Genomic DNA, 72089 nt, shown 5'->3' with positions numbered 1-72089 from the left:
ATATTTGTTGTGCATTGTGAATGTTTATATTTTCTCCTAAAATATTAGTCACGGGAAAGAGAAACGAAGGGCATATCTCTCCTTGTCTCCACCGGACACCCCCTCTTTCTACACCACTTTCACGTACGCACACAAACTATCTCTTGGCCCTCTAAAACTATGCATGCCCATGACACATTCATGCATGACGGTCACTATATTTCAAATGAAAGCACTATACGGTCACTGGACTTCAGAATATGCTCATTACGGTCACCGTATACATTCTCGTGGTGATCATACAGTATCTAGCTCATGATACGTATCCGTATTTTGTTGATGACACTGACAGACATTGTATTTGATGCATGCTCCATATTTTGTTGACGGAACTTACGGTCATTGTATTTGAAGCGAAAGAATGATATGGTCACTAGACTTTAGAATAAGCTCATCACGGTCACCACATACATTTTGTGGTGCTAACCAACCTGTGGTTGGATGGTTAGGAGGACAGTCATTTCTCGAGCCCACCAGGGTTAAAGTCCCAGTGCTCGCATTTATCCTGGGTTAATTTTAGTATTTTTGGACGATGTGCGTTCAGTGGCATGAGACGTTCCACTCGACTCCGAGGCACCTATGGTGACTTTGTAGAATCTCAAGATCATATGCTGGCTCACTCTCTCAAAGGTGCTCATAGGGGTAGGGTCTGCGTGTGCGCGCTTATAGTGGTGAGTGCTTGCCCGTATATATGAGCGCTTGCATCTGTACCATGTTAAAAAAATACATGTCATGATTATACGGTCACTGGCTCACCCGTACAACTCCGTATTTTGTTCATGACACAATCAATTGACCAGTCAAACGTTCCACATGGCGCAACTAGTGTTGCACCATCGGGGCGCCTAATTGTGGGTCCCACCTGTCAGCGCGTATATGAATGAAAGAAATGGTAGTTTGAGTCTGTACTATGTTAATAAAATACATTTTAGGGTGATCATATGGCCACTGGCTCGCCATATAGCTCCGTAATTTGTTGATGACATGATCAATTGACCAGTCAAATGGTCCACATTCAGCAGCGCACATTACCATAGGGCCCACCCGCCAGCTCATATATGAAGGACAGAAATGGTAATAAATTAGTTGTCAGTGGGGATTCGAAGTCGTGAGACCTCTGGTTGGCAGTCGCCGACGGTGGGGGCACGGTGATTGGGCGGTGGCGTGGGGATCGCTGGAGAAAAATCTCGGCACGGGGGGCTAGAGGGATGGCCGGGGTGGCGGCGGACAAGTGATGGGGAGTGATTTTGGGGTGGGCGGGGCGGCGTGGTGACGCGGGCCGACAGCGGGCGGCGACGGAGGCAGGCGGTTCGGCCGGTGGTGGCTGGCAGCTCAGGGGGGTGGAGGTTGAAGATAAACTACAGGTCCTTGATTTCGTATCCAACGGCTGGAACATCTACTGACCAGAGATGAAAAAGTCAATCGACTGACGTGTAGCCTCACCCCGCACGTACACATGCACACACGCAACGCTCGCACAAACACACGCACGCATGCAGGCATGCAACACTGACATGTACACATGCACTCATGAACACACGCACGTATGCACACATGCATGCAACACTGAAACGTATACATGCACGCACACAACACTCGCACGCCTGCATGTACACAACATAGGACGCAAGACACATGCTCAACCTATACATGCATGCACCCTTTGTTAAGGATATGGATTGTTACAGGTATTAATCAATCTTATCTATGATAAGCAGAACATTGATGTTTCCAGTGGTCTTTATGAATCACAACGTATCGAAAGGGCTATCAACGTATATATGAAAATTTTAAAATTCTCTTACATTATATAGTAGGATTATCTACATGAAATAGATGACGCCACACTCAATGAACGATCATCGGTTTATGAAATGCCCGCTTCTGACCGCCCTAGCCCACCAAAAGTTCCTCTACCGTGCGCTGCCTCCATTGGGTCACTAACCTGCAGGCCATGTACCCAAAGAGCCCACACGTCAGTGGAAGAACGGCCAGGTGTCGTACATCAGAGTCGAGGGCGCCACTCGCTGCACGCCCGGCTGAACACACCTCCTAGCCGCATTCAAACGCCTCCTTGAAACCCGTGTGGAAGCCGAGAAACCCACTGTGGAAACATGTTCGTTCATGACCGGGCCGGCATTAAACGCAACGCCGGCCGAGCTCCTCCCGTCCGCCATCTATTTAATCTCCTATTTAAACGAGGCTAAACGCCGACCAAGAATCGCACACCTCTGCCGCTCCCCTATCTCCTCCTTCACCATTTTGTCCACTCTTACAAATGGCTTACAAAGAGTAGTTATCCCGCATCCAAGCCGGCTGGGTGGTCCGTCGAGCCCGCCGGATACGAGCTATGCAGCTCGCTGATCCACCTCCCTCCCCTTGCCCGACGGAGCCAATTACCACCCCAAGCCGGCGCGCGGTTCAACAACTCACCGCTCCAGGCCAGCTCGACGAGGAGCAGCGCATGGGCATCGTCGCTGTCATCCACACCGCCGCCTCGTAAAGCGCCTCCTGTGTCTGCGACCGTGTCTCCTATTTCTGTGCCCGAGACTCCCGTGCCGGCGTCCGCGCCATGCAAGCAGAGACAGAAGCCGGGTGCACGGAGAGCGACGGGTCGATGGCCAGCGCCTCCGCGTCCGCCGCCATCATCAAGGAGAAGTAGAACATGGGAGGCCGCCGCCACTTGGGTCCCATGAAGGCCACCGCGGAGGCGACATCGGCGTACACAGCAGGTGTCTTGCCGGATCCTTTTGTTGTGAGGACCTTCGTCGACCCCGCATGGGATCCACGGAAGCGGAGAAGCCCCCTTCCACCATCATCTTTGGCTTCGACAGTGGGGAAGCGAGTCATCCTTTGCGTTGAAGCATATACCTCTGGGGCTCCGGCAGTCCGGTGATCATGCTGCCGGACATGAGGAACACAAATGGATCGGTGGGCGACCATTTAGGCCAGATATTATATACCTGTGCTGTCCAGAACTAGCACCGCTTAGTTGATTTGAATGTAATGAAATCTGTCATGTTTGTATGAAAATCTGGTATTTTATATGAATTTCGTCATTGTTTATATGAAATATCAACGTGTTTGCATGAATTTCGCCCGGTTGGTTGAGTTGCTATCAGAATGTGTGCGACTACGGTTGGATGGCGTAATATGCGATCGCCGGTCGGTCTGTGGCCGGCTCGGGCGGCGTGGTGGGACAAAAAAAAGCACAGCTCGTGCGAGCTCGTCTCCAACGTGTGCGCCAGAGGATGCATGAGCACCCGAGCCATTCCTCGTTCATCGCTGGCAAATGCACTGGTGGACAAAAGGGTCGCCAATATTTTGGCTACCCCGGGCAAGATCCAAACAGCCCCTCCCACCAGATTCAAATCCCTCGTTCGCCATGAAATTTTGCCATGTGTTGTTTTCATGGACTAGCAATATGCCCGTACATTGCATAGAACATCATGATGTGATTGACCCATGCAGGAGTAATCCCATGTGTAAAAACTAATGATATCTCGAGAATTTTATCAGAAAAATGGTATCTCGAGAATTTCATCGAAAAAATGATATCTCGAGAAAGATGAGAGATAAGGTGAGGAGGAGTGGGGCGTGGTGGTGACTGGTGGTCGGACTGGGCGGAGGCATGGGGATGGACGGCGCATTATGTCTAGGTTTGTATCTCTCTCTCTCTCTCTCACACACACCCAAGTAGGTGGGGGACATGCACGAAGAGAAGAGGTGCATGCATGGCGCACGTACTCCCGTCTCTTTCCCAATCACACCCACGCGAGTACACGGTGGAGCTCATTTCTGTACGAAAAGGCAGCCGACGTGGTAATTTGACACGTGTACTGGTTGTCCACTTGAGGGAGGATCGTCTACCACGGGTGAACAAACAAATTGCGACTTGATGCGTTATGTTAAAAAAGAGGCAAACCATGTGGGTCTACCTTAGAGGCAAGGTTCTATACACTCGAGATGCTCTGTACGTATTACTTTTGATGTGTCCTGTCAACTCGCAGAATGAGGAGAAGCTTGCCTAGTACACCGTCTCCCCCCCCCACGGGCGCGGTGGCTCGCAGGACGAGGTGAAGCTTGCTTACTAGTATGCCTTACGCCCGCTCCCTCGCCCACGTGTTGTTCTAGGGCAAAGAGTTGATAAGAAATTAAATGTTATTCAATATGCGAGGAAAACTCTAGACAATGCTCAGAGAAATTATGCTACGACTGAAAAAGAATTCTTAGCAGTTGTATTTGCTTGTGATAAGTTCAGACCTTATATTGTTGATTCTAAAGTAACTATTCACACTGATCATGCTGCTATTAAATATCTTATGGAAAAGAAAGATGCTAAACCTAGACTTATTAGATGGGTTCTCTTGCTACAAGAATTTGATTTGCATATTATTGATAGAAAGGGAGCCGAGAACCCCGTTGCAGATAACTTGTCTAGGTTGGAAAATGTTCTTGATGACCCACTACCTATTGATGATAGCTTTCCTGATGAACAATTAAATGTCATAAATGCTTCTCACACTGCTCCATGGTATGATGATTATGCTAATTACATTGTTGCTAAGTTTATATATTAGTTTCACATACCAGCAAAAGAAAACGTTTTTCTATGATTTACGACATTACTTCTGGGATGACCCACACCTTTATAAAGAAGGAGTAGATGGTGTTATTAGATGTTGTGTACCTGAGCATGAACAGGAACAAATCCTAAGCAAGTGTCACTCCGAAGCTTATGGAGGACACCACGCTGGAGATAGAACTGCACATAAGGTATTGCAATCCGGTTTTTATTGGCCCACTCTCTTCAAGGATGCCCGTAAGTTTGTCTTATCTTGTGATGAATGTCAAAGAATTGGTAATATTAGTAGATGTCAAGAAATGCCTATGAATTATTCACTTGTTATTGAACCGTTTGATGTTTGGGGCTTTGATTATATGGGACCTTTTCCTGCCTCTAATGGAAATACACATATTTTATTTGTTGTTGATTATGTTACTAAGTGGGTAGAAGCTATTCTTTTGTTGAGCTTTCATATACTTATAGCTCTAGTGCATCCGTTGCATGGAAATCCCTACTCACTCACAATGATATCTATTGATGGGCATCTCCATAGCCCGTTGATACGCCTAGTTGATGTGAGACTATCTTCTCCTTTTTGTCTTCTCCACAACCACCATTCTATTCCACCTATAGTGCTATGTCCATGGCTCACGCTCATGTATTGCGTGAAGATTGAAAAAGTTTGAGAAGATCAAAAGTATGAAACAATTGCTTGGCTTGTCATCGGGGTTGTGCATGATTTAAATATTTTGTCTGGTGAAGATAGAGCATAGCCATACTATATGATTTTGTAGGGATAACTTTCTTTGGCCATGTTATTTTGAAGAGACATAATTGCTTAGTAGTATGCTTGAAGTATTATTATTTTTATGTCAATATTAAACTTTTGTCTTGAATCTTATGGATCTGAATATTCTTGCCAAAATGAAGAGAATTACTTAGAGAAATATGTTAGGTAGCATTCCACATCAAAAATTCTGTTTTTATCATTTACCTACTCGAGGATGAGCATGAATTAAGCTTGGGGATGCTGATACGTCTCCAACGTATCTATAATTTTTGATTGTTCCATGCTATTATATTATCAACCTTGGATGTTTTATATGCATTTATATGCTATTTTATATGATTTTTGGGACTAACCTATTAACCCAGAGCCCAGTGCCAGTTTCTGTTTTCCTTGTTTTAGAGTATCGCAGAAAAGGAAAATCAAACGGAGTCCAATTGACCTGAAACTTCACGGAACTTATTTTTGGATCAGAAGAAGCCCGGGAGACTTGGAGTCCATGTAAGGGAAGCTTCGAGGAGGCCACGAGGTAGGGGGGCGCGCCCACCCACCTGGGCGCGCCGTCCACCCTCGTGGGCCCCTCGTGGCTCCCCTAACGTACTTCTTCCGCCTATATATCTCCATATACCCTAAAAACATCCAAGAGCACAATAGATTGGGAGTTCCGCCGCCAGAAGCCTCCGTAGCCACCGAAAACCAATCTAGACCCGTTCCGGCACCCTGCCGGAGGGGGAGGATCCCTCTCCGGTGGCCATCTTCATCATCCTGGTGCTCTCCATGACGAGGAGGGAGTAATTCTCCCTCGGGGCTGAGGGTATGTACCAGTAGCTATGTGTTTGATCTCTCTCTCTCTCTCTCTCGTGTTCTTGAGGTGGTACAATCTTGATGTATCGCGAGCTTTGCTATTATATTTGGATCCTATGATGTTTCTTTCCCCCCTCTACTCTCTTGTAATAGATTGAGTTTCCCCTTTGAAGTTATCTTATCGGATTGAGTCTTTAAAGATTTGAGAACACTTGATGTATGTCTTGCCGTGCGTATCTGTGGTGACAGTGGGATACCACGTGATTCACTTGATGTATGTTTTGGTGATCAACTTGCGGGTTCCGCCCATGAACCTATGCATAGGGCTTGGCACACGTTTTCGTCGTGATTCTCCGGTAGGAACTTTGGGGCACTCTTTGAGGTCCTATGTGTTGGTTGAATAGATGAATCTGAGATTGTGTGACGCATATCGTATAATCATACCCACGGATACATGAGGTGACATTGGAGTATCTAGGTGACATTAGGGTTTTGGTTGATTTATGTCTTAAGGTGTTATTCTAGTACGAACTCTAGGGCTGTTTGTGACACTTATAGGAATAGCCCAACGGATTGATTGGAAAGAATAACTTTGAGGTGGTTTCGTACCCTACCATAATCTCTTTGTTCGTTCTCCGCTATTAGTGACTTTGGATTGAATCTTTGTTGCATGTTGAGGGATAGTTATGTGATCCAATTATGTTATTATTGTTGAGAGGACTTGCACTAGTGAAAGTATGAACCCTAGGCCTTGTTTACTATCATTGCAATACCGTTTACGCTCACTTTTATCATTAGTTACCTTGCTGTTTTCATAATTTCAGATTATAAATACCTTTATCTACTATCCATATTGCACTTGTATCACCATCTCTTCGCAGAACTAGTGCACCTATACAATATACCATTGTATTGGGTGTGTTGGGGACACAAGAGACTCTTTGTTATTTGGTTGCAGGGTTGCTTGAGAGAGACCATCTTCATCCTACGCCTCCTACGGATTGATAAAGAAAGAAAGAGAGGTCTTCACATATAAATACACTATCTTGGACATCTTTTATGATTGTGAGCACTCATTAAAATATGACATGCTAAAGAGTTGACATTGGACAAGGAAGACAACGTAATGGGATATGTTTTCTTACATCTAAGATAAATTATATTGTCATGGATCATCCAACATGATTGAGCTTGCCTTTCCCCCTCATGCTAGCCAAATTCTTTGCACCAAGTAGAGATACTACTTGTGCTTCCAAACACCCTTAAACTAGTTTTGCCATGAGAGTCCACCATACCTACCTATGGATTGAGTAAGATCCCTCAAGTAAGTTGTCATCGGTGCAAGCAATAAAAATTACCCTCTAAATATGTATGACTTATTAGTGTGGGAGAAAATAAGCTTTATACGATCATGTGATACGAAAGAAATAAAAGCGAAGGACTGCATAATAAAGGTCCATATCACAAGTGGCAATATAAAGTGACGTTCTTTCGCATTAAGATTTTGTGCATCCAACCATAAAAGCGCATGACAACCTCTGCTTCCCTCTACGAAGGGCCTATCTTTTACTTTTATCTCCTACCTTGCATAAGAGTAATGGTGATCTTCACCCTTCCTTTTTACATTTTATCTTTTGGCAAGCACAACATGTTGGAAAGATCCTGGTATATATGGCTAATTGGATGTGAGTTTTCATGAACTATTATTGTTGACATTACCCTTGAGGTAAAACGTTGGGAGGCAAAACTATAAGCCCCTATCTTTCTCTATGTCCGATTAAAACTCCATACCCATAATTATTACGTGAGTGTTAGCAATTGTGAAAGACTATATGAGAGTTGAGTATGTGGACTTGCTGAAAAGCTCTTATATTGGCTCTTTCCTATGTTATGATAAATTGCAATTGCTCCAATGACTGAGATTATAGTTTGTTAGTTTTCAATGAAGTTTATGATTCATACTTGAAATTGTGATTGAATTGTTTACTCTTGCATAAGAGATCATATGACAAGAATTGTATAAGTTGTTGTTCTAAGAATGATCCTGATGCCCTCATGTCCGTATTTTATTTTTATCGACACCTCTATCTCTAAACATGTGGACATATTTTTTGATTTCGGTTTTCGCTTGAGGACAAGCGAGGTATAAGCTTGGGGGAGTTGATACGTCCATTTTGCATCATGCTTTTATATCGATATTTATTGCATTATGGGCTATTATTACACATTATGTCACAATACTTATGCCTATTCTCTCTTATTTTACAAGGTTTACATAAAGAGGGAGAATGCCTGCAGCTGGGATTCTGGGCTGGAAAAGGAGCAAATATTAGAGACCTATTCTACACAACTCCAAAAGTCCTGAAACTTCACAGAAGTGATTTTCAGAATATATAAAAAATACTGAGCGCAAGAAGTTCCAGAGGGGGCCACACCCTGGCCAGGAGGGTGGGGGGTGCGCCCTACCCCCCTGGGCACACCCCCTGCCTCGTGGGCCCCCTGGTGGCCCTCTGATGCCCATCTTCTGCTATATGGAGTCTTTCGATGAGAAAAAAATCATAAGCAAGCTTTCGGGACGAGACTCCGCCGCCACGAGGCGGAACCAATCTAGGGCTTCGGCGGAGCTGTTCTACCGGGGACACTTCCCTCCGGGAGGGGGAAATCATCACCATCGTCATCACCAACGATCCTCTCATCGGGAGGGGGTCAATCTCCATAAACATCTTCACCAGCACCATCTCCTCTCAAACCCTAGTTCATCTCTTGTATCCAATTCTTGTCTCCAAGTTTGGGATTGGTACCTGTGGGTTGCTAGTAGTGTTGATTACTCCTTGTAGTTGATGCTAGTTGGTTTATTAGGTGGAAGATCATATGTTCAGATCATATATGCATATTAATACCCCTCTGATTATGAACATGAATATGCTATGTGAGTAGTTACGGTTGTTCCTGAGGACATGGGAGAAGTCTTGCTATTAGTAGTCATGTGAATTTGGTATTCGTTCGATATTTTGATGAGATGTATGTTCTCTCTCCTCTAGTGGTGTTATGTGAACGTCGACTACATGGCACCTCACCATTATTTGGGCCTAGAGGAAGGCATTGGGAAGTAATAAGTAGATGATAGTTTGCTAGAGTGACAGAAGCTTAAACCCTAGTTTATGCGTTGCTTCGTAAGGGGCTGATTTGGATCCACATGTTTCATGCTATGGTTAGGTTTACCTTAATACTTTTGTTGTAGTTGCGGATGCTTGCAATAGAGGTAAATCATAAGTGGGATGCTTATCCAAGTAAGGATAACACCCAAGCACCAGTCCACCCACATATCAGATTATCAAAGTACCGAACGCGAATCATATGATCGTGATGAAACCTAGCTTGACGATAATTCCCATGTGTCCTCGAGTGTGCTTTTCTCTATATGAGAATTTGTCCAAGCTTGTCCTTTGCTACAAAAAGGATTAGGCCACCTTGCTACACTTTATTTACTTTTGTTACTTGTTGCTCGTTACAAATTATCTTATCACAAAACTATCTATTACCTATAATTTCGGTGCTTGCAGAGAATACCTTGCTGAAAACCGCTTATCATTTCCTTCTGCTCCTCGTTGGGTTTGACACTCTTACTTATCAAAAGGACTATGATAGATCCCCTATACTTGTGGGTCATCAAGACTCTTTTCTGGCGCCGTTGCCGGGGAGTGAAGCGCCTTTGGTAGGTGGAATTTGGTAATTAAAAATTTATATAGTGTGCTGAAATTTACTGTCACTTGTTACTATGGAAAGTAATCCTCTAAGGGGCTTGTTCGGGGTATCTTCACCTCGACCAGTAGAGAAAAGAGTTGTTCCTCAACCTACTCAACCTACTCAGCCTACTCAACCTACTGAAAATGAAAGTGTCTAGTTTGAAATTCCTTCGGGTATGATAGAAAAACTGCTAGCTAATCCTTTTGCAGGAGATGTAACATTACATCCTGATGAGCACCTAATATATGTGGATGAAGTTTGTGGATTATTTAAGCTTGCAGGTATGCCTGATGATGTTATAAAGAAGAAGGTATTCCCTTTATCTTTGGAGGGAGATGCATTGACATGGTATAGGCTATGTGATGATATGGGATCATGGAACTACAAACGATTGAAATTGGAATTTCATCAGAAGTTTTATCCTATGCATCTTGTTCATTGTGATCGTAATTATATATATAACATTTGGCCTCGCGAAGGAGAAAGCATCGCTCAAGCTTGGGGGAGGCTTAAATCAATGTTATATTCATGCCCCAATCATGAGCTCCCAAGAGAAATGATTATCCAAAAAAATTATCCTCGGCTTTCTGATAACAACCACACCATGCTCGATACTTCTTGTGCTGGCTCTTTTATATATTAGACTAGCTCATTGATCAAAAATGGCTTATTTCCTAACCATAGACATGTGTTGTCATTTGATTAACATGATCACATCATTAGGAGAGTGATGTGATGGACAAGACCCATCCGTTAGCTTAGCATAATGATCATTAAGTTTTATTGCTATTGCATTTCTTCATGACTTGTACATATTCCTTTGACTATTAGATTATGCAACTCCCGGATACCGGAGGAATACCTTGCACTACAAAAAACACTTCCACGGTGATACGTGTTTGTCACAGTAGGTCGTGTTTTTGTCATGCATGTACATCCATGACAATTTTATGACAGAATCAAGATAGTCATACCTGTATGTCGTAGAGGTGTTCCATGACATTACCAGAATTATCATCATGGAAGTTTCCACTTCCATGATGATAAATCACGCGTCATAGAAGTGCTTTCGTCAAGGGTGATCGACACGTGGCATCCACCGTAACGGGTCAATGTTAAGCTATCGGGTCCGGTTTTGGATCCGATAACCTGCTAACAGCCATGACCAATACCGATTTTCCACGTGTAATACTCTCATTGGCTGAAGGAACCACATGTCAGCTTCGCGTTGGCACACATGGCACTCATCCAATGGGCAAGATGCGCCTATGATATGTTGCCACATGCCCCGGCCCAAAAGTGGCCCATGAAGATTAAATGAGCCGGCCCAACTAAAGGCCCACAAGATTTAGCGGATCATAACAGGCCGACCCAGCAAAAGGCCCACAAGATTTTGCAGACCATAATGGGCCGGCCCAGCTAAAGGCCCAACATTCTCAGTTAAGGCATGTACGGCTAGTGTCAAATCGGCTCGTCAACAGCCCGTCATAAACTTGTCATTATCGCGGCCCATGGTCACTTCTGGACCGTTAACAGTCCGCTAAGTATTTGGGCCGAATTACGGCCCGATGTGTTTCCGGCCTGTTAAAGGTCCTGCTTCATTTGGGCCCATTCATAGGTCATTGAAACTTTTGGCCCATAAATGACCGTGAAGGGATATGGGTCATATTCGGCCATGTCTAACATTCGGCCTGTTAGAGGCCCACTATAAATTTGGGCCACTTTCAACCTGTTGTGACTTTCGACCTGTTAACGCTGGACGAAATCCATGGGCCATATGTGGCCCAACGTCACATCGGGCCTACTAACGGCCCATATAAAAATGACACTAATTAAGCCCGGCCGAACTTCCGGCCTGTTAAAGGCCCGTGTCGTAGGTCGGCGCATTTACGACCCGTTTGAATTTCGGCCTATGGACAATCCGCATTGTAAATGGGCCACCATTTCGGCCTGCTAAGACCAGTGGGTTATTTGGCATAATCAGGGCCCGATCTCACTTTTGGCCTATTAGAGGCCCATGTTTTTATGGGTGCGAGATATTTACATCTGTAAACGGCCTATTGTTACCGAGGGCCCAAATTATGTTTAGGCCTGTTAAAGGCCCACTATGGGCACAGGCATAGCAGAAAAATATGAAAGCTTATGCTGATTTAGGCCCAGATATTTTTAGTGGGCTACATGCAAATTTCAGCCCATAATCATTTTTATCCCAATTGGAATGGGCCCGGCGAATGTTGGCATGTTGGGCTCCTACGAAGCTTTCGGCCGAATACATTACTAAGATAAACCTACACTATACAAAAATAGCGTCATAATTACTAGAGCCTTTGGCAGCATCATAAATGCTGTATCACAACAAAATAAATTCCAACCATACAACAAAAGGCATGTTGGCATAAAGTTTACAGTCCTTTCAGATAAAAGCACCATTAGATGTATAGAAGCATAGATCATTTGACCTGAGTGCTAATGTTTCAGGTTGTAGAATCTGATGGAGCAGCACGATCTTCCCCTTTTTTCGGCCATTGCTATTGAACAACGAAGCAAATGTCTCATAGTCTGGTTTCAAAACCATTCATACCTTCACGACATTTGTCAACCACTATTCTTGTTTTCGAAACAACGTCCATTAGGGATTGGACTTGTGTCTGGAGCACAGATATATCACTCTGTCTAGCCGGAAGATTTTATTCAGTAGGCGATTTGGACGAGGTTACCTTGACAACCAACCCAGAATTACGCAGGAAGGTGCTTTTTCACTGTTAGTGGAGAGATACTGACGCACTGCAGCAAGAGGTGACATTGTGTCTGTGGTTGCCTCATCACCTTCAGGTGGTTGTGGCTGTTCAATCATTTGTTCCATAGCTTGCTGAAAGTTTGAACTTGTAGATTAGTGTACCAGATAAGTTACTAATGAGACAAAAAACAAACAAAGTAGGTTTCACGTTTATACATAACTTATGTTGGTGAACTACTGTAATACATTAGAATGCATTGTAGTGCCAACTACATAATAAAATCACTCTCGGAACATATATCCATGTAGCATGCCTACTGTATTGTCTATTTCCTCACATTCGTTGACATCTAAGGATAAAGAGACATGGTTTAAAGTAGGACGAACATAGTATGACATCACTCATATCATGGGCAAACAGATATAAAACAAACAGGCTATTGTAGCATTGTGTGCACACGTGAACATCACAACTAGACTACAGATCAAGACCAAAAGAATATCCTTCATCTCTTTTAAACCATGTAAGGTGAAATGATACGTTAAAACAACTGTGTATAAAAGTGAACAGAGTAACTGACATTGGCTGCAAACCAAGCAGTTAAATGAACACATCACAGTACCAATCAGTTCAAAGGCAGGAGGAGTAAGGACTTACAACAGCGGCTTGAACTGGTGTGCTCATGCCCTTCATCTTGCCGGCGTGGCAATCCTTGAAGATTTGCACTGCATTCGGTTCAGGTTCTTTTTGGTCCGCACGGGTTTTCCTCTGTATTTGGAGCAAGTCAATATAGATATGATAATATGGCACAGAAAAAAGAAGGAACTAGCAACTATTTACAAGAGCCTCGCAGTGTGCAATATAGCTACGAGATCCTGTTGTCTGTTGGAATTTCACTTTAGAACAGTTGGTCTTGTTCTTCAAGTAGTTAGCCTAGAAGAAGATACACTTGTTAGGCACATACATAAATACAAGTTCAATATGTGGTATGATCAAATACATATACCCTACCTGATACTTTGGATCAGACCAGTGTTTAACAAGGGATGTCTAGTGTTCATCTGTAATATATTCCATGATGTTTGGGCGATTTCATTGTTAGCCTTGCCTTCAAAGTGAGATTTTCTAAGGTGGTACCGATATTGTCGCAAAGCAGACTGAAAAACATGAGTGCATGCTTGTTTAGTTGCACCATCTTTCTGTTCCAACTTGAACCTCATCTGTTGAAAAAAGAATGTGAGTCTTATTAGGAGGAAGCTAGAAAGTATGGCACAGAGCAAGACAATATTACAAATTGTGATGAATAACATTACTTATGGATAAATGGTCAAGGGAGATGTTAAACTGGTATTGTCTTTCTCATTCCTGTACTGGATCCACGTTGGGAGGATACGTGCATGACACCTAACGGCAATGGCTGCCTCTGATACTAACTTGGCTGACTCTGGAGCATCATATGGCCTTTTTAAACCTGCCTCAAAATGGATCTCCATTCTTCCTACTTTAGATTTTGTTAATCTGTCAAGCATTATCCCTGATATCTGTTTCCGCTTGTGCAATGGTGCTAGTTCAACAAAGAATATGGAAAGTGTTAGTGCACATCAAACTGTGAGAGTACATATAAAGGAGCATGCAACTGCAAATTGACTTGGTCACGTACCGTCTTGGTGTTGATGCTCATGAGGTTCATCTGATCTTGCCAAGTCTTGTTGTGTCAGCAGTGCTTCGGAAGTAGTGTTAGGTGTGAAGGTAGCTTGGGAACTGGCCAGTTCTGGAGCAAACGAATGAGTAACTCGTTGAGATGCTGGTACAGTTGAAGCGGATGCTGCAGCTGGTGGAGCAGGTGATACTGTGTTTGTAGATTTGGCCGATAGACTTGGACCTTCTACTGCACTATAAGTATCAGCAGAATCTCGAGGGCAGATCCTTTTCCGTTTCACCCGACAAGTAACACCATTCCCTACTATATTATTTTCCTTGCTCTTTTTGACTTTGCCATGTCCGGCCGTACCCATAACATAAAAGAATAAAATTTCTCTTCAGAACTCATTGATGCATGATACGGATAAGCAATACTTTGATGTAAGACAACCATATGAGGATGGAATATGTAAGAAAAACAGTTCGGTGTGACATATTCACATCTACGATGTGTAAACTAAGCAGAAGGATTTTCAAGAAAATATAAGTAATGCAAGCTAGACACCATATGAAAGATGCAACCAATATCACTCTGCCAAGTTAAACGTGTCTTGTCATAAGTGGCATTTTGAAAAATTAGAAGCAGGACAACGTAGAAATCAATGCAATATGCAACCACTATCAAACTCCCTTGTTAAAAGCGTCCAATCATGAGTGACTGATGTGGGATACACAACAGCAGTACTTTGATGTATGAACATTGTATGATTGATAGATGCAGTGTATTCTAGACACAGAAAGGCATGTCATATGCACATGTATAACATATAAACTCAAAAGGTGTAATTTAATCAAAATAGAAGAAATACAGGCTAGACAACATATGCAACATGAAGCCAATTATCACACTATCAACTTAGAGCAAGCACGTGCGATGGTGGAGTACGAGAGATGAACTCATCATGTAGACTTGGGACTTCAACTTCATTAGCAGTAGCAGCGGCAAATCTAGAGAGTCTCTGTTTACGTCGGTTCGGAGGACCACCAACATCCCCTAACTTACTCTTTTCCTTTCTATTTTCTAATTTTGCCTTATGAAGTCAAAACCAAAAGAAGATGAATAAAATTAGCTCTACATAACTGGTTGATGCATGATACAGACGAACACTACTTTGATGTAAGGCAAGCGCAGGATAGGAGGAGAGAATATATACAAAAAAAGATAGCATTGCATATTCAGACGTACGATAGGAGGATGGAATATGTATGAAAAAAGTAAGCATAAGGCATTTCAAAAAATTTAGAAGAAATGAAAGCTAGGCACCATATGAACATGCAACCAATATCACTCTATCAGGTAAAAGGTGTGTTGTCGTAAGTGCCATTTCAAGAAATTAGAAGCAGTACAAGCTAGAAGACAATGCAAGAAGCAACCTACATCACACTGCCAAGTTAAATGTGTCTTATGGGTAAGTGATCGTTGCAGATATAAGTTGTAAGCTACGCAGATGCAATTCAACAAAATCAGAAGCAATACAAACTAGACATCACACGGAACACACAAACACATATAGTCGTTCCAAGTTAGAGCAAGCATCTGTGATGGTGGAGTAGGGGAGATGTGCTCATCATCTACACGTATGTTCTAGAAACAGGAACATGTGTCATATTCACAGGCATTATGTGTAAAGTAAGCAGATGCAATTCAACAAAGTTAGAAGCAATACAAGCTAGACATCATACACAACATGCAACCACATATAATAGTGCCAAGTTAGAGCAAGCACCTGTGATGGTGGAGTAGGGGAGATGTGCTCATCATCTACACAGCTACGTTGACTGTCCAGCCTTGTGTTATCTTGCGAATCTTGTTGGGAGGATGGCGGAGTAGAATCTATAGAGAACCTCTGTTTGCGTTGCTCTGAAGGACGACCATCATCCACTGTCGGACTAATTTCCTTCAGCTGTATTGATTTTGCATTGTAAAGTCAAACCGATAAGAAAAAGGAATAAAATCCACTCTTCAAAACTCATTCATGCATGATACTGACAAACACTACTCGGATGAAAGGCAAACACATGATACGAGGATGGAATATGTACGAAAAACAGGACGGCGTGACATATTCACACCTATGATGTGGTAACTAAGCAGAAGGCATTTCAATAAATTATAATCACTGCAAGCTAGACACCATATGAAAGGTGCAACCAATATCACCCTGCCAAGTTCAAACCATGTGGCGTTTCAACAAATTAGAAGCAGTACATGCTAGAAATCATATGCAAGACAAAACCAATATCACAGTGGCGACTTAAAGGTGCCTTATCATAAGTGATTGATGCAGGATATGCAAGAACAGTAGTCTGATTTAAGAACATGGTGTGATCAGATATAGTATGTTCTAAAAACAGGAACACGTGTCATATTCACAAGCATCATGTGTAAAGTATGCAGATGCAATTCAACAAAGTTAGAAGAAATACAAGCTAGACATCATATGCGACATGCAACAACATATAATAGTGCCAAGTTAGAGCAAGCACCTGTGATGGTGGAGTAGGGGAGATGTGCTCATCATCTACACAACTACGTTGATTGTCTAGCCTTGCGTTGTCTAGCAAACCTTGTTGGGAGTATGGCGGAGTAGAATCTATAGAGACCCTCCGTTTCAGTTGCTCGGAAGGACCACCATCATTCAATGGCTTACCAATTTCCTTCCACTTTATTGATTTTGCATTGTGAGGTCAAACCGACAAGAAAAAGGAATACAATTCGCTCTTCAGAACTCATTCATGCATGATACTGACGAACACTACTCCGATGAAAGGCAAAGTCATGATACGAGGATAGAATATGTACGAAAAACTGGACGGCTTGACATATTCACACCTATGATGTGGTAACTAAGCAGAAGGTACTTCCAAATTAGAAGCACTGCAAGCTAGACACCATATGTAAGGTGCAATCAATATCACTCTGCCAAGTTAGGACTGTCTCGTCAAAGGTGGCGTTCATTAAACTGGAAGCACTACATGCTAGAAATCATATTCAAGACACAAACCAATATCACACTGCCAACTTAAAGGTGTCCTATCATATGTGACTGATGCAGGATACACAAGAAGAGTAGTTTCATGTAAGAACATGGTGTGATAGATAGATATAGTATGTACCAAAAATAGGAAAGCATGTCATATTCACACATATCATGTGTACGCTAAGCAGGTGCAATTTACACTATAGGAGAAATACAAGCTAGTCACCATATGCAACATGCAACCAGATATCACACGACCAAGTTAGAGCAAGCACCTTGGATGGTGGAGTAGGGGAGCGAAGACTTGGAACTTGTAATGCACTAGCAGTACAAGGGGAATCCGCACAGTTGCTCCATTTACGTTGCTGCAGAGGACCACCATCATCGCCGTCCTTACTCTTTTCCTTACTCTTTCCCTTACTCTTTTTTGATTTTGCCTTGTCAAGTCAAAGCCACAAGGAAAAGGAATAAAATTTGCTCTTCAGAACTCATTGATGCATGATACTGACGAACACTACTTTCATGTAAGGCAACCGCATGATAGGAAGATGAAATATGTATGAAAAACAGGACGACATGACATATTGACATGTATGATGTATAAAGTGTAAACTAAGCACAAGGTGTTTGAACTAGTTAGAAGCAATGCAAGCTAGAAACCATATGAAAGATCAAACCAATACCACTCTGCCAAATTAAAAGGGTGGCCTAACAAATGTATTTGACCAAATTAGAAGCAATACATAGCAACAGGCTAGAAATAATATGCAATATGCAACGAATAAAGGTGTCCCATCATAAGTGATTGATGCAGGATACAGAAGAGAGGTAGTTTCATGTAAGAACATGGTTAACACATAGATGTAGTGTGTACCAAAAATAGGAAGGCATGTCATATTCATAGGTATAATGTGTAAACTTAGCAAATGCGATTTACTCTAATTAGAAGCATTACAAGCTAGACACCATATGCAACATGCAACCACATATCACACTACGAAGTTAGAGCAAGCACCTATGATGGTGGTGTAGGGGAAGTGCGGTCTCCAAGTATAGAGCTACGTTCAATATCTTCATTTAGGCGTCGTGCGGGATAGATTTCGGCCAAGCGCATGGGTGTTTAGGCGCCCACGGCGTATGAATGCTTCTCAGAGTTGGTTGATACTGACGTCTTGGTGAAGTTACAAACGTACCCCAGTTTAGACCTTTGGACATCGGGCCGATAGGCTACACGGGCTAGAGTCAGGACAGTAATTTCCTACCACCAAACATTAGTCTCGCGCGGTTTCGGGTGAGCTGTGGCTTATTTGGGGCTTCGTTCAATATTTGGGTGCAAAAGCATTAACATTTTCGGTTCTCTTGAATTGAACTTTCAGGATTTGTCAAACTTCACAAATCTTTACCCTTGAAAATCCTAAAACTATGACTATTTTGGAATGGAGGGGGTACATTTGAATATACATTGTACACGAGTATATATTAAAAAATATGCAACTTACCTCAGTTCATGCATGGTTCCAGATATAATCTCCTTGGTTGCAAAAAATAGTGAGACATGCGTATGAATATATAGCATGTTCAAACGCACATCAAAGATTGATGCCCCCCTTTAGATCTGATTTACAAATGCCATTATCTCGGGTTTAAATAGATGAATGCACTTCCTATGAATTCGAATCTTCAAAACCCCCTTTATGTTGAATTCAACATGTATTCTATTTCGTAGCTCGCAATTTGGAATGTATCCATGTAAGTGACAAATGTATAAAGTGCTTCACACTAACAACATGGAGAGCACTAATTAATGTTTATATATGAACTGCAAAAGCAATGCATTTCCTGTATTTCAAACCGCTCTCACTCTATGGATCGATAATATGAAAGAAACACATGCACATGCTAGAATTCAATAGAGTATGGGTGTCTGATAGACCGATTTTCATTCACACGCAAATTGCAAAATTCATGATCTCATCCAAAATTAATAATGCCATTTATATTTTAACTTAATGCGTAGAACTGCCTTTTACACGTAGATGCACTATGCCTCGGCCCGTTCTCACAAACGCCCTATATATCTCTCTATCTAATGCATAAGTGCACACACTTTATATACATCGGCATTTCTCTTTCACACATGCTCACAATCTCTCCCGGGGTGTCGGGGTGTCTCACGCACTCTCTCTCTCTCTCTCTCTCTCTCTCTCTCTCTCTCTCTCTCTCTCTCTGACTACTATGTACCACTCTTTTCACTAATCTCAGTTGGAAAACACTATTTCTCTCACATGCATATACACACACGCACGGTCTCTACTAGCCCTCTTTACGCACATATATGTGCCTACGTGTCTCCCGCACACACATTATCTTTAGGCCTATCTCACACACATTGCCCCCCCACAGACACACCTCTCTCTTAGTAGTTGGCAGATATGATTCCATCAGATCATTCGGTAGGATATCCCTGACTGTTAGGCTGGATGGTAATATGAGGCAAAGTTTTACCCAAGTTCGGACACTTGCAGTTGAGGAAAAAGCCTACTCCTGGTACTGTATATTAGTGATAGGGTGTGTACAAAGTACACGTGAATACCATGCATTGTGCGTGTGTGTATACTATTGACGAACTAGCCCCCAGGCTTCTATAACATACTCGGGGCCTAGGGTTACAAATCATATATAGTCGGCTTATCACCAGTGGGGATAGAGTCCTCCACGACTCTGGTAGCTTCATGTTGTACGCCGAGTCCTCCATATGGGTCTTCGTATAATGCGTCTCGGTCCAACCTATGTGGCGCAGGATGGAACCGACCCATGAGTCCTCATGTTGACCCACCACAACTAGAAATCATGTGCCCACCCCAACTAGAAATGATGTGCCCACCACACCACACACGCAATCGACCACTAAGAAAATAAGCATATACAATAGTACAATGTTATACATGAAAGTTAATTGCATGGTGCATCCAAAAATATTTGTTCTGCATTGTGAATGTTTATATTTTCTCCTAAAATATTAGTCACGGGAAAGAGAAACGAAGGGCATATCTCTCCTTGTCTCCACCGGACACCCCCTCTTTCTACACCACTTTCACGTACGCACACAAACTATCTCTTGGCCCTCTAAAAGTATGCGTGCCCATGACACATTCACGCATGACGGTCATTGTATTTCAAATGAAAGCACTATACGGTCACTGGACTTCAGAATATGCTCATTACGGTCACCGTATACATTCTCGTGGTGATCATACAGTATCTAGCTCATGATACGTATCCGTATTTTGTTGGTGACACTGACAGACATTGTATTTGATGCGTGCTCCGTATTTTGTTGACGGAACTTACGGTCATTGTATTTGAAGCGAAAGAATGATATGGTCACTAGACTTCAGAATAAGCTCATCACGGTCACCACATACATTTTGTGGTGCTAACCAACCTGTGGTTGGATGGTTAGGAGGACAGTCATTTCTCGAGCCCACCAGGGTTAAAGTCCCAGTGCTCGCATTTATCCTGGGTTAATTTTAGTATTTTTCGACGATGTGCGTTCAGTTGGAGGAGACATTCCACTCGACTCCGAGGCACCTATGGTGACTTTGTAGAATCTCAAGATCATATGCTGGCTCACTCTCTCAAAGGTGCTCATAGGGGTAGGGACTGCGTGTGCGCGCTTATAGTGGTGAGTTCTTACCCGTATATATGAGCGCTTGCATCTGTACCATGTTAAAAAATACATGTCATGATTATACGGTCACTGGCTCACCCGTACAACTCCGTATTTTGTTGATGACACAATCAATTGACCAGTCAAACGTTCCACATGGTGCAACTAGTGTTGCACCATCGGGGCGCGTAATCGTGGGGCCCACCTGTCAGCGCGTATATGAATGAAAGAAATGGTAGTTTGAGTCTGTACTATGTTAATAAAATACATTTTAGGGTGATCATATGGCTAGTGGCTCACCATATAGCTCCGTAATTTGTTGATGAAACGATCAATTGACCAGTCAAATGGTCCACATTCAGCAGCGCACATTACCATAGGGCCCACCCGCCAGCTCATATATGAAGGACAGAAATGGTAATAAATTAGTTGTCAGTGGGGATTCGAAGTCGTGAGACCTCTGGTTGGCAGTCGCCGACGGTGGGGGCGCGGTGATTGGGCGGTGGCGTGGGGATTGCCGGAGAAAAATCTCGGCACGGGGGGCTAGAGGGATGGCCGAGGCGGCGGACAGGTGATGGGGAGTGATTTTGGGGCGGGCGGGGCGGTGTGGTGACGCGGGCCGACAGCGGGCGGCGGCGGAGGCAGGCGGTTCGGCCGGTGGTGGCTGGCAGCTCAGGGGGTGGAGGTTGAAGATAAACCACAGGTCCTTGATTTCGTATCCAACGGCTGGAAAATCTACTAACTAGAGATGAAAAAGTCAGTCGACTGACGTGTAGCCTCACCCCGCACGTACACATGCACACACGCAACGCTCGCACAAACACACGCACGCATGCAGGCGTGCAACACTGACATGTACACATGCACTCATGAACACACGCACGTATGCACACATGCGTGCAACACTGAAACGTACACATGCATGCACACAACACTCACACGCCTGCATGTACACAACATACGACACAAGACACATGCTCAACCTATACGTGCATGCACCCTTTGTTAAGGATATGGATTGTTACAGGTATTAATCAATCTTATCTATGATAAGCAGAACATTGATGTTTCCAGTGGTCTTTATGAATCACAATGTATCGAAAGGGCTATCAACATATATATGAAAATTTTAAAATTCTCTTACATTATATAGTAGGCTTATCTACATGAAATAGATGACGCCACACTCAATGAACGATCATCGGTTTATGAAATGCCCGCTTCTGACCGCCCTGGCCAACCAAAAGTTCCTCTACCGTGCGCTGCCTGCATTGGGTCACTGACCTGCAGGCCATGTACCCAAAGAGCCCACACGTCAATGGAAGAACGACCAGGTGTCGTACGTCAGAGTCGAGGGCGCCACTCGCTGCATGCCCGGCTGAACACACCTCCTAGCCGCATTCAAACGCCTCCATGAAACCCGTGTGGAAGCCGAGAAACCCACTGTGGAAACATGTTCATTCATGACCGGGCCGACATTAAACGCAACGCCGGCCGAGCTCCTCCCGTCCGCCATCTATTTAATCTCCTATTTAAACGAGGCTAAATGCCGACCAAGAATCGCACACCTCCACCGCTCCCCTATCTCCTCCTTCACCATTTTGTCCACTCTTACAAATGGCTTACGAAGAGTAGTTATCTCGCATCCAAGCCGGCTGGGTGGTCCATCGAGCCCGCCGGATACGAGCTATGCAGCTCGCTGATCCACCTCCCTCCCCTTGCCCGACGGAGCCAATTGCCGCCCCAAGCCGGCGCGCGGTTCAACAACTCACCGCTCCAGGCCAGCTCGACGAGGAGCAGCGCACGGGCGTCGTCGCTGTCGTCCACACTGCCGCCTCGTACCGCGCCTCCCATGTCTGCGATCGTGTCTCCTATTTTTGTGCCCGAGACTCCCGTGCCGACGTCCGCGCCATGCAAGCAGAGACAGAAGCCGGGTGCACGGAGAGCGACACGTCGATGGCCAGCGCCTCCGCATCCGCCGCCATCATCGAGGAGAAGTAAAACACGGGAGGCCGCCGCCACTTGGGTCCCATGAAGGCCACCGCAGAGGCGACATCGGCGTACACAGCAGGTGTCTTTCCGGATCCTTTTGTTGTGAGGACCTTCGTCGACCCCGCATGGGCTCCAAGGAAGCGGAGAAGCCCCCTTCCACCATCATCTTTGGCTTCGGCAGTGGGGAAGCGAGCCATCCTTTGCGCTGAAGCATATACCTCCGGGGCTCCCGGCAGTCCAGTGATCGTGCTGCCGGACATGAGGAACACAAATGGATTGGTGGGCGACCATTTAGGCCAGGTATTATATACCTGTGCTGTCCAGAACTAGCACCGCTTAGTTGATTTGAATGTAATGAAATCTGTCATGTTTGTATGAAAATCTGGTATTTTATATGAATTCCGTCATTGTTTATATGAAATATCACCGTGTTTGCATGAATTTCGTCCGGTTGGTTGAGTTGCTATCAGAATGTGTGCGACTACGGTTGGATGGCGTAATATGCGATCGCCGGTCAGTCTGTGGCCGGCTCGGGCGGCGTGGTGGGACAAAAAAAAGCATAGCTCGTGCTAGCTCGTCTCCAACGTGTGCGCCGGAGGATGCATGAGCACCCGAGCCATTCCTCGTTCATCGCTGGCAAATGCACTGGTGGACAAAAGGGTCGCCAATATTTTGGCTACCCCGGGCAAGATCCAAACAACCCCTCCCAGCAGATTCAAATCCCTTGTTCGCCATGAAATTTTGCCATGTGTTGTTTTCATGGACTAGCAAGATGCCCGTACATTGCATGGAACATCATGATGCATTTTTTATACAAAACACATGATGTGATTGACCCATGCAGGAGTAATCCCATGTGTAAAAACTAATGATATCTCGAGAATTTTATCAGAAAAATGATATCTCGAGAATTTCATCGAAAAAATGATATCTCGAGAAAGATGAGAGATAAGGTGAGGAGGAGTGGGGCGTGGTGGTGACTGGTGGTCGGACTGGGCGGAGGCATGGGGATAGACGGCGCATTATGTCTAGGTTTGTATCTCTCTCTCACACACACACACACACACCCACGTAGGTGGGGGACATGCACGAAGAGAAGAGGTGCATGCATGGCGCATGTACTCCCGTCTCTTTCCCAATCACACCCGCGCGAGTACACGGTGGAGCTCATTTATGTACGAAAAGGCAGCCGACGTGGTAATTTGACACGTGTACTGGTTGTCCACTTGAGGGAGGATTGTCTACCACGGGTGAACAAACAAATTGCGACTTGATGCGTTATGTTAAAAAAGAGGCAAACCATTGTGGGGTCTACCTTAGAGGCAAGGCTCTATACACTCGAGATGCTCTGTACGTATTACTTTTGATGTGTCCTGTCAACTCGCAGAATGAGGAGAAGCTTGCCTAGTACACCGTCTCCCCCCCCCCCCCACGGGCGCGGTGGCTCGCAGGACGAGGTGAAGCTTGCTTACTAGTATGCCTTACGCCCGCTCCCTCGCCCACGTGTTGTTCTAGGGCAAAGGGTTGATAAGAAATTAAATGTTATTCAATATGCGAGTAAAACTCTAGACAATGCTCAGAGAAATTATGCTACGACTGAAAAAGAATTCTTAGCAGTTGTATTTGCTTGTGATAAGTTCAGACCTTATATTGTTGATTCTAAAGTAACTATTCACACTGATCATGCTGTTATTAAATATCTTATGGAAAAGAAAGATGCTAAACCTAGACTTATTAGATGGGTTCTCTTGCTACAAGAATATGATTTGCATATTATTGATAGAAAGGGAGCCGAGAACCCCATTGCAGATAACTTGTCTAGGTTGGAAAATGTTCTTGATGACCCACTACCTATTGATGATAGCTTTCCTGATGAACAATTAAATGTCATAAATGCTTCTCACACTGCTCCATGGTATGCTGATTATGCTAATTACATTGTTGCTAAGTTTATACCTTAGTTTCACATACCAGCAAAAGAAAACGTTTTTCTATGATTTACGACATTACTTCTGGGATGACCCACACCTTTATAAAGAAGGAGTAGATGGTGTTATTAGATGTTGTGTACCTGAGCATGAACAGGAACAAATCCTAAGCAAGTGTCACTCCGAAGCTTATGGAGGACAGCACGCTGGAGATAGAGCTGCACATAAGGTATTGCAATCCGGTTTTTATTGGCCCACTCTCTTCAAGGATGCCCGTAAGTTTGTCTTATCTTGTGATGAATGTCAAAGAATTGGTAATATTAGTAGATGTCAAGAAATGCCTATGAATTATTCACTTGTTATTGAACCGTTTGATGTTTGGGGCTTTGATTATATGGGACCTTTTCCTGCCTCTAATGGATATACACATATTTTAGTTGTTGTTGATTATGTTACTAAGTGGGTAGAAGCTATTCTTTTGTTGAGCTTTCATACACTTATAGCTCTAGTGCATCCGTTGCATGGAAATCCCTACTCACTCACATTGATATCTATGGATGGGCATCTCCATAGCCCGTTGATACGCCTAGTTGATGTCAGACTATCTTCTCCTTTTTGTCTTCTCCACAACCACCATTCTATTCCACCTATAGTGCTATGTCCATGGCTCACGCTCATGTATTGCGTGAAGATTGAAAAAGTTTGAGAACATCAAAAGTATGAAACAATTGCTTGGCTTGTCATCGGGGTTGTGCATGATTTAAATATTTTGTCTGGTGAAGATAGAGCATAGCCAGACTATACGATTTTGTAGGGATAACTTTCTTTGGCCATGTTATTTTGAAGAGACATAATTGCTTAGTAGTATGCTTGAAGTATTATTATTTTTATGTCAATATTAAACTTTTGTCTTGAATCTTATGGATCTGAATATTCTTGCCAAAATGAAGAGAATTACGTAGAGAAATATGTTAGGTAGCATTCCACATCAAAAATTCTGTTTTTATCATTTACCTGCTCGAGGATGAGCATGAATTAAGCTTGGGGATGCTGATACGTCTCCAACGTATATAATTTTTGATTGTTCCATGCTATTATATTATCAACCTTGGATGTTTTATATGCATTTATATGCTATTTTATATGATTTTTGGGACTAACCTATTAACCCAGAGCCCAGTGCCAGTTTCTGTTTTTCCTTGTTTTAGAGTATCGCAGAAAAGGAAAATCAAACGGAGTCCAATTGACCTGAAACTTCACGGAACTTATTTTTGGATCAGAAGAAGCCCGGGAGACTTGGAGTCCACGTAAGGGAAGCTTCGAGGAGGCTACGAGGTAGGGGGCATGCCCACCCACCTGGGCGCGCCCTCCACCCTCGTGGGCCCCTCGTGGCTCCCCTAACGTACTTCTTCCGCCTATATATCTCCATATACCCTAAAAACATCCGAGAGCACAATAGATTGGGAGTTCCGCCGCCAGAAGCCTCCGTAGCCACCGAAAACTAATCTAGACCCGTTCCGGCAACCTGCTGGAGGGGGAGGATCCCTCTTCGGTGGCCATCTTCATCATCCTGGTGCTCTCCATGACGAGGAGGGAGTAGTTCTCCCTCGGGGCTGAGGGTATGTACTAGTAGCTATGTGTTTGATCTCTCTCTCTCTCTCAATCTCTCTCGTGTTCTTGAGGTGGTACAATCTTGATGTATCGCAAGCTTTGCTATTATATTTGGATCCTATGATGTTTCTTTCCGCCCTCTACTCTCTTGTAATGGATTGAGTTTCCCCTTTGAAGTTATCTTATCGGATTGAGTCTTTAAAGATTTGAGAACACTTGATGTATGTCTTGCCGTGCGTATCTGTGGTGACAATGGGATACCACGTGATTCACTTGATGTATGTTTTGGTGATCAACTTGCGGGTTTCGCCCATGAACCTATGCATAGGGGTTGGCACACGTTTTCGTCGTGATTCTCCAGTAGGAACTTTGGGGCACTCTTTGAGGTCCTATGTGTTGGTTGAATAGATGAATCTGAGATTGTGTGACGCATATCGTATAATCATACCCACGGATACATGAGGTGACATTGGAGTATCTAGGTGATATTAGGGTTTTGGTTGATTTGTGTCTTAAGGTGTTATTCTAGTACGAACTCTAGGGCTGTTTGTGACACTTATAGGAATAGCCCAACAGATTGATTGGAAAGAATAAGTTTGAGGTGGTTTCGTACCCTACCATAATCTCTTCGTTCGTTCTTTGCTATTAGTGACTTTGGATTGAATCTTTGTTGCATGTTGAGGGATAGTTATGTGATCCAATTATGTTATTATTGTTGAGAGGACTTGCACTAGTGAAAGTATGAACCCTAGGCCTTGTTTACTATCATTGCAATTCCGTTTACGCTCACTTTTATCATTAGTTACCTTGCTGTTTTTATAATTTCAGATTATAAATACCTTTATCTACTATCCATATTGCACTTGTATCACCATCTCTTCGCCGAACTAGTGCACCTATACAATATACCATTGTATTGGGTGTGTTGGGGACACAAGAGACTCTTTGTTATTTGGTTGCAGGGTTGCTTGAGAGAGACCATCTTCATCCTACGCCTCCTACGGATTGATAAAGAAAGAAAGAGAGGTCTTCACATATAAATACACTATCTTGGACATCTTTTATGATTGTGAGCACTCATTAAAAATATGACATGCTAAAGAGTTGACATTGGACAAGGAAGACAACGTAATGGGATATGTTTTCTTACATCTAAGATAAATTATATTGTCATGGATCATCCAACATGATTGAGCTTGCCTTTCCCCCTCATGCTAGCCAAATTCTTTGCACCAAGTAGAGATACTACTTGTGCTTCCAAACACCCTTAAACTAGTTTTGCCATGAGAGTCCACCATACCTACCTATGGATTGAGTAAGATCCCTCAAGTAAGTTGTCATCGGTGCAAGCAATAAAAATTGCCCTCTAAATATGTATGACTTATTAGTGTGGGAGAAAATAAGCTTTATACGATCATGTGATACGAAAGAAATAAAAGCGAAGGACTGCATAATAAAGGTCCATATCACAAGTGGCAATATAAAGTGACGTTCTTTCGCATTAAGATTTTGTGCATCCAACCATAAAAGCGCATGACAACCTCTGCTTCCCTCTACGAAGGGCCTATCTTTTACTTTTATCTCCTACCTTGCATAAGAGTAATGGTGATCTTTACCCTTCCTTTTTACATTTTATCTTTTGGCAAGCACAACATGTTGGAAAGATCCTGGTATATATGGCTAATTGGATGTGAGTTTTCATGAACTATTATTGTTGACATTACCCTTGAGGTAAAACATTGGGAGGCAAAACTATAAGCCCCTATCTTTCTCTATGTCCGATTAAAACTCCATACCCATAAGTATTACCTGAGTGTTAGCAATTGTGAAAGACTATATGATAGTTGAGTATGTGGACTTGCTGAAAAGCTCTTATATTGGCTCTTTCCTATGTTATGATAAATTGCAATTGCTCCAATGACTGAGATTATAGTTTGTTAGTTTTTAAAGAAGTTTATGATTCATACTTGAAATTGTGAGTGAATTGTTACTCTTGCATAAGAGATCATATGACAAGAATTATATAAGTTGTTGTTCTAAGAATGATCATGATGCCCTCATGTCCGTATTTTATTTTTTATCGACACCTCTATCTCTAAACATGTGGACATATTTTTCGATTTCGGCTTTCGCTTGAGGATAAGCGAGGTATAAGCTTGGGGGAGTTGATACGTCCATTTTGCATCATGCTTTTATATCGATATTTATTGCATTATGGGCTATTATTACACATTATGTCACAATACTTATGCCTATTCTCTCTTATTTTACAAGGTTTACATAAAGAGGGAGAATGCCTGCAGCTGGGATTCTGGGCTGGAAAAGGAGCAAATATTAGAGACCTATTCTACACAACTCCAAAAGTCCTGAAACTTCATAGAAGTGATTTTCAGAATATATAAAAAATACTGAGCGCAAGAAGTTCCAGAGGGGGCCACACCCTGGCCACGAGGGTGGGGGGTGCGCCCTACCCCCTGGGCACGCCCCCTGCCTCATGGGCCCCCTGGTGGCCCTCCGATGCCCATCTTCTGCTATATGGAGTCTTTCGATGAGAAAAAAATCATAAGCAAGCTTTCGGGACGAGACTCCGCCGCCACGAGGCGGAACCTTGGCGGAACCAATCTAGGGCTCCGGCGGAGCTGTTCTACCGGGGACACTTCCCTCCGGGAGGGGGAAATCATCACCATCGTCATCACCAATGATCCTCTCATCGGGAGGGGGTCAATCTCCATAAACATCTTCACCAGCACCATCTCCTCTCAAACCCTAGTTCATCTCTTGTATCCAATTCTTGTCTCCAAGTCTGGGATTGGTACCTGTGGGTTGCTAGTAGTGTTGATTACTCCTTGTAGTTGATGCTAGTTGGTTTATTAGGTGGAAGATCATATGTTCATATCCTATATGCATATTAATACCCCTCTGATTATGAACATGAATATGCTTTGTGAGTAGTTACAGTTGTTCCTGAGGACATGGGAGAAGTCTTGCTATTAGTAGTCATGTGAATTTGGTATTCGTTCGATATTTTGATGAGATGTATGTTCTCTCTCCTCTAGTGGTGTTATGTGAACGTTGACTACATGGCACTTCACCATTATTTGGGCCTAGAGGAAGGCATTGGGAAGTAATAAGTAGATGATAGTTTGCTAGAGTGACAGAAGCTTAAACCCTAGTTTATGCGTTGCTTCGTAAGGGGCTGATTTGGATCCACATGTTTCATGCTATGGTTAGGTTTACCTTAATACTTTTGTTGTAGTTTCGGATGCTTGCAATAGAGGTAAATCATAAGTGGGATGCTTATCCAAGTAAGGACAACACCCAAGCACCGGTCCACCCACATATCAGATTATCAAAGTACCGAACGCGAATCATATGATCGTGATGAAACCTAGCTTGACGATAATTCCCATGTGTCCTCGGGAGCGCTTTTCTCTATATGAGAATTTGTCCAGGCTTGTCCTTTTCTACAAAAAGGATTGGACCACCTTGCTACACTTTATTTACTTTTGTTACTTGTTGCTCGTTACAAATTATCTTATCACAAAACTATCTATTACCTATAATTTCAGTGCTTGCAGAGAATACCTTGCTGAAAACCGCTTATCATTTCCTTCTGCTCCTCGTTGGGTTTGACACTCTTACTTATCAAAAGGACTACGATAGATCCCCTATACTTGTGGGTCATCAAGACTCTTTTCTGGCGCTGTTGCCGGGGAGTGAAGCGCCATTGGTAGGTGGAATTTGGTAAGGAAAAATTTATATAGTGTGCTGAAATTTACTGTCACTTGTTACTATGGAAAGTAATCCTCTAAGGGGCTTGTTCGGGGTATCTTCACCTCGACCAGTAGAGAAAAGAGTTGTTCCTCAACCTACTCAACCTACTCAGCCTACTCAACCTACTGAAAATGAAAGTGTCTAGTTTGAAATTCCTTCGGGTATGATAGAAAAACTGCTAGCTAATCCTTTTGCAGGAGATGGAACATTGCATCCTGATGAGCACCTAATATATGTGGATGAAGTTTGTGGATTATTTAAGCTTGCAGGTATGCCTGATGATGTTATCAAGAAGAAGGTATTCCCTTTATCTTTGGAGGGAGATGCATTGACATGGTATAGGCTATGTGATGATATGGGATCATGGAACTACAAACGATTGAAATTGGAATTTCATCAAAAGTTTTATCCTATGCATCTTGTTCATCGTGATCGTCATTATATATATAATTTTTGGCCTCGCGAAGGAGAAAGCATCGCTCAAGCTTGGGGGAGGCTTAAATCAATGTTATATTCATGCCCCAATCATGAGCTCCCAAGAGAAATGATTATCCAAAAAAATTATCCTCGGCTTTCTGATAACAACCGCACCATGCTCGATACTTCTTGTGCTGGCTCTTTTATATATTAGACTAGCTCATTGATCAAAGATGGTTTATTTCCTAACCATAGACATGTGTTGTCATTTGATTAACATGATCACATCATTAGGAGAGTGATGTGATGGACAAGACCCATCCGTTAGCTTAGCATAATGATCATTAAGTTTTATTGCTATTGCATTTCTTCATGACTTGTACATATTCCTTTGACTATGAGATTATGCAACTCCCGGATACCGGAGGAATACCTTGCACTACAAAAAAACACTTCCACGGTGATACGTGTTTGTCACAGTAGGTCGTGTTTTTGTCATGCATGTACATCCATGACAATTTTATGACAGAATCAAGATAGTCATACCTGTATGTCGTAGAGGTGTTCCATGACATTACCAGAATTATCATCATGGAAGTTTCCACTTCCATGACGATAAATGATGCGTCATAGAAGTGCTTTCGTCAAGGGTGATCGACACGTGGCATCCACCATAACGGGTCAACGTTAAGCTATCGGGTCCGGTTTTGGATCCGATAACCCGCTAACAGCCATGACCAATACCGATTTTCCACGTGTAATATTCTCATTGGCTGAAGGAACCACATGTCAGCTTCGCATTGGCACACATGGCACTCATCCAATGGGCGAGATGCGCCTATGATATGTTGACACGTGGACCGGCCCAAAAGTGGCCCATGAAGATTAAATGAGCCGGCCCAACTAAAGGCCCACAAGATTTAGCGGATCATAACAGGCCGACCCAGCAAAAGGCCCACAAGATTTTGCAGACCATAATGGGCCGGCCCAGCTAAAGGCCCAACATTCTCAGTTAAGGCATGTACGGCTAGTGTCAAATCGGCTCGTCAATGGCCCGTCCTAAACTTGTCATCATTGCGGCCCATGGTCACTTCTGGACCGTTAACAGTCCGCTAAGTATTTGGGCCGAATTACGGCCCGATGTGTTTCCGGCCTGTTAAAGGTCCTGCTTCATTTGGGCCCATTCATAGGGCATTGAAACTTTCGGCCCATAAATGACCGTGAAGGGTATGGGTCATATTCGGCCATGTCTGACATTCGGCCTGTTAGAGGCCCACTATAAATTTGGGCCATTTTCAGCCTCTTGTGACTTTCGGCCTGTTAACGCTGGACGAAATCCATGGGCCATATGTGGCCCAACGTCACATCGGGCCTACTAACGGCCAATATAAAAATGACACTAATTAAGCTCGGCCGAACTTCCGGCCTGTTAAAGGCCTGTGTAGTAGGTCGGCGCATTTATGACCCGTTTGAATTTCGGCCTATGGACAATCCGCATTGTAAACGGGCCACCATTTCGGCCTGCTAAGACCAGTGGGTTATTTGGCATAATCAGGGCCCGATCTCACTTTTGGCCTATTAGAGGCCCATGTTTTTATGGGTGCGAGATATTTACATCTGTAAATGGCCTATTGTTACCGAGGGCCCAAATTATGTTTAGGCCTGTTAAAGGCCCACTATGGGCACAGGCCTAGCAGAAAAATATGAAAGCTTATGATGATTTAGGCCCAGATATTTTTAGTGGGCTACATGCAAATTTCAGCCCATAATCATTTTTATCCCAATTGGAATGGGCCCGGCGAATGTTGGCATGTTGGGCTCCTACGAAGCTTTCGGCCGAATACATTACTAAGATAAACCTACACTATACAAAAATAGCGTCATAATTACTACAGCCTTTGGCAGCATCATAAATGCTGTATCACAACAAAATAAATTCCAACCATACAACAAAAGGCATGTTGGCATAATGTTTACAGTCCTTTCAGATAAAAGCACCATTAGATGTATAGAAGCATAGATCATTTGACCTGAGTGCTAATGTTTCAGGTTGTAGAATCTGATGGAGCAGCATGATCTTCCCCTTTTTTCGGCCATTGCTATTGAACAACGAAGCAAATGTCTGATAGTCTGGTTTCAAAACCATTCATGCCTTCACGACATTTGTCAACCACTATTCTTGTTTTCGAAACAACGTCCATTAGGTATTGGACTTGTGTCTGGAGCACAGATATATCACTCTGTCTAGCCGGAAGATTTTATTCAGTAGGCGATTTGGACGAGGTTACCTTGACAACCAACCCAGAATTACGTAGGAAGGTGCTTTTTCACTGTTAGTGGAGAGATACTGACGCACTGCAGCAAGAGGTGACATTGTGCCTGTGGTTGCCTCATCACCTTCAGGTGGTTGTGGCCGTTCAATCATTTGTTCCATAGCTTGCTGAAAGTTTGAACTTGTAGATTAGTGTACCAGATAAGTTACTAATGAGACAAAAAACAAACAAAGTAGGTTTCAAGTTTATACATAACTTATGTTGGTGAACTATTGTAATACATTAGAATGCATTGTAGTGCCAACTACATAATAAAATCACTCTCGGAACATATGTCCATGTAGCATGCCTACTGTATTGTCTATTTCCTCACATTCGTTGACATCTAAGGATAAAGAGACATGGTTTAAAGTAGGATGAACATAGTATGACATCACTCATATCATGGGCAAACAGATATAAAACAAACAGGCTATTGTAGCATTGTGTGCGCACGTGAACATCACAACTAGACTACAGATCAAGACCAAAAGAATATCCTTCATCTCTTTTAAACCATGTAAGGTGAAATGATATGTTAAAACAACTGTGTATAAAAGTGAACAGAGTAACTGACATTGGCTGCAAACCAAGCAGTTAAATGAACACATCACAGTACCAATCAGTTCAAAGGCAGGAGGAGTAAGGACTTACAACAGCGGCTTGAACTGGTGTGCTCATGCCCTTCATCTTGCCGGCGTGGCAATCCTTGAAGATTTGCATTGCATTTGGTTCAGGTTCTTTTTGGTCCACACGGGTTTTCCTCTGTATTTGGAGCAAGTCAATATAGATATGATAATATGGCACAGAAAAAAGAAGGAACTAGCAACTATTTACAAGAGCCTCGCAGTGTGCAATATAGCTACGAGATCCTGTTGTCTGTTGGAATTTCACTTTAGAACAGTTGGTCTTGTTCTTCAAACAGTTAGCCTAGAAGAAGATACACTTGTCAGGCACATACATAAAGACAAGTTCAATATGTGGTATGATCAAATACATATACCCTACCTGATACTTTGGATCAGACCAGTGTTTAACAAGGGATGTCTAGTCTTCATCTGTAATATATTCCACTAGAGATGTTTGGGCGATTTCATTGTTAGCCTTGCCTTCAAAGTGAGATTTTCTAAGGTGGTACCCATATTGTCGCAAAGCAGACTGAAAAACATGAGTGCATGCTTTTTTAGTTGCACCAACTTTCTGATCCAACTTGAACCTCATCTGTTGAAAAAAGAATGTGAGTCTTATTAGGAGGAAGCTAGAAAGTATGGCACAGAGCAAGACAATATTACAAATTGTGATGAATAACATTACTTATGGATAAATGGTCAAGGGAGGTGTTAAACTGGTATTATCTTTCTCATTCCTGTACTGGATCCACGTTGGGAGGATACGTGCATGACACCTAACGGCAATGGTTGCCTCTGATACTAACTTGGCTGACTCTATAGCATCATATGGCCTTTTTAAACCTGCCTCAAAATGGATCTCCATTCTTCCTACTTTAGATTTTGTTAATATGTCAAGCATTATCCATGATATCTGTTTCCGCTTGCGCAGTGGTGCTAGTTCAACAAAGAATATGGAAAGTGTTAGTGCACATCAAACTGTGAGAGTACATATAAAGGAGCATGCAACTGCAAATTGACTTGGTCAGGTACCGTCTTGGTGTTGATGCTCATGAGGTTCATCTGATCTTGCCAAGTCTTGTTGTGTCAGCAGTGCTTCGGAAGTAGTGTTAGGTGTGAAGGTAGCTTGGGAACTAGCCAGTTCCGGAGCAAACGAGCGAGTAACTCGTTGAGATGCTGGTACAGTTGAAGCGGATGCTGCAGCTGGTGGAGCAGGTGATACTGTGTTTGTAGATTTAGCCGATGGACTTGGACCTTCTACTTCACTATAAGTATCAGCAGAATCTCGAGGGCAGACCCTTTTCCGTTTCACCCGACAAGTAACACCATTCCCTACTATATTATTTTCCTTGCTCTTTTTGACTTTGCCATGTCCGGCCGTACCCACAACATAAAAGAATAAAATTTCTCTTCAGAACTCATTGATGCATGATACGGATAAGCAATACTTTGATGTAAGACAACCATATGAGGATGGAATATGTAAGAAAAACAGGACGGCGTGACTCATTCACATCTACGATGTGTAAACTAAGCAGAAGGATTTTCAAGAAAATAGAAGTAATGCAAGCTAGACACCATATGAAAGATGCAACCAATATCACTCTGCCAAGTTAAAAGTGTCTTGTCATAAGTGGTATTTCGAAAAATTAGAAGTAGTACAACGTAGAAATCAATGCAATATGCAACCACTATCAAACTCCCATGTTAAAAGCGTCCAATCATGAGTGACTGATGTGGGATACATAAGAGCAGTACTTTGATGTATGAACATGGTATGATTGATAGATGCAGTGTATTCTAGACACAGAAAGGCATGTCATATGCACATGTATAACGTATAAACTCAAAAGGTGTAATTTAATCAAAATAGAAGAAATACAGGCTAGACAACATATGCAACATGAAGCCAATTATCACACTATCAACTTAGAGCAAGCACGTGTGACGGTGGAGTACGAGAGATGAACTCATCGTGTAGACTTGGGACTTCAACTTCATTAGCAGTAGCAGCGGCAAATCTAGAGAGTCTCTGTTTACGTCGGTTCGGAGGACCACCAACATCCCCTAACTTACTCTTTTCCTTTCTATTTTCTAATTTTGCCTTATGAAGTCAAAGCCAAGAGAAGATGAATAAAATTAGCTCTACATAACTGGTTGGTGCATGATACAGACGAACACTACTTTGATGTAAGGCAAGCGCAGGATAGGAGGAGAGAATATATACAAAAAAAGATAGCATTGCATATTCAGACGTACGATAGGAGGATGGAATATGTATGAAAAAAGTAAGCATAAGGCATTTCAAAAAAATTAGAAGAAATGAAAGCTAGGCACCATATGAACATGCAACCAATATCACTCTATCAGGTAAAAGGTGTGTTGTCGTAAGTGCCATTTCAAGAAATTAGAAGCAGTACAAGCTAGAAGACAATGCAAGAAGCAACCTACATGACACTGCCAAGTTAAATGTGTCTTATGGGTAAGTGATCGTTGCAGGTATAAGTTGTAAGCTACGCAGATGCAATTCAACAAAATCAGAAGCAATACAAACTAGACATCATACGGAACACACAACCACATATAACCGTTCCAAGTTAGAGCAAGCATCTGTGATGGTGGAGTAGGGGAGATGTGCTCATCATCTACACGTATGTTCTAGAAACAGGAACATGTGTCATATTCACAGGCATTATGTGTAAAGTAAGCAGATGCGATTCAACAAAGTTAGAAGCAATACAAGCTAGACATCATACACAACATGCAACCACATATAATAGTGCCAAGTTAGAGCAAGCACCTGTGATGGTGGAGTAGGGGAGATGTGCTCATCATCTACACAGCTACGTTGACTGTCCAGCCTTGTGTTATCTTGCGAATCTTGTTGGGAGGATGGTGGAGTAGAATCTATAGAGACCCTCTGTTTGAGTTGCTCTGAAGGACGACTATCATCCACTGCCGGACTAATTTCCTTCAGCTGTATTGATTTTGCATTGTAAAGTCAAACCGATAAGAAAAAGGAATAAAATCTGCTCTTCAGAACTCATTCATGCATGATACTGACAAACACTACTTGGATGAAAGGCAAACACATGATACGAGGATGGAATATGTACGAAAAATAGGACGGTGTGACATATTCACACCTATGATGTGGTAACTAAGCAGAAGGCATTTCAATAAATTATAATCACTGCAAGCTAGACACCATATGAAAGGTGCAACCAATATCACTCTGCCAAGTTCAAACCGTGTGGCGTTTCAACAAATTAGAAGCAGTACATGCTAGAAACATATGCAAGACACAACCAATATCACAGTGGCGACTTAAAGGTGCCTTATCATAAGTGACTGATGCAGGATATGCAAGAACAGTAGTCTGATTGAAGAACATGGTGTGATCAGATATAGTATGTTCTAAAAACAGGAACACGTGTCATATTCACAAGCATCATGTGTAAAGTATGCAGATGCAATTCAACAAAGTTAGAAGCAATACAAGCTAGACATCATACACAACATGCAACAACATATAATAGTGCCAAGTTAGAGCAAGCACCTGTGATGGTGGAGTAGGGGAGATGTGCTCATCATCTACACAACTACGTTGATTGTCTAGCCTTGCGTTGTCTCGCGAACCTTGTTGGGAGTATGGCGGAGTAGAATGTATAGAGACCCTCCGTTTCAGTTGCTCGGAAGGACCACCATCATTCAATGGCTTACCAATTTCCTTCCGCTTTATTGATTTTGCATTGTGAGGTCAAACCGACAAGAAAAAGGAATAAAATTCGCTCTTCAGAACTCATTCATGCATGATACTGACGAACACTACTCCGATGAAAGGAAAAGTCATGATACGAGGATGGAATATGTACGAAAAACTGGACGGCTTGACATATTCACACCTATGATGTGGTAACTAAGCAGAAGGTACTTCCAAATTAGAAGCACTGCAAGCTAGACACCATATGTAAGGTGCAATCAATATCACTCTGCCAAGTTAGGACTGTCTCGTCATAGGTGGCGTTCATCAAACTAGAAGCACTACATGCTAGAAATCATATTCAAGACACAAACCAATATCACACTGCCAACTTAAAGGTGTCCCATCATATGTGACCGATGCAGGATACACAAGAAGAGTAGTTTCATGTAAGAACATGGTGTGATAGATAGATATAGTATGTACCAAAAATAGGAAAGCATGTCATATTCACACATATCATGTGTACGCTAAGCATATGCAGTTTACACTATAGGAGAAATACAAGCTAGACACCATATGCAACATGCAACCAGATATGACACGACCAAGTTAGAGCAAGCACCTTGGATGGTGGAGTAGGGGAGCGAAGACTTGGAACTTGTAATGCACTAGCAGTACAAGGGGAATCCGTACAGATGCTCCATTTACGTTGCTGCAGAGGACCACCATCATCGCCTTCCTTACTCTTTTCCTTACTCTTTTCCTTACTCTTTTTTGATTTTGCCTTGTCAAGTCAAAGCCACAAGAAAAAGGAATAAAATTTTCTCTTTAGAACTCATTGATGCATGATACTGACGAACACTACTTTCATGTAAGGCAACCGCATGATAGGAGGATGGAATATGTATGAAAAACAGGACGACATGACATATTGACATGTATGATGTATAAAGTGTAAACTAAGCACAAGGTGTTTGAACTAGTTAGAAGCAATGCAAGCTAGAAACCATATGAAAGATCAAACCAATACCACTCTTCCAAATTAAAAGGGTGGCCTAACAAATGTATTTGACCAAATTAGAAGCAATACATAGCAACAGGCTAGAAATAATATGCAATATGCAACGAATAAAGGTGTCCCATCGTAAGTGATTGATGCATGATACAGAAGAGAGGTAGTTTCATGTAAGAACATGGTTAACACATAGATGTAGTGTGTACCAAAAATAGGAAGGCATGTCATATTCATAGGTATAATGTGTAAACTTAGCAGATGCGATTTACCCTAATTAGAAGCATTACAAGCTAGACACCATATGCAACATGCAACCACATATCACACTGCGAAGTTAGAGCAAGCACCTACGATGGTGGTGTAGGGGAAGTGCGGTCTTCAAGTATAGAGCTACGTTCAATATCTTCATTTAGGCTTGTTGTTTCTTAAGAATCATGTGGAGAGGATGAAACTGCACTCTATATAAGAGTAGTGCGTCTCATACTAACCCACGGGTGTGACTGTCTCATACACAAGAAGAGTAGTTTGATGTAAGAACATGGTGTGATAGGCAGATGTAGTATGTACCAAAAACCGGAAGGCATGTCATATTCACATGTATAATGTGTAAGCTAAGGAGATGCAATTTAACAAATTAGGAGCAATACAAGCTAGGCACCATATGAACATGCAACCAAATATCACACTGCCATGTTAGAGCAAGCACCCGGGGTTGTGGAGTAGGGGAGATGAGATTTGGAACTTGCACTGCAGTAGGAGTAGCAGGAGAATCTGTAGAGATCATCTGTTTTGGTTTCTCCAGAGGACCACCATCATTTCGTGCCTTCGTCCTTTTTTATTTTGCCTTGTCAAGTAAACACACAAGAAAAAGGAATGAAATTCGCACTTCCAAATTCGTTGGTGCATGATACTGACGAACACAACTTTTATGTATGGCAACCACATTGTACAAAAAACACTAAGCAGAAGGCATTTCAACAAATTGGAAGCAATGCAATCTAGACACCATATGAAAGATCCAACCAAAACAACTCTACCAAGTTAGATATGTCTCATTATAAGTGGCACTTCAACAAATTAGAGGCAATACATGTTTGAAATGATATGCAAGATGCAACCAATATTACACTGTCAACTTGAAGGTGTCTCATCAGAAGTGATTGATGAGGGATACACAAGAAAATTAGTTTCATGTAAGAACATGGTTAATAGAAAGACGTAGTATGTACCAAAAACATGAAGGCATGTCATATTCACAGGTATAATGTGTTAACTAAGCAAATGCAATTTACCCTAATTAGAAGCATTACAAGGTAGACACCATATGCAACATGCAACCACATATCACACTGCCAAGTAAGAGCAAGCACCTGCGATGGTGGTGTGGGGGAATTGCGGTCATCAACTAGAGAGCTGCATTGACTATCTTCATTTAGCCTTGCTCTTTCTTGAGAATCATGTGGGGAGGATGACACTGCACTCTTTAAACGAGTAGCGCGTCTCACAGTAACCCACTGGGGTGACTGTCTCATCATAAGTGATTGATGAGGGATACAAAAGAGCATTAATTTTATGTACGAACATGGTTAATAGACATATGTAGTATGTATCAAAAACAGGAAGGCATGTCATTATCAAAGGTATAATGTGTAAAGGATGCAGATGCAATTTAACCAAATTGGAAGCAATACAAGCTAGACACGATATGCAACATGCAACCACATTTGACATCACGAATTTAAAGCAAGCACCTGGGATGGTTGTATGTGGCAATTGAGATCATCAACTGCAGAGCTACGTTTACTGTCTCCATCTGCTGACACTGCACCCTTTAGAGCGCTGAAATGCTTAGTTCTTATCTTTGAATTACACTAGAGCGACTTCTGTGTTTTCTTTTTTGTATTCATCAACACTGCGTCAGAGTCTGAAATACCCATGCATAAAAAAACAATAGTGTGAGTATGGGTGAAGTGTGTGCACAAGTAGTACAGTGTAAAGGTAGCAGATAGCAGGTCGGTGAGAAATAAATGACGGGAGACATATGATAGCTCTACAACATGCATGGCACACGAAATTACTAGATTCTAGGATTTTGAAATATGAGCACATGGATGGCTGGGAAATGCAGATGCTCCTCCAGCACACCACAAGGTGTGGTCCTATGAAAATAACAATCGACTGAAAACAAATAGGTCAGTCCATTTTTTCTGCACCATCCGATGTACAAAGAACGGGCAGATCACCTTCATCTACCTCCAGCCAGTCAGTGTTACAATCTTCCTCGAAACACCAGCGACCACCGGCCCAGTCCCCTACCTCCACCCTCTCCTCGACCTCACCACACCACCGTGCTTGGCACCGCCCCCGGCCATCCCTTCAAGCCCCGCAGACCTCCAGATCAGGCACAAGCAACTCCTGTGCCCCACACCCCTATGATAGAAACCGATACGCCGCTTCCCCAGCGAACAGGTGGACTACGTGCTCCGCACACCTAAGCGGGTGCTTCTTCTTTTAATTGTGATTCGACTGACCCTAAATTGAAATCCAGGAGGGCTACTGACCTCTAGCAAAGGTGAAATAGTAAATGGAAGGAAACCTTGTGCATTTAGTATCACGAAGAAGATGCAGTGAGAAGTGCTCAACTAGTTTCTTTCGTGGGATGAATACGGTGTGAGCAGAGACGTAAGATTTGCACGAACAAGGGAAGAGAGTTCCTCTTTCTGCTGGTAGTGTTGTGTCCTCTTTCTATTTTTCCAATGATCTTCTTGTGGTTTGCTGGAAACGAGAAGTTGTGGAGGACGGTGGAGCCTTGGACGAACCCATGACCAAGTTGTCGAGTGTGGTGCGATGGCCGTCTGTCAGCAGCGGGGAACCAGATCTGAGGCGGCGAACGACGTCGTAACGGGAACAACTCAGGAGTGGTGGACGGTTGTGACAATGGAGCGGCCGCGGTGAGGCGCAGGACGGCGTGGTCGAAGTGGTTTTGGTACGGCACACGCTGGCGTCAGCGTCATGGGGGCAGCTCTGCCTCGGCTTTAGCTGTTAAGTCCTTGAGGGCGTTGCGGTTGTGGTTGCGTTGGACAACGATGTTGGGGTACCGGCTCCGGCGTGATGGAGGAGGGCGGCGGTGGATTGGGCGCGGTGGGGTGGAGGACGAAGAAGGCTGGGGTTTCGCGGCTGGTGGGGAGGGTGTTTTGGCGCCCACGGAGTATGAATGGGAAAACATAGGTAGGGGGAACTAAGCAGGAACAATGTTTCGGTTTGGGACGTGCTTGTTTGAAATTTGGGGAAAGTTACAAACTTTGCCCCCATCTAAAATTTCGGACATATTGCGGGTTGGGGGTAGGGCAGTAATCTCAGGTGTCCCAAATGGTGTGCGGGATAGATTTCGGCCGAGCGCATGGGTGTTTACGCGCCCATGGCGTATGAATGCTTCTCAGAGTTGGTTGAGACTGACGTCTTGGTGAAGTTACAAACCTACCCCAGTTTAGACCTTTGGACATCGGGCCGATAGGCTACACGGGCCAGAGTCAGGACAATAATTTCCTACCACCAAACATTAGTCTCGCGCGGTTTCGGGTGAGTAGTGGCTTATTTGGCGCTTCGTTCAATATTTGGGAGCAAAAGCATTAACATTTTCGGTTCTCTTGAATTGAACTTTCAGGATTTGTCAAACTTCACAAATCTTTACTCTTGAAAATCCTAAAACTATGATTATTTTGGAATGGAGGGGGTACATTTGAATATACATTGTACACGAGTATATATTAAAAAATATGCAACTTACCTCAGTTCATGCATGGTTCCAGATATAATCTCCTTGGTTGCAAAAAATAGTGAGACATGCGTATGAATATATAGCATGTTCAAACGCACAACAAAGATTGATGCCCCCCTTTAGATCTGATTTACAAATGCCATTATCTCGGGTTCAAATAAATGAATGCACTTCCTATGAATTCGAATCTTCAAAATCCCCTTTATGTTGAATTCAACATGTATTCTATTTCGTAGCTAGCAATTTGGAATGTATCCATGTAAGTGACAAATGTATAAAGTGCTTCACACTAACAACAAGGAGAGCACTAATTAATGTTTATATATGAATCGCAAAAGCAATGCATTTCCTATATTTCAAACCGCTTTCACTCTATGGATCGATAATATGAAAGAAACACATGCACATGCTAGAACTCAATAGAGTATGGGTGTCTGATAGACCGATTTTCGTTCACACGCAAATTGAAAAAATCATGATCTCATCCAAAAATAATAATGCCATTTATATTTTGACTTAATGCGTAGAACTGCCTTTTACGCGTAGATGCACTATGCCTCGGCCCGTTCTCACAACGCCCTATATATCTCTCTATCTAACGCATAAGTGCACACACTTTATATACATCAACATTTCTCTTTCACACATGCTCACAATCTCTCCCGGGGTGTCGGGGTGTCTCACGCACTCTCTCTCTCTCTGACTACTATGTACCACTCTTTTCACTAATCTCAGTTGGAAAACACTATTTCTCTCACATGCATATACACACATGCACGGTCTCTACTAGCCCTCTTTACGCACATATATGTGCCTATGTGTCTCCCGCACACACATTATCTTTAGGTCTCTCTCACACACATTGCCCCCCCCCCCACAGACACACCTCTCTCATAGTAGTTGGCAGATATGATTCCATCAGATCATTCAGTAGGATATCCCTGACTGTTAGGCTGGATGGTAATATGAGGCAAAGTTTTACCCAAGTTCAGACACTTGCAATTGAGGAAAAAGCCTACTCCTGGTACTGTATATTAGTGATATGGGTGTGTACAAAGTACATGTGAATACCATGCATTGTGCGTGTGTGAATACTATAGACGAACTAGCCCCCAGGCTTCTATAACATACTCGGGGCCTAGGGTTGAAAATCATATAGTTGGCTTATCACCAGTGGGGATAGAGTCCTCCACGACTCTGGTAGCTTCGTGTTGTACGCCGAGTCCTCCATATGGGTCTTCGTATAATGCGTCTCAGTCCAACCTATGTGGCGCAGGATGTAACCGACCCATGAGTCCTCATGTTGACCCACCACAACTAGAAATCATGTGCCCACCCCAACTAGAAATGATGTGCCCACCACACCACACACACGCAATCGACCACTAAGAAAATAAGCATATACAATAGTACAATGTTATACATGAAATTTAATTGCATGGTGCATCCAAAAATATTTGTTCTACATTCTGAATGTTTATATTTTCTCCTAAAATGTTAGTCTCGGGAAAGAGAAACGAAGGGCATATCTTTCCTTGTCTCCACCGGACACCCCTTCTTTCTACACCACTTTCACGTACGCACACAAACTATCTCTTGGCCCTCTAGAAGTATGCATGCCCATGACACATTCACGCGTGACGGTCACTGTATTTCAAATGAAAGCACTATACGGTCACTGGACTTCAGAATATGCTCATTACGGTCACCGTATACATTCTCGTGGTGATCATACAGTATCTAGCTCATGATACGTATCCGTATTTTGTTGATGACACTGACGGACATTGTATTTGATGCGTGCTCCGTATTTTGTTGATGGAACTCACGGTCATTGTATTTGAAGCGAAAGAATGATATGGTCACTAGACTTCAGAATAAGCTCATCACGGTCACCACATACATTTTGTGGTGCTAACCAACCTGTGGTTGGATGGTTAGGAGGACAGTCATTTCTCAAGCCCACTAGGGTTAAAGTCCCAGTGCTCGCATTTATCCTGGGTTAATTTCAGTATTTTCCGATGATGTCCGTTCAGTGGGAGGAGACGTTCCACTCGACTCCGAGGCACCTATGGTGACTTTGTAGAATCTCAAGATCATATGTTGGCTCACTCTCTCAAAGGTGCTCATAGGGGTAGGGTCTGCGTGTGCGCGCTTATAGTGGTGAGTGCTTGCCCGTATATATGAGCGCTTGCATCTGTACCATGTTAAAAAATACATGTCATGATTATACGGTCACTGGCTCACCCATACAACTCCGTATTTTGTTGATGACACAATCAATTGACCAGTCAAACGTTCCACATGGCGCAACTAGTGTTGCACCATCGGGGTGCGTAATCATGGGGCCCACCTGTCAGCGCGTATATGAATGAAAGAAATGGTAGTTTGAGTCTGTACTATGTTAATAAAATACATTTTAGGGTGATCATACGGCCACTGGCTCACCATATAGCTCCGTAATTTGTTGATGACACGATCAATTGACCAGTCATATGGTCCACATTCAGCAGCGCACATTACCATAGGGCCCACCCGTCAGCTCGTATATGAAGCACAAAAATGGTAATAAATTAGTTGTCGGTGGGGTTTCGAAGTCGTGAGACCTCTGGTTGGCAGTCGCCGACGGTGGGGGCGCGGTGATTGGGCGGTGGCGTGGGGATCGCCGTAGAAAAATCTCGGCATGGGGGGGCTAGAGGGATGGCCAGGGCGGCGGCGGACCGGTGATGGGGAGTGATTTCAGGGCGGGCGGGGCGGCGTGGCGACGCGGGCCGACAGCGGGCGGCGGTGGAGGCAGGCGGTTCGACCGGTGGTGGCTGGCAGCTCAGGGGGGTGGAGGTTGAAGATAAACTACATGTCCTTGATTTCGTATCCAACGGCTAGAAAATCTACTGACCAGAGATGAAAAAGTCAGTCGACTGACGTGTAGCCTCACCCCGCATGTACACATGCACACACGCAACGCTCGCACAAACACACGCACGCATGCAGGCGTGCAACACTGACATGTACACATGCACTCATGAACACACGCACGTATGCACACATGCATGCAACACTGAAACGTACACATGCACGCATGCAACACTCGCATGCCTGCATGTACACAACATACGACGCAAGACACACGCTCAACCTATACGTGCATGCACCCTTTGTTAAGGATATGGATTGTTACGGGTATTAATCAATCTTATCTATGATAAGAAGAACATTGATGTTTGCAGCGGTCTTTATGAATCACAACGTATCGAAAGGGCTATCAACGTATATATGAAAATTTTAAAATTCTCTTACATTATATAGTAGGCTTATGTACTTGAAATAGATGACGCCACGCTCAATGAATGGTCATCGGTTTATGAAATGCCCGCTTCCGACCGCCCTGGCCCACCAAAAGTTCCTCTACCGTGCGCTGCCTGCGTTGGGTCACTGCAGGCCATGTACCCAAAAGCCCACACGTCAGTGGAAGAACGGCCAGGTGTCGTACGTCAGAGTCGAGGGCGCCACTCGCTGGACGCCCAGCTGAACACACCTCCTAGCCGCATTCAAACGCCTCCATGAAACCCGTGTGGAAGCCGAGAAACCCACTCTGGAAACATGTTCGTTCATGACCGGGCCGGCATTAAATGCAAAGCTGGCCGAGCTCCTCCCGTCCGCCATCTATTTAATCTCCCATTTAAACGAGGCTAAACGCCGACCAAGAATCGCACACCTCCACCGCTCCCCTATCTCCTCCTTCACCATTTTGTCCACTCTTACAAATGGCTTATGAAGAGTAGTTATCCCGCATCCAAGCCGGCTGGGTGGCCCGTCGAGCCCGCCGGATACGAGCTATGCAGCTCGCTGATCCACCTCCCTCCCCTTGCCCGACGGAGCCAGTTGCCGCCCCAAGCCGGCGCGCGGTTCAGCAACTCACTGCTCCAGGCCAGCTCGACGAGGAGCAGCGCACGGGCATCGTCGCTGTCGTCCACACCGCCGCCTCGTACCGCGCCTCCCGTGTCTGCGACCGTGTCTCCTGTTTTTGTGCCCGAGACTCCCGTGCCGGCATCTGCGCCATGCAAGCAGAGACAGAAGCCGGGTGCACGGAGAGCGACGAGTCCATGGCCAGTGCCTCCGCATCTGCCGCCATCATCGAGGAGAAGTAGAACACGGGAGGCCACCACCACTTGGGTCCCATGAAGGCCACCGCGCATGCGACATCGGCTTACACAACAGGTGTCTTCCCGGATCCTTTTGTTGCGAGGACCTTCGTCGACCCCGCATGGGCTCCACGGAAGCGGAGAAGCCCCCTTCCACCATCATCTTTGGCTTCGGCAGTGGGGAAGCGAGCCGTCCTTTGCGCTGAAGCATATACCTCCGGGGCTCCCGGCAGACCGGTGATCATGCTTCTGGACATGAGGAACACAAATGGATCGGTGGGCGACCATTTAGGCCAGGTATTATATACCTGTGCTGTCCAGAACTAGCACCGCTTAGTTGCTTTGAATGTAATGAAATCTGTCATGTTTGTATGAAAATCTGGTATTTTATATGAATTCCGTCATTGTTTATATGAAATATCACCGTGTTTTCATGAATTTTGTCCGGTTGGTTGAGTTGCTATCAAAATGTGTGCGACTACGGTTGGATGGCGTAATATGCGGTTGCCGGTCGGTCTGCGGCCGGCTCGGGCGGCATGGTGGGACAAAAAAATCACAGCTCGTGCAAGCTCGTCTCCAACGTGTGCGCTGGAGGATGCATGAGCACCCGAGCCATTCCTCATTCATCGGTGGCAAAGGCACTGGTGGACAAAAGGGTCGCCAATATTTTGGCTACCCCGGGAAAGATCCAAACATCCCCTCCCAGCAGATTCAAATCCCTCGTTCACCGTGAAATTTTGCCATGTGTTGTTTTCATGGACTAGCAAGATGCCCGTACATTGCATGGAACATCATGATGCATTTTTTTATACAAAACACATGATGTGATTGACCCATGCAAGAGTAATCCCATGTGTAAAAACTAATGATATCTCAAGAATTTTATCAGAAAAATGGTATCTCGAGAATTTCATCAAAAAAATGATATCTCGAGAAAGATGAGAGATAAGGTGAGGAGGAGTGGGGCGTGTTGGTGACTGGTGGTCGGACTGGGCGGAGGCATGGGGATGGACGGCGCATTATGTCTAGGTTTGTATCTCTCTCTCTCTCTCTCTCTCACACACACACCCACGTAGGTGGGGGACATGCACGAAGAGAAGAGGTGCATGCACGACGCACGTAATCCCGTCTCTTTCCCAATCACACCCGCGCGGGTACACCGTGGAGCTCATTTTTGTACGAAAAGGCAGCCCATGTGGTAATTTGACACGTGTACTAGTTGTCCACTTGATGGAGGATCGTCTACCACAGGTGAACAAACAAATTGCGACTTGATGCGTTATATTAAAAAAGAGGCAAACCATGTGGGGTCTACCTTAGAGGCAAGGCTCTATACACTCGAGATGCTCTGTACGTATTACTTTTGATGTGTCCCGTCAACTCGCAAAATGAGGAGAAGCTTGCCTAGTACGCCGTCTCCCCCGCCCACGGGCGCGGTGGCTCGCAGGACGAGGTGAAGCTTGCTTACTAGTATGCCTTACGCCCGCTCCCTCACCCACGTGCGTGGTGGCTCGCAGGATGATGAGAATTTTTTTTACTACTCCCTCCGTTTACTCCTCGTCCCTACCTTGGTTAGAGAGATTATCATATTGTTTGGAATATATGTCTTTTAGTAGTACTCCATGGAGTAGTAGGAGTAGTACAGTGGTATATAGGAGTAGTACTACTACAACAATTTCCTTGGAGTATGTGGTGCAGCAAGCTACCCTAGGCTATGTTACTACTCCCTCCTTTCCAATTTATGGCTCAATTTCAAAATCTCTCCAACCAAGGTAGACGGTGAGTGGTGGAATTAATTTTGTAGTTTGCACAAGTAATTAGTATGCTCATTTTTCTCAAGAAGTTATGTTTACCGAGGCATTTATTAGAACGAATGCATGCATGACCACTAAATTTCCATGAACTTCTACATGCATTGGTGAGTTTTCTCTTGACACCAGGGGCAAATCTACTGGGGGGGCTTTAACAGGCTCGAGCCCCCCCTCCAGAGATGCAATTTATTTTTTTCTACTAGTATTAGGCCCAGCCCAGGCAATCAACGGCATCCCATCAAGCCCACACAGTCACAATCCTGTCTATACTCGTCCAGAATCCTTCGTTTGTTAAGTTTGATCCCGCCCTCCATTTTGTCCCAAGATTCTCCACTGCTTGACACAGCTTGCACCGGGTGATTTAACGCACCTCGAAATCCAACATGTGATCGTACTACTACTACTAGTAGAATTGAGACTTATAAAACGGAAAAACGATTTTTTAGATGAGCCCTATAAACCAGAAAGGAGGGAGTAGTAATTAGTACTCCTCCATAGTGGGTACATACTCCGTAAAATTAGATTTTCCCAAAACTAAGTCGCTCAACCTTTATTTGCTTGTTTCCCTTCCTGCCTCCTTGCCTCGAACAGAATATGCTAAACTCCTCTGCCTGCCACACGGGAAAAGACCCACCCTCGCCTTTTTTAGTCCAGGTTTGTATCGATGGATCGCGCGAAGCAGCAAAAACCAAGCCGTGTCTTGTACTCCTTCGTCGACGCTCGCTTTCATGAAGTCTGTACTTCCTCTCGCCGACATGTGGGACACATAGCAACTGGGTCGACGTGTCATGCACCAAATAACAGTGCAGAACAGTGGGGGGACGCACTCGAGTCGTACCGCCCCATTAGTAGTAATGAGAAATGAGATGTCAAATCACAATGCCGCACCTTCCCAGACGGACGAAGCAACAATTATTTCACACTTCGCTTCGCCATCATCTCCTTCAAGAAAACCATGTAGTATTGCTTCTGCCATTGTCCTGCCTCAAGAGGGACACACGCATCGCCTTGGTACAACATGAAACGTGGGACCTCATGACAGTCCATGCTCCCCCGCCCATCGCTTGGTAAAATCACCTCATTTTTACTACATCCTCTGTATCGGTTTATAGGGCATGCACATCATTCTATGTTGAGAAATTAACTAGCTATATATGTGATGAACAATATATGTTTAGAGACTACATCCGCTTAAGAATCCAATGATATACTTTTTGTGACATAGTAACTCATATTTAGTTAGTCAAATGGATGACCTAGAATTACATGCACGCCCTATAAACCATGACGGAGAGGGTAGTACAACACATATCTTTCTAGATCAATATAGTTGGGATTCACCAAGGAGCAAAACCAAGTGGTAGGCTACTCCTGTCGTGTTGGCGTAGCAACTCAAGCAAGGTTAGTCCACACACGAAATGGCGACACACTTAATAGGACCCCTTTGGCCGACATGTGGCTCATCCACCGTCTTTCTTTGAGAATCCTCATCCACCGCCGTGTTCCACGTGCGATGCACAAAATTACAGTTCGGAGCAGCGGTTGGACTTGGAGGCACCCCGGTCGTAGCGCCGCAGTAGTAGTAAATGAGCGTTGAGGGGTCAAATCACAAAGCCCCACCTTTCCCGCATTAAGCTGGACGGACGAAGCAACCATCATTTCACTCTAGGGCGCAAGAGCATAAAGAAAAGAGAAAACCAATGATGTATGCAACAGCTACCTAGGGCACCCTAGGGTAGGGGCCTCCACTACAAATCCTTTTTTGGAAGCGCCTCCACTACAAATCCGCTTCTCCCTCGCCCTCTTGAAGAAAACTGATGATGCATGCAGCGGTAGGGTTTGTAGGAGTACTACGGCGTGCGGGGCCACGTCGTAGTAAACGGGAGAGGGATTGAGTTCGAGTTGATGCCTTAATATGTGTGGGCCGCTTGGTTTTGCGGGAATGAGGCAGCATTTTGGGTTCAGGGATCCGTGGGGATATGCGTACAAAAAATTGTGGACGTAGGTTCGACCGAAAGGCAATGATGCATGGGCCCTGCATTTTGATTTACCCGCAGCCGCGTGAAATTTGCTACTCTACTCAAAACTAGTAAGGTACACATGCATTGAACGCATGAGATTTGGAAACCAAATTATGAATAAATACACACTATAGCATGTAAAGCTTTGAGCCATATATGCATGATGTAGATGTTCGTTTAGTTCTTATAGTTCATCTCATTCAAAATCAATTAGTTTTTATAAAAAGGTTAAGATTCATGGGATTGTGCATTGTAAAGCATAAAGTAAAAAACAAATAATGGCAATTCATTTAGAAAGGAAGTTTGGGCAATTATGATACGGAAGAGTCTAGAACAAAGGAGAAGTGCTTATGTTTACAGGTTTGCGCATTATGCTTAAGTTCAACCATGGAGTCTTCTAGATTGTACATGTGGCAGAATCTGGTGGAATGTTGATGATATCCAATGGCCAGTGGTGCTCGGATTTGCCATCTCTGCACTGCCGGATTAGCTTCATCCAACGACCATCTTTCAAAGTTATTCGCACACTATATAGGGGTATACATAATGCATAAAAGTTCCTCCAAAAACATCTATAACTAATGGGAAGTGAATGTATGCTTAAAATGAAAAAATGTAATACTTCCTCTGTCTAGGTGTATAAGTCAACTTAGGTTTTTTTGCTAGTTAATAGCATTCCATGTAATGAATTAACCACTTCATGTCATGTTTGAAAGTCTCAAGCCATTGAAAGCATGCACGGCCCACATCTCTTATTGGTTGATATGCCATGAAACAAGAAACGAGGAGGGAGCTAATGTACCATGCCTAAGTGTTTTGGGATTATTTGGTTTTGGAAGATGACTTACACACCTAGAGGGAGGGAGTATACAAAGAGAAAAAATGAATTGCAGTTAAAAGAATGGCATTTCTAACAAAAATCCGAATGTGAACTACATATGTGTGCACGTGACCAGCACATATATTGTCAATAAAAAATTTAATGCAAGAAATAACTTATGAGTAACATGCACGAATTGATGATGTGGTGCTTGCATGCATATAGTAGAAAAACAATGTGATTTATGACTTGCATGCATGACGTGTTCTTGTGCCATAGTTGCATGTCTAGGAAAAAAGCTACTAGTGGGTTGTACTAGCTATTTAGGAATAGAAGATCTATACATGGAAGTTGTAGGGAAAGAGATGACATGTATCTCAATTCCTATGAGTAGGGATTGGAAAAGAGATGTCATTTGGTTCACATCATAGGAACTTTTCTATTGAATCTAGAGATGACATGTATCTCAATTACTATGAGTAGGGATTAGAAAAGAGATGTCATTTGGTTCACATCATAAGAACTTTTCTATTAAATATACGATAATGTTTTATGGGAGTATAGGAATCCATTCATATGAACCAAGTGTCTCTAAAGCTATAAAAATGATATCATGTTTATTTCCTTTGAAATGTGGAGTATATGAATCTATTCCTATGAACCAATTGGCTCAAAAGGAAAAAATCGTATAAAAATCATATCATATAGAGTTCCTATGATATTCATCCACACCAAAGGATGATTGAAATTGCTGCAGGTGATACGACGGTCTTTGTTTGTAGACTCATCCCCCATATTTATACTTACCTCTCGAAGATGAATGAAATGATATATACTGGGTATTCTATATGTGCATTTTGGTACATGAAAACTCGGTAAAAGTTTGCGAGGTTCGAATTTTCAATAAAGCTATATGCACTGCATTTTGGAACGGAGGGAGGAGCATATGACAGTTGCTAACACTCACGTGGAAGATTTGTGTGTAGGAGGAGTGCCTGCTCTGTTAAATGACATGGCAAAATGGACACTATCGGATGCCGATCTAACGGTTCTTACGGCGTTCTTCAGGAAATGGCTTGTAGCGAATGTTTGTCGAATAATGATTTACGGACACATGCATTGCATTGATACGTGACCCCTCTCTCTCTCACACACACGCACCCTCATGAGTCACGACTCTCCTGAGTCCTCTCACACCCATCGTCTATATGCAGGTAGACATCACACACATATGTGCTCTTCACACCCTACCCTTAGAACTTCTAAAAAAACAAAAGACGTCGCACACCTTTTATTTTAGCTCACACATCACACACTTATACTATTACTCTTGTGGCGAACGTTCTTTGGGCATATTATATTGTACTCTCATGAAGATAAGCGGTGCACGCACGCACTAGTTCTCTCACACCCACTCGCGGGTACATGTAGGAGTGCATTTTTTGAAGCTGGTACAACAAAATCACTCCACTATATATATATATATATATATATATATATATATATATATATATATATATATATAAGAAAGAGCCTTAGCGCTTGCTTTACTAGGGTTCCTCTCTTTCACTCTCTCATGCTCTCCAGATCTAAGCAAGACATAGGTGGCCACACTCTCTCTGCTCATGGCTGGTCACAAATCCGGCCGGACCACCTCGACCGGGGCAGGGGTGTGGGTGCATCGTTCACGCTGTAGTCAGCAGCGAGGGAGGAGACCAACGGCTGCCCGCGTGTCCCGATCGCCGGCCGTGCCGTTCTCTTCGAGAGAGCGCCGGTTCCATAGGGCCTCCAACCCCTTGTTCCTCCCTGCGGTATTGTAGCCAAGATGCGGCCTCCTGACGCCGTCTTTGCCACATCCCGACGACCCTTGGGTATATATTCCTTCAAAACCTGCCTTGCTCTACTACCCAGCTCCCCACATGGCTGCGTGTGGATCTTTTTCTACTTCCGTCGGCTGTTCCAAAGCCACCTAGACTTTTACTATTATTAGAGGTAAAGCCAGTTCATACAGTCGAATCTAAGAGTTGGTTCAAATAGGGAAGAAAGTGGGAAAGCTGTAGCATGAATCTAGGACTTGGTTCTAAGAGGAAACGGGGGAGAGTAGTAGATACTCGCTACTCAATCGGTCTCTTGGTTGAAAAGGCGAAGAAATCATGGTGGATGGTGAAGGGTGGGGGAAGTGGACCTGTCTCTTGGTTGAAAAAGGAAAGAAAGTGAGGGGTGTTGGGGGACAACGTAAATGAGAATGAGCAGGTCTGGATTTCCTGTGCTCACATAGGAAAATGTCGCCAAGGAGATACAAAATGGGACAAATGCAGACATGCTGCCTGAGTATTTGCTGCTCTCAGGAACCACATCTGCCTCACCACTTTATGCCCCTATTGTCCCTACGCCCATATCACTACCGTTAATGTAAAATCACATGAAGCATAAGCAATGCCACCTAATGTCACAAGTAATGGTATAGTGCCATGGATAAATTGAAGCAATGCGACCACCATTTTATGAAGTGCTTCCGTCTTTGCTTTATTTCCCATGAATTGTGCTTTTGCAGTTACACTTAAATCTCACAGTGCTAACATTGCTTCATCCCAGTGGAACCGCACAAACTTGATTGCACATTTACTGACCATGTGCTACTCTCATGACAGTAATACTAATGCTATTGTTCTGCATGTTAATCTAGTGGCAATGTTGATATGATGTGATGCTACTTACTTAAGGGCACTTTCATACTGTCAATCTAGTGCCAATTATGACACAATAGATGTTGTTGTTAATCATACGCCACTGCAAATATCTGTCACTGTTTAAATAACCGTATTTTGTATTTGCGCAAATAGGGATGTCTGTCTCCATATCGTTTCTATCTGCACAATCAAAAGTACACACCTCAGTTTTAGTACAACTACACAAAATGAGATGGCTATTCCTAGCTCTCGTACTCTAACCACTAGTGTTCTAGGTATTCCTACATTGGTAGTAACTAGGTAGAATGACCAATGCAATCTAAAAGAAGGTGATTCATACGTTTGACTTCCTGATTGCGGTGCAGAGACAAGCAAAAACAACTGCATCCTAGTCTGGAATGCACTTTCTACGAGTTGATCCATGGATCAAGGACTAGCTGAATGACTACATGGAGGTTTTTGGGACAGATGCATGGACAAGAGGCATTGTGGTCTGCTTATTTCTGCAAATAGTGGTGCTTAAATTTAGTGGAATGCACAAGAATTTCACCTTGTCAGTACACTAGATGCTTCAGTTCAGCATTCCAGCTGAGAACACAATTATAATTGGTTATTCTGGAATGAGAGAACCTAACCCTGGATGGTGGCAACAAGAAAAAACCAGAGTAAACTCCAGGAAATTTAAGCCTACCGGGAGGCCCTTTGCTCAGAGAAGCCTTGCTTGTTTTTTCCTGATTTGTAAACCTTCTCACAACTTTGTCTTTTGCTGTGAACTAGTATATGTTTGTTATGTTCTATGAATCATTGAGATGTATAAAACTGCTTAACTTATGCTTTTCAAGTTTTTTATGAAGCCGAGTTTAATGTGAGTGTTCCACATGAACGATGGACTAGCGTGTGAACGTTTGGAATTTACATTGTGGCCTCAGTTAACTGCATGAACCACTATAACAAGATATATAGTTGCTTATATGTCAGACATCGGATTATTGATTGTTAGCTAGTCGATAGCCTAGTGTTGAAGTAAGCTGAGCCAATGTGTCGTGTTTTGCACAACTGCTTACAAGTGGGGTAGCACCAACAGTGTTTACAAGTACTTATGTATACGTCGGCGCACAGTTCTCAAACGAGTACTCTATTTCATCAAACACACACTGCTTGTATGATAAACCGTGACAACTTATGTCTTACCATGCCATATTCATGAAAAAACTAGTGAGGATGCATCTGTTTCAGCAACAATTATGATGGTTCTCACATGATTCACGGGCACACAAAAGTAGCAGCAGTCCCATAGATGGATTCAAACAGAGTACTAGCCCCAAAGGGCTCGATAATAGGCAAGGTTCAGATAATTAGACACAATCCAAACTACTAATAAACACTAGCTGGGGCAACTATTTCATGCCTTGATCTAATTTGGGCTGGACACAAGATAGACCTTGCCATGAACATCATCGAGGACGTTTGGTAGCAGCTCAATCCTGTGAACCTTCATGAAGATAACCTTGTGGCCTTGCCACTCATAAACTTATTTGTGGAGGCATGCCACGTCATCTTCTTGCGTAAGCTTGACAAGAACAGTATGCCTCACAAAGGAAGGAGTAGCTTTGAACTTCTTGTGCTTCAGTACACCCTGGACAACATGCCTGATAACAGTGAGGCTGGAATACAACTCGACATCGATATAAGCGCAGATGGCTTCCAGGATCCAACAACCTAAGAAATTAGTTTTCCCAGTGCGTATATTCAGGTCATCCGCCTCATAGCGAGTGACATGTACAACCACACAATCCTTGTCTGCATCAGGTCTCTAATTGAAACAAAAATAAATTCTGAATTACTTTCCAGTATAAGAAACACAAGTTATTTAAACCACTATGTATAGCATGGCATCGAAGCTAATAAAATTTTGCATTATTCATCACCACATACTTAGATGAAAAACCACAATCGAGATCGGCAAAGAAGAAAATCACCTTGGGCAGCTGCGTTGACCATCTAAGTAGTGGCTGTGAGCGTATCTGGGGTCGGCTCGGTGGTTGCTTCCATCTTCTTGGAGCTCTCTGTCTCATGGGGATCGGCCTCCCGCGTCTGCTCCAATATCGGCAGTTCTTTGCCTGGTTCCCCTTGGTCCATCATGAAACTGACGAATACTAGGAGACCACTGAAAGGAAAACACAATCGCAATGACAATGAAACAAAAAAGAGAGTGAGGGTCGGTTACTGCTTTGCAAAAGTTCTTTTTTTCTCTAAACGAAAATATACCAACATCATAGATCCGCTTACCTTCCCTTCATTGGGAGACAAGAATAGTGGCAGATGCGAGTGTTGGCTTTCTTGAAGACGGTGAGGGAGAAGGGGATTTAGCGAAGAGTGAAATGATGGTTGCTTCATCCGTCAAACTTAGACTGTGGGGAGGTGGGGTTTTGTGATATGACGGCTCGTTACTGCCGCGCTACGACCGGTGTGACTCTCCGCCTGCATACTACCTTCTAATTTGGTGGATGGAATTTGGGCCCGCGCGCGGCATGGCCCGCATGTCGGTGAACAAAAGTAAAACGACATTCAGTAGAGGGAGACATTTCGATGACCTAGGAGGAGCCAGAAGCGATAGTGTATCCACTGTACTAGTAGTAATTGTTTTTCTGGGTAGCTGTAGAGTGTCTCCACTATACTAGTAGTAATTGTTTCTCTAGGCCCAAGACAAAACAGCCCATCCACCCTAGTAAATAATAAAATCAATTCAAAAGCCCATATATTTACTTAATGAGAGGCGCTACCCACACCCAACACACTGCCCCCCAAAAAATCTTGTTCTCTTCTTCCTCATCACTCCCACCCACCTCAGTCAGCTCGCTCCACTCGTACCCCCAAATTCCTCACCTCACTCCTACAGAAAACCCCAACTCCCCTTCTTCCTCACTACTACAGAAAAACTCTAGCTCCCCTTCTTCTTCACTCGCACTACAACTAGGCTCATCATTCGTTACTCTGCTCAAATCCGTGAGCGCGACGCGACGCCCTCGAGGAAAATGGAGTCGGCTGACCCCAGCGCCAAGAAGATGAGGCTCCCGCTAGCGTCAATGCCTGTTGTAGATCCCGCACCCGGCAACACGGGGAGAAGCGGCGACCCCGCCCCCACCGGATCCCAGGAACCCGTAGAATCTCGGGTGGACCGCATCAGCGATATCCCGGACACCATCCTTGGGGAGATCATCTCGCTTCTCCCCACCAAGGATTGCTGCCACACACAAGTCCTCTCAATTTGGTGGCGCCCTCTAGGGAGCGCCGTGCCCCTTAATCTTGAATGTCGTCAACTATCTCTCTTCAATGATTTTGAAATCCCCAGAGCCATCATCTCCTCTCACCAGCGCTCCGTTCAAAGCCTCTGCATCCCGTCATGCTACCTGAGCAAGCATACCATGCCCTGCACGGTGGACGCCTGGCTGAAATCCCCTGAGTTCACAGAACTACAGCTGATTGAGTTCTACTATTCCCCTAGAAATCACCTACTGGATATCAACGCCATTTACTTGTGCCCTCGGCACCGATGTCCATCTCGCGGTTTTCCTCCTCTCTCCACACTGCCACCTTTGTGCTGTGTTATGTACTAGGCAATCTGGTACTAAACCTTCGACTCCCATTTCTCAAGAAACTTTCACTTGTACGGGTTCGTATATCGGAGGCCTCATTGCACAACATCATCCACTCCAGTTGCCCTGCCCTGGAGTGCTTGGTGCTTGTTTTCACAGTTAGAAACGGTTGTCTCCAAATAAATTCACCTAACCTTGTAAGAATTGGAATTTCTTTTGACGGAAGGCATCTCATCATCCAAGATGCCCTTCACTTCAAAGGTTGATCCTTGATTCTAGTTATTCACCGTCGCAAATAACCGTCCTCTCCACGCCTAAATTGGAGACCTTGGGTGTAATACATGAGCTCTGTGCTCATTTCAATATGGTGTTTGGCTCCACAGTTCTCCGGGTACTTTATATTATCATCTACACTTGTAACCATAAGCTGCATTTTAAATTTCTGCGCATAAGTTATATATCATCTCGGAGTACACATTTTGTACTAATATTATGTTCTATGCTCAATGAAGAGTTTCTCCATAGATAGCCTATCAATGGTGCTGGATTCTGTCAAGATCTTATATATCCAAATGATAGTTTTGATCTGGACAAGATTATTGGCTTGTTGCAATGCTTTCCATGTCTGGAGAAGTTGTATATAAAGGTGATAATTTCATGCACATTGGAAGCCCGCATATAGTGTACTAGAATTAACCATTCAGATGTTGCTCTTTTGACACTCTTTTTTTAGACCTTAACCGTTTTCAATCTTCATGTCTATTTAGGCAAGAGGACGGGGTAAGAAAGTTATGTAGCCAACCATGGATTCGTAAGCACCTGGATTTTCTCACTTCTCATGACATTCGATTGAAGACAATAAACGCTAGAACGATATGTAGCAAACCATGCAAACACTAGATTTGTCACATTCTTCCTGCTGAATGCAAGGTTACTATTGTCCATTAGGCTAAAGTTTATCAGCAGCATGGTTTTGACGGATGGGTATGTCGAAGAGCAAAAAAAAGGAGTTTCAGGTGGGCAAAAGAGCTTCTAAACGTGTCGGGCTTCTATTTACAACATATTGTGGTCATAATCCAGTAAATTTTATGACCCAGGATGTTCATTCTATGGACCTGACCGATCCATTTGACCGTGACTGCTGAAAACAGTGCTGGAGTTAGATGTTGTTGCCCTTTTCAACCTGGGTTTTTTCTAAACCTGATGAACAATTAACCCTCGTGCTTTTTTACAGTTTGTAAGCTGGAGTTAGATGTTCTTGCCCTTTCCAACTCGGCTGTGACTGTCACATTTTCTTTGAAACAAGGCAAATGCCTTGCCATTCATATAATTTAGAGTGAAATATTATAACAAATCCCAACCAAGGGAAATAACATCACTCTCGCCGGCTGCTTGAGCTCACTATGCATTACAGAAGCCAAGTGATTAGCCCCCACCAGCACCCACAAATTTATTTCGAAGTAGCACACCAAATGGGCTGAAAATTTTCATAGGAAAGGCTGCATGACCGTGAAAGATTTGGATTCTGACATTTGGGACCCACGAGGAAATATCCTATCCAAGGTGGTGTCGACTTACTAGCTAGTCAACAAATGAATCTGCCTACCTGCCGTTGGATTGACATCCAACATCTGTCGTGTATCTTCTATCTCTTCTCTTCTTCCTCCAGCCACCCAAACCAAACCACCCCGTCGGCTCCGCCTGCTCCCTCCTCCCATGGCTGACTGCGCCTCCGCCGCCCTACCGTACCCTCCAATGTTGGCCAGTCCCTCCCTCTATTCCCCCACAGGTCCTGTTATTCTCCGACGACGTCGACCCCAACACGCATCTGCACCCGAACTAGTCAACCCTCGTACTCCCCTCCGCCTGTGACTAGACCGGTGCATCTTCCATGACTCTTGTTCGTTCCGTCCGAGGCCTCGCCGTCCACCTCTGCCCTTGTTCGCTCGGCATGCGCGGTGCGCTACCCTCTTGTGTTGTCAACGTCGTCAACAACCGAGAGGAACAAGGAGATGACTGTACGTGGAGAGGATGATAGTAGGGACCCACCAGCATCATGGCAGCAAGCAAGCAAGTGCCTCGTTATTACAAGCCCAAAAAATGGTTCCTCCGAATGGTTGGACATTTGGGGCTCACGCCATTGCCAACGTAGTCAATAAACGAGAGAATTACACAACGAGCGGCTGCCACCAGGGACCCAGCAAATCGTGCTATTGTTATTTAATTTTTTTAGGAACAAGTAGTTGTTATTTATACCAGTTTTAGCGATAAGGGTAACAATGGGGCTGTGCGGGGGTTGTGGCCCGTCTAGCCAGGGTTTTATTTATGTTTACCACATCATGAGCCCAGTTGTGTTTTTTTCTTGCTGAAAATTGCTAGCCCAGTTCTATTTTTTAAAGAAATACCCAAATGAGGCCTGCTTGCTTTATCAGCCCTGCTAGGCTGCAAATCTTTCAAGACGAGGAGAGTTTCATTCGGTCTACCTTGAAATCAGCTCTACATTTTTAAAACACATCAAACCGGGAATTAGTTTCAATTTTTTTTCATTACAAGATTTTAAATTCCATTGATTTTTATGCGTGGACAATTATTTGGATTTTATATTTATATAAATTATTTTTCAAAATAGTTTGAATGTGACTCGATATTTTGGTATTAAAAACAGTTAACCGCACCGAAATATGCAAAATTTTGTATATTTTTAACCGTGGCCACAATATGGTGTGTAATGCTAACAAAAAGAAGATGGGATCAAAAAAATTCTTAAGAATTAGCAAATGGGTTGTAAATTATTAGAAATAATGGCAGATGGGTTGTATGTTGTTTTCCATTGATTTGAGGCTGACTTGTGCGCCTACTACAGGTTGACGCGTATGCTTTCCTAAAAAAAGGTTGACGCACACGCAACGCCGTGTCAACTTAGTCAACACACGAGAGCAGTGACTGTTGGATGTACATCCAACGGCCGTCGTGCTTCTTCAATCTCTGCTCTTCCTGCTCCAGCCGCTCAAACAAGCGCCGTCGGGACTGCCTGCTCCCTCCTCCCGCGGCCGGCTATGCTACCGCGCAGGCCTCACTGCCCCACCATACTCCCATCGCTAGCCTAGCCATCTGTCTACTCACCCACACCTGTTGTTATTCTCCGGTGATGGCACACGTACCAGTAAACCCTCATATTCCCATCCGCGTGGGAAACAACTGCCGAGTCTTCCATGGCTCCGTGTCATTTCCTTCCTAGGCCTCGCCGTCGTCCACCGCCCTGGTGCTCTCGGGCGATGTCGGTGTCAAAACCGGCGGATCTCGGGTAGGGGGTCCCGAACTGTGCGTCTAGGCCGGATGGTAATAGGAGGCAGGGGACACAATGTTTTACCCAGGTTTGGGCCCTCTTGATGGAGGTAAAACCCTACGTCCTGCTTGATTAATATTGATGATATGGGTAGTACAAGAGTAGATCTACCACGAGATCAGAGAGGCTAAACCCTAGAAGCTAGCCTATGGTATGATTGTTGTTGTAGTTGTTGTTGTCCTACGGACTAAAACCCTCCGGTTTATATAGACACTGGAGAGGGTTAGGGTTACACAAGGTCGGTTACAAAGGAGGAGATACACATATCTGTATTGCCTAGCTTGCCTTCCACGCCAACTAGAGTCCCATCCCGAAATGAGACAAAGTCTTCAATCTTATATCTTCATAGTCTAACAGTCCGGCCAATGGATATAGTCCGGCTGTCCGAAGACCCCCTAATCCAGGACTCCCGCAGTAGCCCCTGAACCAGGCTTTCAATGACGATGAGTCCGGCGCGCAGTATTGTCTTCGGCATTGCAAGGCGGGTTCCTCCTCCGAATACATCACGGAAGAATTTTTGAACATAAGGATAGTGTCCGACCCTGCAAAATAAGTTCCACATGCCACCGTAGAGAGAATAATATTTCCACAAATCTCAATCTGCTGACACGTTTTGGCAACATGACATCATGCCATGGCCCGGTGCTTATTCGAACTGTTTTTCTTCAACCAGCTCCACACATAACGCGAGGCAGTTTCTTGACACGTCTTGTCAAAGCAGAGATCGTGTTCCCCCAATTACGGTATTCTCATTAATATGGCCGTGGGTAACCCAACCGTGTCCAGGACTCCTAGATTATAGGCAAGTCCAAACGGCCACGGAGAGGACGCTTGATATTCACCCTCTTTATAAAGGGACAATGTTTTCGCTTTTTCCGTCTCGTGCTCAACCGAACCCTTCCCCCACCTCGAGTTCTAACACCCAAAGCCCAGGTCAGGTGCTCTGGATCTTCAATCATGTCCGGATCCAGCCTTCAAGGCTGATGGATGCCCTCCTCCGTTACGGAAGAGGATATCAAGAAGTTAAGGGAGGCCAGATACCTGACCGCCGAGGTTTCGCATCGGCTACCTGCCCGAGGGCAGGTCGTCCCTACTCCTGAACCCAACGAAGACGTCGTGTTCATCTCCCACTTCCTCCGAGGTCTAGGCCTTGCTCTGGATCCCTTCGTCAGGGGTTTGATGTTCTATTACGGGCTAGATTTCCACGATCTAGCTCCAGACTCCTTTCTCCATATCTCGACATTTATTGTCGTGTGTGAGGCCTTCCTCCACATTACCCCTCACTTCGGCCTGTGGCTCAAGACCTTTGAAGTGAAGCCGAAGATGATCGAGGGGCAACATGCAGCGTGCAGAGGCGCGTCAATAAGCAAGATGGCAGGAGCTCCGTGGCCGAAAGGTTCCTTTCCAGAGGTGTCCGGATTATGGCAACAGGAGTGGTTTTACATCACGACTCCCAGAAGTGCCAAGTGGGCGGCTGCCCCCGCTTTCCGCTCGGGCCCCCCACCACAACTGATGTCATGGATTAGCAAAGTACTGAGCTGGGGTCCAGCCAAGGACGTGCCTATACTGCAAATCCGCATTCAAGATCTCTTCGAGGGAGATTTTAACTTGGTTATGGTAATGCAAGTTATGCTGGTTCGTCGAGTCCAGCCTTGCAAACGCTGGCCCCTTCGCTTGTGGGAGTTCAACCCAGAAGGACCACACACTATTCAAAGTTTCCTCGGCTTGACGCACGAGGAGATGTACAAGTCATTCTTCAGACCTCAAACAGAGTGTCCGGACACTACCGAGGACGTGGGCGTGAGTAGCAACCGCACCGCCGAACAAGTAAGTAATCCTCAAGCCGAACACAGCGTCTTTTATTTATCATGACGTCATTTCTGAGAAATCGCCCTTTGACCAGGACTGGCTAACCAAGGCAAAGATGATTCGGTGTTCGGCCCCTCTCCCTGAGGGTCTGGAAAATCCAGTACTGGAAAAGATGCTCAAGCGCGCACCTTGCCCGAAGCCCTCAAAGGAAGACGAAGGGGAATAATGAGGGCGAAAGCGGGCCTCCATCGCTACCTATTCCGACCGAGGGAACGAGCGCCTTCGTGAGGGAGGATAACCGAGGGGAGGAATCGGACATTCTCTCACCCCGGGGAAGGAAGAGGACTACCTCTGAAGATCCGGAAACCAAGGTTTCCAAACGGGAGAAGAAATCTCCACCAAAGGGTCCTGCCTTGGAGGGTGTTCTTGCCGCACAAAGTCCGCGCGGGGATCAGCCCTCCAACGAGCTGTAAGTAATCAAAAAGTACTTTAATAGTGGAGATATATTACCTTAGCTCTGAGGAGAATAACCGAAGTATTTATTGCAGTTCGAATCTTAGCCCTTCTCAGAAGAGCTCGTCTTCAGGGGATTTTCTTCCAGAGATGATGGAGAGCGAAACGCCTCCCCGGACTCCTCCGCTCAAGAAGCGGGCGACCTTGAAGTGTCGTCGTGGAGGGCCTCTCCGGATCCGGCGAGGCCAGAAGATAATCCTGTCGTCACCCGAAGTTCCCAACGTCCGGCTCTTGAAGAGAGCAAACAGAAGAGTCCAGTACCGTCTGGTATGCGGTCGGACGTGCTGAGAGAGCTGTTGGAGCGAGCGGCCATCTCAGAGAACATCGTACATTGATGGGTACGGTGATGGAAAGGATCTCATCCACCGAAAGCTGGTTGCATGATGCCTTTATGAGTCTACTAACGGGCTTTGAGGTACGTAAAATGATATACATTTGTGATGGTACCGCACATTTTTAGGTGTGCCCTATGTAGATAGTAGCCCCTGAGACTCTGGTTGTCGCCGAAAACGACGGAAAACAGAGGATCGTAGTCCCAGGTAATAACCATACTGCTTTGATGTGCAGGTAGCGGGAGCTCCGGTGGCTAGCCGGACTCATGAATTTGCCGGACTGAAGCGACAACTGGATGTGGCGGATGCCGACATCGAGCTTGTTAACAAGAGGCTTGACGAGGCACAGGGTAAGTGTTATTTTCTGGTGAATGCCACATAGTAAGAGCAGCATGATGCCAGTATCTTTAATATGTTGTGACTGCAGATGGAGCTGCCACCGTGGAAACCTTGCGGGTGGAACTTGCCCGAGCCAAGGAACAAGCAAGGATTAGTAATGCGGTTGCTTTGACGGCGGCCAAAGAGTTGAAAGCCGAGAAGGCCACACATTGCGAGAGCAAAGAGAAGATGGCCAAGATGGCCGTAGAATTAAAAGACACTGCCGACCGTTGCCGGTTCCTTGAAAAAGAAAACCGAGTGAAGGCAACGGACCTTGAAAAGGCCACGATGGCGGACAAAGACACCCGCTCTGCTATGAGAGCAAAGAAGGAGGAGCTGTGGGAAGCCGGGTATATTGCGGCTGGGAAGCCCTTCATGCTACGGAGGAAGTTCAGAGATCCAGGTGTGCCCCTCTGGATCGGCTGTGGAGTTCAGTAGATGCATATATGGACTTGGCGGCGAGCGCTCCCGATGCGGCCAAATACTTCCATAGTCAAACATGCCGTGAAGTGGACAAGCTGTTCTGGTCGCAATTCAACGTTCTAGAGCGTCCGCTTCCATTGACAGATCAGCTAGCCGAATGGGCCGAACTAAATAGGTTGTCCGAACTCGCCATGAGGTCTGTCGTGGATCAGCTATGGCCGGAGAAGCCAAAGCCGAACAACTATTTCAGCTTAGTGCAGCAGTTCCTTGGTGCTGTGTCGCGCATTAATGCGATGAAGAGGTCGACGTCTATAGAGGGCTCGAGGATGGCCCTTGCCCGTGTCAAAGCATACTGGGCGGAGATGGATGCTACCACTGTTGCGGCGCCGGGTTCGGCTATAGGTCGAGTGGCTGCCGAGCACTATTTCGAAGAAGTTCTCGAGGGCGCTCGTTTGATAGAGGCCCAGTGCTCGAAGAATATTATGTTTGAGTGACATGTATTCCCATTGTAAACACAATGATTTTATGAATTTTATTGAGGCTGTATTTATACTTTTGCCCGAAAGTAATATGATGCCTCCTGTGCGGCCGTTTATGTATACATGTGTATAACCTGAAAGATTGCAGTCGTCGGCTTCAGCCCCCACGCATATAATGCGGGGGTGTTAGCAGAAAATGCGTATTCACACTTAACCCAAAGTCTTGGTCCTAATAAGGAGGTGATGGCGCAGCAAACGAGGCAACCGGACTATAAGCTTTAACACTTTCACTTAGCCATAGGAGTTTGACAGTGGGGCTACTAGATAGCCCCTGGTGGCTCCGCACTCTCCCGATCTCGGGGTGCGTACATGCCTGGCCGGAAAACGGCCCTTCGTTAAGGCGGAGGAATTCTAACATTCTGATAGGTCATCGAGTGGTTGACCAGTCTCACACTATATCATGACAGTCAGTTTTCGGCTTTCTCTACTGAGGTGCTCGTCTGGATGAACCAGGGCACAATCGCAGTAGTTCTCCTGGTGCTGCCTTAGCCGATAAAGCAGAACGTAAGGCACCAAAACATAGGAGCCGGGCAAACCCAATAGTTGACCAAAGACAATGATTCGGAGCTGATGCATATAAGGCCAAACTCGCGACGCCGAACACTCCCTAAGGTATTCGGTCTTTATGGTATAAACTGGGCCAAAATAGTGCCCTTTGTAAGAAGCCCCTTGTGTCCAGGTACGTGCATTGTTCTGACATGGCCACATGCCAAGACGTCAGCATCCTTCTCAATTGTGCTGAGAATTCGAGGGATGTGTATCAACAACAGACAGTAAAAAAGGTTTACGCAGGGTCTTAATCTAAAAAGAATCCTTGGAGCGGGTCCCTGCTACACGTCTATGCCTGTGTCTCCGTTGTGCCGTATCCTGGACGGGTGTAGCACGATGGTCATTTGTAAAAGAGAGGAACTTAGGTGAAAAAGTTGTCATGCACAAAGGTGGTTTTCTAAAGAAACCATGTATAATAAATGAGTAAAAAATTGCCACTTGTCTGCGCATGTTGAGCCCCTTGTATTTGTAATAGGGGTGTGGCCCTCAATCCGGTATGAATTACATATAGCTGCGCCGGACTCGTCTAACCGTGTCTGTGGTCTTGACAACCTATCGAATGCTTTAGTTGGTGAGGCCGTTTTTAGTGTGCGGCTGCTAAGGCAATCGCATTCTTTTCGCCGCGCAAAGATCGCTCAATATTTCCGTTCACTGTAATGATGCCACGTGGACCGGGCATCTTGAGCGTGAGGGAAGCGTAATGCGGTATTGCATTAAAGCGAGCAAAAGCTTCGCGTCCAAGTAGTGCTTGATAACCTCTTTGGAACGAAGCAATGTGGAAGGTTAAATGTTCGCTATGGAAGTTATCGGGGAAGCCGAATATAACTTTTAGTAGCAGGGAGCCTGTGCAGTGAGCCCCTGGGCCTGGCGTTACTCCTTTAAAGGTAGTGTTGCTATGGCGGATTTTCGTTGGGTCTATCCCCATTTCGCGGATTGTATCCTGGTATATCAGGTTTAAACTGCTGCCACCGTCCATCAGGACTCGTGTAAAGTGGTATCCGTTAATTATTGGGTCTAATACCAGGGCAGCGCATCCTGCATGCCGGATACTTGCTGAGTAATCATGATGGTCGAAAGTGATCGTTTGAGACGACCAGTGGTAGGACTTCGCTCTGATAGGCCCTTGGGCATGTCTCTCGGGGAGTCCCGCTTTGCTTCCCTTGATCACGTGTAACACGTTGACTGTTTTGACTTCTGGTGGAAACTTCTTTTGTTCCCCAGTGTCTTGCTTGAGAGGCTCATCCTCGTCTTCGCTTGGTGTATCCTCCCCCTTGTGTACGGCGTTGAGCTTGCCGGACTGCTTGAAGACCCAACATTCTCTGTCGGTATGATTAGCGGGTTTACTAGGGGTGCTATGGATCTGACATACTCGGTCCAGAATTTTGTTTAGGCTGGACAGCTCGTCTCTAGCGCCTTTAGAGGGCGGCTTTTGCTGACTCGGTCGAGAGCTTTTCAATCCAGCATTTACTATCGTGCTCTTTGTGTTGTGTTCTTTATTCCGGCGTTTGTTATTGTTGTTGCGCCATGATTTCCCGCTTCCATCTCTAGCTTTGGATGTACTGGGGTCGCTGGTGCTGCATCTGGCTAGCCAGCTGTCCTCACCCGAGCAAAAGCGGGTCATGAGGCTTGTTAATGCTGCCATTGTTCTCGGCTTTTCTTGGCCGAGGTGTCTGGCAAGCCATTCGTCACGGATGCTATGCTTAAAAGCTGCCAAGGCTTCGGCGTCCGGACAGTCGACTATTTGGTTCTTTTTAGTAAGAAACCTGTTCCAAAGCTTTTAGGCTGACTCTCCGGGCTGTTGAGTTATATGACTCAAATCGTCTGCGTTCGGAGGTCGGACATAAGTCCCTTGAAAATTTGCCCGAAAAGCGTCTTCGAGCTCTTCCCAGCTTCCAATGGAGTTTTTGGGGAGGCTTTTAAGCCAGTGCTGAGCTGGCCCTTTGAGTTTGAGGGGTAAGTATTTAATGGCGTGTAGATCATCTCCTCGAGCCATATGGATGTGGAGGATATAGTCCTCAATCTAGACCCCAGGGTCTGTTGTTCCATCATATGCCTCTATGTTTACGGGTTTGAATCCCTTTGGAAATTCATGGTCCAGCACCTCATCGGTGAAACATAGGGGTGTGCGGCGCCCCTGTATCTGGGCGTGCCATGGTGTTCGGATGTTTGGTGTGTTGCATCGTGTGCTAGAGTGTGCTTGCGCGGTCCATAGATGGATCTAGTTGCTCCGTCCTTTTGATGCGAGCACTTGCGTGGATCGCGTATTGGCTTCTGTGTGGCATTGCTTGCCGCTCCATGTTGGCCGTGAGGTCGTCTATTCGGCCGGGTGGCCGTTTTAATTTTTGGTTGCGGGGGATCTAAGGCCTCCTCATTGAATTCAGGTAGCAACTTCCTCTTCGGGTAGCTCTTGGTGAGGCGATTACCGCCGTACTTCGCTGCTGTGTTGAGTACTTCACTCCATCTGATTTGGAGTGTGTCTTGCGCCGCCTTGAGCCTTTGCTTATGCCTTTTTAGACTCCTCGCGGTGGCAACAAGCCTTTGATGGGCATTCTGTTGCTCTGGGCGTCTATCCGATGTTATGTCCTCCAGACTATTATCCTTGACAGAGTTGGTTTGTCCGGTTTGATTCTCTGTGTTGCCGTGGTCCGGCAATGGTTCGCCCTGCTCTAACGCTGGGTCTATATGATCATTATTTCTATCAAGGCGGGATTTGGGGCGGCGCTTACGCTGCCGCTTTGACTGCTTCTCGAGGGACAGCCCTTCATTGTGTCCTTCCGTTCCTCGTCGTCGTTTTCCTTTGGTGTGTCCACCATGTATACATCATGTGGTGAAGTGGGCGTCCAGTGCCCTGGGGCAGTGGTTCCTCTTCGTCTCCCGCATCATCGTCCATACCGTCGATGTCTTCGGAGTCGAAGTCGAGCATGTCGGTTAAGTCATTGATAGTGGCTACTAAGTGGGTGGTGGGTGGGCCGCGAATTTCTTCGTCGTCCGCATCCCAGTCATGCCGGACATAGTTCGGCCAGGATCCTCCTGACAAGGAGAGAGACCTTAATGAGTTCAGTATGTCGCCAAAGGGCGAGTGCTGAAAAATATCCGCGGAGGTAAACTCCATGATCGGCGCCCAATCGGATTCGATAGGAACGGGCGCAGGCGGCTCGGAGTCCGTGGCCGGAGAAGGATCCGGCAGTTTAACAACATGGCTCTCGTGCAAGGTAAGGTCGATGTTCGGCTCGATCGCTGCTAAGGGTAAGGCTTCCGTGGCGGGGTCTATCCACCCATCCATGGACGGCGCAACTGGCTCCGAATTGAGGGTCAGAGCGGCTGCTTGTGCAATCTCCTAGACACTGTCCGATGGTAGAGCTAAATCATACTCATCGTGACCGCGTGGCGCGCAAGGCAGAGGCTTGAATCCGTCGAAGATCAAATCTCCACGGATATCGGCCGTGTAGTTTAAGCTTCCAAACCTGACCTGGTGGCCAGGGGCGTAACTTTCAATCTGCTCCAGATGGCCAAGCGAATTGGCCCGCAGTGCAAAGCCGCCGAACATGAAGATCTGTCCGGGGAGAAAAGTCCCACCCTGGACTGCATCGCTATCGATGATAGTAGGAGCCATCAATCCTAATGGCGACGACACAAAGGAACTCTCAATGAAAGCACCAATGTCGGTGTCAAAACCGCCGGATCTCGGGTAGGGGGTCCCGAACTGTGCGTCTAGGCCGGATGGTAATAGGCGGCAGGGGACACAATGTTTTACCCAGGTTCGGGCCCTCTTGATGGAGGTAAAACCCTATGTCCTGCTTGATTAATATTGATGATATGGGTAGTACAAGAGTACATCTACCACGAGATCAGAGAGGCTAAACCCTAGGAGCTAGCCTATGGTATGATTGTCGTTGTAGTTGTTGTTGTCCTACGGACTAAAACCCTCCGGTTTATATAGACACGGAGAGGGTTAGGGTTACACAAGGTCGGTTACAAAGGAGGAGATACACATATCCGTATTGCCTAGATTGCCTTCCACGCCAAGTAGAGTCCCATCCGGACACGAGACGAAGTCTTCAATCTTATATCTTCATAGTCTAACAGTCCGGCCAATGGATATAGTCCGGCTGTCTGGAGACCCCCTAATCCAGGACTCCCACAGGCGGCGTGGTCAACGCGGTCAACGAACGACATCCATTAGAAGTGGACTGTACATGGAGAGGCTGACAGTTGGGTCCACGGCCGCACGCAAGGAAATGCCTCCTTATTACGCGCAAAATAATGATTCCTCCACCTGACAACTGGGACCCACTGGAAGGGCCTCTGTATTTCACAAAAAAATGTTCCCCCATTGACAGGTCAGACCCACCAGCTATATCTTTGCATGCAAGGAAGTGCCTCTTTATTATGCACAAAAAATGAATACTACCCCTACTAGCTGGGACCCACCATAGTGGGAAGCTGACTTGTGGGCCTACTAAGATGTCGGGGATGGAGGGCTTTGTCAACGTTGTCAATATGAACGATTCCAGCTCTAGTGACCGTACAATGTCCATCCAACGGCCGTAGTGCTTCTTCAACCTTTGGTGTTCTTGCTCTAGCCGCCCAAACAAGCGTCAGTCGTGTCGCCTGCTCCTGCCTCCCATGGCCGGCTGTGTCGGATTTCAGGTTCTGGCAAACCCTTGAGGTTCGGACACTGGGGTGCGCACGAAGATCTTTCTCTCTTCCTCGCTCACTCTCGCAATGATCTCTAAGCCTAGCTCATCGAACCCAAGGAACAAGTGACACAAGAGTTTATACTGGTTTGGGCCACCGTTGGGGTGTAATACCCTACTCCAGTGTGGTGTGGTGGATTGCCCTGTAGGCTGAGGATGAACTAGTACAAGGGATGAACACCCTCCTGAGGAGAGGTGTTCTTCAGCTCCGTGAGCTTGTGCGTGTGAGGATGGTCTCAATGATCCCTCCCTTTGCTAAGGTGGTGGCTAGTCCTACTTATAGAGGCCTTGGTACTCTTCCCAAATGTTTAGGCAAGAAGGGATCTCACAACAGCCAATTTCGAAGGGGGACAACTAGTACAAGTTATCCTGACAAAAGTTGGTCTTCGCCTGCCAAAGGCTCTGGTGGTGACGCCGCCGTGGGCTCTGTGGTGACCTCTGTCCTGCCGTCCTGCTGGTCTTGGTCTTGTTGCTCTGATATGGAAGCCCTTGCCCGATGCCTCAGGACTCCTCGCCTGTGCTTACCCCTTTAGCACCTAAGAGGAAACTGGCACCCCGTGCCCGCTGGCACCCACTTGGCCTTGGTCGTCATCGCTCACGTCACGCAGACCTCGCGAGGTGCACCTTGCATAGATATCTCCGCTGCTCGGGAGCCAACCTAGGGAGGCTGCCCCTAGGAGGTCTTGGCATCGTCCGCCTCGCGAGGCTTGGCCCCTCGTGAGGGTCTTGAGTGGTTGTTGATGAAGATGGGTCGTACCAGGCCATTGGTGGAACCACGCCCTAGACCGCAGGCAGGCAGGTCTGGGCACCCCCGTTCCTAGGACGCCGACAGTAGCACCTGGGCCCAAGGCGCGCTCGGACCTGGCTTTGAGGCGAAGCCAAGGGTCAAGTGTGGAGCTCCGTGGGCCCCAATAGCCTGCGGTCTTGATTGACGCATGGCGATTGGTAGGTCATGGGTGTCTCCGCTTCCCCACGCTGCCTCGGCAAATGCCCGACTTGACGAGATCCTGCTGCATGCAGAAGAAAATCATCATTACCTTAGATCATGGAGGCCGACGGTTGGCCTCCCTTGGCTATAAATGAGCAATGGGCGAAGCCCCCGTTGCTCATTTCCTCCTCCGTTCCGCTTTGTTCTTCTTCCTCCTTCTTGCCGCAACATCCATGGCTCCGATATGAAGGCACTTCGCCGCCGAGAAGGGGAAAACCCCCCGCGAAGAACTTGGGCCACTCCCACCGAATAAGAGGTCGATCTACTCCCATGACATTGTCATGAGGCCGGAGGTGACGAGGCCTTGGTACGAGCGGCCTCCCCCAGGCTACCTGCTGCCCTTGTACACTCAGGCAAGAGGCTCCGGAGGAGGAGGCAGCGATCGAGGCCTCTCACTCCATGGCCGTGATGGCCATGCAGTGGTGGCGCGCACCGCCGCCCCGTGAACACACGCTGAGGGATCTTCTCGAGAACTCGTGGTGTGGGCGGTGATGCCACCATGCACGTGGATCCGATTCCCGTCGTTCTTTGCCGAAGTGATGCCACCAAGGGGGCCGCTTGAGTTGTGGTTGCAGCCCGCCGAGTGCGGTACCCCGGTGACAGGAGCAGAGGTCGAGGCCGTCTCCCAGGGCAAGATCTTCATGACCCACGGATGGGGCGAGGTCGCCCGTGTCTATCGCACGGAGGGCGCCCTCGCCATCCATTTCGAGTACAACAGCGCCTCCACGATGTTCTTCAAAGTCTTCAATGAGGAAGGCCGACGCTTGGAATGCTGCCCTGAAGGGGATCGCCAGGGCAGGCGCTGGGCCCGCCCATGGTCCTGCCGATGATTCCTCTAGCAACAACAATGGTGCCTAGGAGTCCACTGACTCTCCCGAGCCTGACGAGACTCTGGAGACGAGCGATGATAGCTACGTGCCCCCGAGCTCACGTCATGCCTGAAGCGCGGCAGCATCATCCACCCATCGCTGCTGCTGATCTCGATGGGGTTGGCGCCGGTCCTTCATGGCCCACTGTTGATGGTGGTGTCGGCGGCGATATTGGTAGATAGGGCTCCTAGAAACTTCCTTCTTTTGTTCCCTGCGAGGAATCAAGACGGACCCCGTGGGGGCGTGTAAAGAATATGTAATGCTTTGCATCAGTATTATCTTCACTGCGGAATCTGTGATTGCACGTCTTGCTTTGGCACTGTCCCCCTTTTCATCCTCGCGGTAGCTTAGTGCTCTACGCCGACAGGTC

Source organism: Triticum dicoccoides, chromosome 1A (genome assembly GCF_002162155.2).
Source record: "Triticum dicoccoides isolate Atlit2015 ecotype Zavitan chromosome 1A, WEW_v2.0, whole genome shotgun sequence".
Classification (NCBI taxonomy): domain Eukaryota; kingdom Viridiplantae; phylum Streptophyta; class Magnoliopsida; order Poales; family Poaceae; genus Triticum; species Triticum dicoccoides.
Note: the sequence above shows the minus strand (reverse complement) of the source record.